The sequence below is a fragment of the Populus alba genome, chromosome 16, assembly GCF_005239225.2.
Source record: "Populus alba chromosome 16, ASM523922v2, whole genome shotgun sequence".
NCBI lineage: Eukaryota > Viridiplantae > Streptophyta > Magnoliopsida > Malpighiales > Salicaceae > Populus > Populus alba.
This window is the reverse complement of record NC_133299.1, coordinates 15,801,427-15,871,485: the sequence shown is the minus strand read 5'-3', so window position 1 is coordinate 15,871,485 and position 70,059 is coordinate 15,801,427. Positions and strand designations below refer to the sequence as shown.

At 35.3% G+C, this 70,059-nt stretch overlaps 8 protein-coding genes across 19 annotated transcripts in view; 3 read left to right on the top strand and 5 right to left on the bottom strand.

Annotated features, from left to right (window-relative positions):
- The first annotated feature begins 613 nt into the window (after positions 1-613).
- On the top strand, positions 614-2,059 carry LOC118047176 (uncharacterized). The gene has a single exon (XM_035056371.2). It carries the CDS (start codon positions 796-798, stop codon positions 1,741-1,743), a length of 948 nt encoding a protein of 315 aa, XP_034912262.1. The 5' UTR covers positions 614-795; the 3' UTR covers positions 1,744-2,059.
- Positions 2,060-7,904: 5,845 nt separating this feature from the next.
- LOC118047207 (NADH dehydrogenase [ubiquinone] 1 alpha subcomplex subunit 1) lies at positions 7,905-8,153 on the bottom strand. Its single transcript, XM_035056435.2, is given in 3 exon segments — positions 7,905-8,043; positions 8,045-8,080; positions 8,082-8,153. Coding segments are annotated over 3 exon segments (228 nt in total). The 3' UTR covers positions 7,905-7,923.
- A 7,571-nt stretch (positions 8,154-15,724) lies between these two features.
- On the top strand, positions 15,725-21,434 carry LOC118047178 (KH domain-containing protein At2g38610). Its single transcript, XM_035056372.2, has 7 exons — positions 15,725-15,974; positions 16,137-16,225; positions 17,215-17,366; positions 19,438-19,554; positions 19,686-19,802; positions 19,993-20,136; positions 20,840-21,434. Exons 1-7 carry the CDS (start codon positions 15,739-15,741, stop codon positions 20,984-20,986), a joined length of 1,002 nt encoding a protein of 333 aa, XP_034912263.1. The 5' UTR covers positions 15,725-15,738; the 3' UTR covers positions 20,987-21,434.
- Positions 21,435-25,290: 3,856 nt separating this feature from the next.
- LOC118047180 (protein RETICULATA-RELATED 3, chloroplastic) lies at positions 25,291-27,877 on the top strand. Of its 4 annotated transcripts, none has more exons than XM_035056376.2 (3): positions 25,291-25,458; positions 25,574-26,627; positions 27,055-27,877. In XM_035056376.2, the coding sequence occupies exons 2-3, from the start codon at positions 25,598-25,600 to the stop codon at positions 27,108-27,110; spliced, it is 1,086 nt and encodes a 361-aa protein (XP_034912267.1). In that variant the 5' UTR covers positions 25,291-25,458; positions 25,574-25,597; the 3' UTR covers positions 27,111-27,877. The 4 variants fall into 4 exon arrangements, with proteins under 4 accessions (XP_034912267.1, XP_034912266.1, XP_034912269.1 ...); XM_035056375.2 differs by having other exon boundaries at positions 25,292-25,458; positions 25,569-26,627; XM_035056378.2 differs by having other exon boundaries at positions 25,292-25,458; positions 25,569-26,627; positions 27,051-27,877.
- On the bottom strand, positions 27,683-33,460 carry LOC118047179 (putative zinc transporter At3g08650). Of its 2 annotated transcripts, XM_035056373.2 has the most exons (6): positions 33,211-33,460; positions 31,989-32,642; positions 31,225-31,509; positions 30,167-30,295; positions 29,456-29,553; positions 27,683-28,692 (listed from the first exon to the last, which is right to left on the bottom strand). In XM_035056373.2, exons 2-6 carry the CDS (start codon positions 32,463-32,465, stop codon positions 27,879-27,881), a joined length of 1,803 nt encoding a protein of 600 aa, XP_034912264.1. In that variant the 5' UTR covers positions 32,466-32,642; positions 33,211-33,460; the 3' UTR covers positions 27,683-27,878. The 2 variants fall into 2 exon arrangements, with proteins under 2 accessions (XP_034912264.1, XP_034912265.1); XM_035056374.2 differs by having other exon boundaries at positions 31,989-33,460.
- Positions 33,461-41,214: 7,754 nt separating this feature from the next.
- Positions 41,215-50,329, bottom strand: LOC118047182 (probable LRR receptor-like serine/threonine-protein kinase At1g06840). Of its 2 annotated transcripts, XM_035056380.2 has the most exons (21): positions 50,047-50,329; positions 49,624-49,726; positions 49,139-49,289; positions 48,915-48,986; positions 48,728-48,799; positions 48,435-48,578; positions 48,271-48,342; positions 48,093-48,164; positions 47,741-47,815; positions 47,355-47,423; positions 47,170-47,235; positions 46,928-46,999; positions 46,680-46,766; positions 46,480-46,548; positions 45,454-45,971; positions 44,550-44,708; positions 44,165-44,448; positions 43,571-43,622; positions 42,945-43,195; positions 41,997-42,131; positions 41,215-41,786 (listed from the first exon to the last, which is right to left on the bottom strand). In XM_035056380.2, the coding sequence occupies exons 1-21, from the start codon at positions 50,062-50,064 to the stop codon at positions 41,421-41,423; spliced, it is 2,907 nt and encodes a 968-aa protein (XP_034912271.1). In that variant the 5' UTR covers positions 50,065-50,329; the 3' UTR covers positions 41,215-41,420. The 2 variants fall into 2 exon arrangements, with proteins under 2 accessions (XP_034912271.1, XP_073261479.1); XM_073405378.1 differs by lacking the exons at positions 49,624-49,726; positions 50,047-50,329 and having other exon boundaries at positions 48,915-48,982; positions 49,139-49,157.
- Positions 50,330-55,068: 4,739 nt separating this feature from the next.
- Positions 55,069-65,738, bottom strand: LOC118047184 (probable LRR receptor-like serine/threonine-protein kinase At1g06840). Of its 5 annotated transcripts, none has more exons than XM_035056386.2 (20): positions 65,533-65,738; positions 65,123-65,240; positions 64,537-64,690; positions 64,243-64,314; positions 64,066-64,137; positions 63,558-63,701; positions 63,404-63,475; positions 63,213-63,284; positions 62,845-62,919; positions 62,507-62,575; positions 62,367-62,432; positions 62,090-62,158; positions 59,181-59,249; positions 58,428-58,942; positions 57,761-57,919; positions 57,376-57,659; positions 56,784-56,835; positions 56,176-56,420; positions 55,898-56,032; positions 55,069-55,770 (listed from the first exon to the last, which is right to left on the bottom strand). In XM_035056386.2, exons 2-20 carry the CDS (start codon positions 65,229-65,231, stop codon positions 55,405-55,407), a joined length of 2,799 nt encoding a protein of 932 aa, XP_034912277.1. In that variant the 5' UTR covers positions 65,232-65,240; positions 65,533-65,738; the 3' UTR covers positions 55,069-55,404. The 5 variants fall into 5 exon arrangements, with proteins under 5 accessions (XP_034912277.1, XP_034912278.1, XP_073261537.1 ...); XM_035056387.2 differs by lacking the exon at positions 65,533-65,738 and adding an exon at positions 65,352-65,492; XM_073405436.1 differs by lacking the exon at positions 65,533-65,738 and having other exon boundaries at positions 65,123-65,493.
- A 3,429-nt stretch (positions 65,739-69,167) lies between these two features.
- The window catches only part of LOC118047183 (probable LRR receptor-like serine/threonine-protein kinase At5g37450), a 12,624-nt gene continuing 11,732 nt past the window's right edge, over positions 69,168-70,059 (bottom strand). The window contains exon 21 of one of the 3 annotated variants that reach the window (XM_035056381.2): positions 69,168-69,710. In XM_035056381.2, coding sequence (XP_034912272.1) covers positions 69,372-69,710 — 339 coding nt within the window. In that variant the 3' untranslated portion in view covers positions 69,168-69,371. The remainder of the gene's footprint in view (positions 69,711-70,059) is intronic. The other 2 variants (XM_035056384.2, XM_073405306.1) reach the window with 2 other exon arrangements.

The following is a 70,059-nucleotide window of genomic DNA, read 5'->3' as shown; positions in this document are numbered from 1 at the left end:
TTTTTGTTAAAAAGGTCCCTCCTTTTACAGTTGCTGCCTCCTCTTAATCATGATTTATTATCTCAAGATTCTTGCTTGGATAATGTGAATCTTCAACTGCATGGTTTTGAGGAAGAAAAGCCAATTACAAGCCTCTAATTTTTGTCAACTGAAACTCCCATTTGGAATTCTGAATTCAGGTAATAAAAAGTCTCCATCTTTGTGGCTGAATCTACGTTAGTTTTGGATTATATGGTTTTTATTTGGAATGTGTATTAATTTGCAGTCATTTCATCAGCGGACAGGATATGATTAATTTCAGCGCCTTTAATTAGTTGCTGTAATTGTGAAGATTGGTCTTTCAATTCTGAGTCTATTTGAGAAAATGCTGCAAGGATTCGCGAAGTCTTGTGCTTGATTTGAGTCTGTAACCATACGAGAGCGTCTCGCACAAGCAATTCCAAAAGAGAGAAAAAAATATATAAAGGGTTTTCACCGTTCAACCTTTCAAAGCCGCTTTACTTTCTCGACTTGGCGAATCTGGGGTTCTTTTATACAGTATCCGTTGTTTACATTTTTTTTAGAGATATAGACAGGCTTGTCCCCCCACCAACCCTGGATTTGCAATTCTGAGGGTTTATTGCTGTTGAAGTTTCCTCGGAAAAACTAGGCTGCAATAGCTCTTCGAGTTTGAGTTTTTTAGTTTCTTGTTTGGATTTGGGTTTATTGCTAAGGATAGAGATTGCGGGGGCTTTTTGGGTGGTTTTAAGGCTTTTTGAGGGGCATTCTGCTGAATTCCAACATTCCAAAGCATCGATGGGGCTTCTTCGAAGTCTCGCGATGCTTTCTCTTCTTACATTGATCGTCTGGTTGCCGGGGATCAGTGCTCAGTCAATAAATAGTGCGAGTCCCCTTGATGTTCTTCTCCAAGACTATGCTTATAGAGCATTTGTTCGTCCTAGGACTGGCATTACATATGATGGGACTGTTCCTTCGAATTTGACTGGGATCAAGATTGCTGCCATGAGGCTCAGGAGCGGGAGCTTGAGAAGAAAAGGTGTTACGATGTACAAAGAGTTTGGGATTCCCAAAGGAGTTATGGTGGTGCCGTATGTGGAGAGGCTTGTGTTGGTCTACCAAAATCTGGGCAATTGGTCTTTGACATACTACCCGCTGCCTGGTTATGCTTACCTTGCTCCAGTTTTGGGACTTCTTGCTTACAATGCTTCAAACTTATCTGCTACGAATTTGCGTGTGTTGAACATCAGTGTATATGGCGATCCCCTAAATATCACATTCCCGGATGTGCAATCAGCTCCGGTTGGGTCTGTTGCAAAGTGTGTGGTGTTTGATTTACAAGGTCGTCCAACTTTTAGCAACGTGTCTTCTGGAAATGTATGCTTCACAACCCAACAAGGGCATTTTTCAATAGTTGCTGAGTCTCCCGCCCCTTCTCCAGCACCAGTATCTCCTACTCCATCTCCTCCGAACGTGGGTCCTGCACCTAGTGGACGGGGAAAGAAGAGCTCTAAAAAAGTTGGGATAATTGTCGGGTCTGTCCTGGGTGGATTATTGCTGTTGGTGTTTTTGTCATTCTTAGTATTGTGGGCACAGAAGTTGAAACAGAGGAAGAAAATGCAACAGATGGAGAGGGCTGCAGAGGTGGGGGAATCCCTTCAGATGACATCGGTTGGGGAAACGAAAGCACCAGCAGCGATGGTTACTCGAACACAACCGACACTTGAGAATGAATATGTGCCATAACTCCTCCCACCTGTACAAGTCCTCCCTCTTTTCCACACTCAATTCTTAATTCAAGCTCCATTCCCGTATTCAAATATTCTTCCATTCACACCTTTTTTTGGTGGTGTCTTCTTCCTCGTCTTGTTTGGTTCTGGTAGGCTTTTCATTGTAGTGTGAGTAATATAGGATGTTTGTGTAAATCTGTTATCACTCACAAACCCTCCATAGTTTTATGATTCATTGTGGTGTGCATTTTAGCAAAAAGTAATTTCATATGTGATGAGTTTAGTTTTCCCATTGACAAGGAATAAAAATTTCTGTGGTGCCTTCCATTACAGATTCTGTGTTTTTCTCTGATAACACTGCCTTTAGATTATCAGTAATCTCAGTTTTAGGAGCATGATAACCTGAGGATGAGCTTGGTTTGGTTTTAACAAGCTACGGCTTCAACCATTCCAGTTGAGTCCCTCTCCTTTTTATCTAATATCAGGTTTGAGTCTTTTCGTTGAGCTTTATTTAAGCTAGTTACTTTCTAACCTCACAGCGACCAGGAAAACATACTCTGCACTGATTGCATTTGCGTGTTCTTGTGACAGCAGTGAAAGATAATTTTCTCTCATTATCAACATGAAATTGGGTTTTACTCTTTTGCTTATGTTTAGGAATATTTCTTCGATAATTAGATGCTCGGTGTTGCTTTGCCAAGAAACATTTTCCTGTTCCTTTTAAGAAATTAAGTGTCTGACTTCTTAATGGGGTTGCTATTATAGAATTCCCCTCTCAACATTCTTACTCTTAGACTTCCTATCCCTTTCCCGTTGCATCTGTGTGTCCGGCCAGCAACAAAGCAGAGAAAAATATTGATTGAAAGAAGCAATGCAATGGCAGTTTATTCATGACTTGAAGCCATCAGCAGGCCAAGTTGTCATATATTCATATACTGGAAATCATAAATTTTTTTGTTGGAGGCTGGGAGCCCTACACCGACTGCTTCTGGTGTAGGTATCTACCCATGCAAGAGACAGATGAGAGACTCTTACTCTCTTGCATTTATAACTACATGGTATATGTGTGTGTGTGCATGCTATATTTTATACCGTAAAAATCTGACCTCTGCATACATAAATATGACCATACACGAGACACTCAGTCAACTCAAAACCAAAGCACTTTCAGATTTACAGTCAGCCCTTTTCTACACTGTTATGGCTTAGGAGTTTTTTTAGATATTAATTAATTTAGTAATCCTCTTTCAGACAGCAAATGGCAAAGGAATCCTTTCTTCCCATGACCATCAGCAGCTGTTCCGTCCAAATTGATCAGATCTTTGTTTTGATAGTGGAAGTGCTGTGCTTGTCTTTAGTCAAATGTCCACCAGGTGCTAAAGAATTCTATGTTATGCGCCCCAAGTTCCAAAAGCAAGTTTTGTCGATGTCATCACTATTTTTTAAGTGGATTTATTCCATGCAACAAAAAATGATTTGGTGGTTAAAATAGCAGAAAAGAACAAGGAGAGCATTAAGAAAACAATAATGGTGCTCACCAGCAACATTTAAGTAGGGAAAATCAATGAGAGCAGTGATAAAACGATAATGCTCACCAGCTTTACTTGTACCAGATTATTTGTTAACATAAGGTGTTTTGTGCCTTTTTTTCTGTCTTCAAAATCATCAGAAAAGAAAATGGCAGAAAGGAAGAAATCTTTCGAGGGCTGGTCATTTGAGCCCAAACAAACAGTAGTAGACCTAACCTAGAGGACCTATGGAAAGGCCATTCTGTTGAAAAAAGACAGTAAGAAGATCCAATCACAAGCACACATGAAAACTCGTATATATGCATGTGTCTGTCTGCATCGTTTTCTTTTCTTTGTTTGCTTGATTATGTTTTCCTCCTTGAATACACTCGTCTTCGATTCCTGGTTTCCACAAGGGTTGAAAACCACACACGCATGCACACAAATATTTACGAGAAATATATGTCCACAGCTTGGCTAGCAAGCTTTACACACCATGTCCATGGTGGTGGTGTTGCTGGCTCACGAGTCAGTGAGTCCATCCCTTGTAACAACTAACATGCAATATAGTACCCATCAATATTTCCATTTGTGCAGTTCTTTCTTCCTTGTTACCATTAAAAACCTTTTCCATTGATCATCATACGGAGCAGTTGTTTCCTCTGATCCTGCTAGCCGTTTTCTTTTTTCACTCTTTGTTTCTTCTTCTTGTTGTGGAAGCTAATCCTGAAATATATTGATGTATCATCTGTTTTCAGAAATATTTTTTTTTTCGTTTCTTATTGAATATTACAATATAAGTACTATACTGTATAGTTTAGTTTATATGTATTTCAAAGTATTTTTAATTTTTAGTACAGAGTTAGCATAGTTTTCAATCAATATTATGCTCACTAACATGCTATGTGCCTTCCTTCAGAGGTACCAGGTCTCCATCATGGCAAACATGCTTCTTTTCTCCAACCAAAGAACATGTTAGTGTTCTAGGACAAAAAAGACAAATATAGAAGGGACATAAATGTATATGGTTGAAGGGATGAAGAGAAAAGCATAAAATAAATATGTTTTTGAAATAGTTTTAGAGTGAATTTCTGTCATTTCAAATCATTTATCCTAATTGTCTCTCAGACTTATAGACCGGATATTGTTCACCAGGCCAGTAACTTTTCTAGTGACACTTGTTCAACAATGCTACTGTTTTCCCCTTCTCTACAGCCTTGTCTATGTGGCTTAACTCATTAACTCTCTTACCTTCTCTTTGTTGTCAGCACATTCATTTTATCTCTGTGTACTTGCTTTCTATGCATGCGGTGAAAGGAAAAAGTTATGGATGAGGGTTGTAACTTGTAAGGATGGAGAAGAGAGGGTTGTTTTATTTCCTCTGAAGGGTGTATATGGTTCTCGTTTTGGAATGACGAAGAGTATACCTGGGATTTAAGGATTTACGTGGAATATTAAATCTTCTGGTTGGTAATGGTATGATTGTGTTCCAATGTGATTATGTTTGGTGTAAGGAACTGAAGTTCCTAGAGTTGTTATCCCTACCTTGGATAGGATTGCTACTGTTGGTTATATGGATCGGTAATTCATTGAATCTCACGATTCATTTGACATGTGATTGCTAGAGAACTAAATCTGCAATCAAACACCCTCAATGTGTAGTTCAAATTCAACTTTGAGGGTGTTTGTTTGCTGTCTCTCCATGACTTTTCGAGTTTCGTGTTATTTATGCAAAAAAATTGGTGTTCAATATCAGGTCAGGCCGCCCTTTCTGGTGGTGGATGCGTTACCAGCTGGACAGGTTCGGGGATCGGGCTGAAGTTTGAAGTTAATAGATCTGATTCTATGGAGATGTTGTGGCTGCCACATCAACGGTGGCATCTGCTTGGATGGCAAGGTATGGCCTTAGAAAAAGAACTTCTCGCCACTAATTATCATTCTAAAGCAATAGCATGTGGAAAGCCATTGATTGTGTTACCATCCTAAACCATTCCCAATTGACTGTGTGCAGGTTGTGATCTGGATGAGGGTCATTGCATCCATTTCCAAGGAGCCTAGCACTTGTCTTGTCGTGGTGATCAGTTCTCTGAGAGATGGCTGTGTGGTAGCTCTGGTTTGCTCTGATGTTTCTCATGTTCAGGATACAATACAGTAGCAGCAGGAAGCAAGGATCGATGGGAGAATATACAGAAACATACGAGTGCTTCATGATGAAGCTTCATCTCTCTTTCTCCGAGTGGATGGAACCAGGTTTAACAAGGGTTTATAAAATTTGGTCAGCCCTTGTGGTGGCGAAGCATGTTTTAGATTCGGTGGAGTACGAGATAGAGCGCTGAAAAGGAGGAGGACAGCATAAAACGCTAGTAACAAACAAGTGAGACCCTGAGCAATATCCGCAGCCACATCCTCCATTATAGATAGAGTACTGAACATTAATTTTGACCTGCTATTATGGAGTGAGATTTGCAAACTTATGTATAAAAGTGAAACCAAACATTTTTCTCGTTATTAAGAAAATATTTTTTTTCTTTTTTAAGAAACATGATCCATTATATGTAAATTAAAAGATCAACTTATAATTAAGCCTTGATTGTTTTAGTATAATAACATCAATATATATTGTGTGTATTGATAAAAATGTTTGGTATGAATACAAAAATAAATTGATTGTTATGCATATAATATAGTGATAATAACATTGTAAAACTCCCATATAATTAATTATTTTAATTATTTTCAGAAATATATTGGATTTTATTGTCCCTGACAACTTATTATGAAATATTGTTGAAAAAATTAAATTTTATTATTAAAAAAAACAAGAATTAAAATGATTGTTGAAGAAATTAAAGAAAATGATATATGAATCAATAATGTTTGAAATCATGGCAATCTATGGATGATTGTTACTTTAAAATCAGAAATTACTTATTCGCACTTAATAATATCATATATAAAATTGTTATATATTACTACTTCACTCATTTCAATAAGAGAAAACATCATGAATCACGTGCAGAGCATGAGATATAATTACCAGTTAGTATTAAAAAATTAATATTACTTTAAAATCATGTTGGTGTCAAGCATTTTTTAAAATATTATTTCAATCGTTTGGTTCCAAGAGAAATTAACCAAACAAATTCCAAAAATAAATGACACGTAGAAATAAAGAAAAGAAGAGAAGAGAAGGTCACCAATTCTAAAAATTATTGACCTTTCAACAAAGTTTATAAAGCAATCTATTTTTCTAACCAGCTTTTAGGTACGATTTGTATTTCGGTATCTTCACCAACTTGGCTTGATACATACTTGCTTGCTTGACGCTAGCAACAATGGGGGGAAAAAAGGACTAGGGTAGAAACCAACTCCAAACTGATGGTCTTTATTATGAGCACGTGTTACTAGGATCCCCAAGCCCAGCAAAGCTGTAACAAACCAGCAGAAGCTTCTTCTTCTTCTTCTTTTTTCACTAAATAAGGAAGCTGCAATCTGCTAAATTCTTAATTGTCCTTGACTCTTATAATTTGGATGATGCATTTGAAACATTAGACCTGGAATTCCTATGAAAACTTCTCGACTCTAAGAAGCATCTCGCAGACACAAGCCATTCATGAACAATGAACAATGAGTAGATCCTCATAAAAAACTATTGCAGTCAGAAGCAAACATAGGCAAAACAATGTAACATGGATTATCATAGCAACAAATCTGTAAAAGGCCAATTTCATTCCCATAGTTAAAAACAGAGGATAAGGAGTCTGCAAATTTGTCTTATGAGATCAACTGCTTGACAGAAATTCATATGCAAAACAAAAGGAAGATCAAGCTGATACTGCCCATAGGACTTCCTTAGATAACTGGGATGTCAGATGCGCGCTTTTTTTATTTCTCTTTTTTTTCTTTTCCGGAATCTGTAGGAAAAGGCTTCCGGCATTAGATATCATCAAGAAGTTGACAACAATCAAATTCCTGGTAAATGAACAAAATCATGATCACAAAGAGAGAATAACTGGAGGGGAGATATGGGACAGAAGGCTTTTCGCGACCACAGTCATTCTCCCTTAAAGTACACGATATAGGCATAGAAACACATAATTTATTTCTCTCAAATGACATAAGCATAGAAAGCATCAAATCAACAAACAGAAATTCATCCAACGCCCTTCAAATCTTTAACTTTAAAAATGATACTTAAATCATCAACTCATATCCAACTCTTATCATGATTTGAAAACGCTATGTTTATAATACATAAAATGGAAACTAAAATATGCAATCAAATAAAATTGACGAACAGAACCACAAGATAGATCGATGGCTAACATTTAGTATTTCGCTGTCAATTTTCAAATCAATGTCAGGTTCTTGCACCAGCTTGAGCTGAAGTGTAGGATAAACAGCAATTATTTGTTACTGATTTCTGTAAGCATTCATAATTTACCTCTTTTACGTTTTTCTTAAGCAAGCAATCGTCTAAAAAACGTAACCTTTTCGAATCATTTAGGGTGATGGGTGAGTAGGACGGCATTATTTTGACTAAGAAATGGGAAGCTAATGGAAAAGCTCCTAATAATTCCAATTGAGATTGGAAAAAACCCTAATTCTCCAATTCAACTAAAAAAACCTTGGTTAAGAGCAAAATAATTTAAAGGGGGAAGTAAAGAAAAAGGAGGGGAATTACCAAACTAGGAGGAGGAGGAGGAGGGGAGAGGAGGTTTTTGTCCCTTTCTCTCCATAGCGACGTCCCACATATCGTTGCCGATGTGCTTCGGACGGCCATGAGCTTTCGTGTGGATGACATACTGAACGATTACCAGCTATGCAAAGCTTATTTCCTGCTACTGATTCCTAATGGCAATACTGCTTCTACCATCTCATCCCATTTTTTCTTGATCACTCTTCTCTTCTCTTTCATCTTCTCTTCACTCTCTTTTGTTTTTTAATCTTGTCAGCCAGCGCTGGTTGGGGTAACAGCCTATTATAGTACTATACTCCTGACGAACTAAACCAATCCGTCTCAATTCGTTTTCTGTTACCCCCGGTCGGGTTTTTCTAGTGCCTTTCATTGTTGGTAATCAGTATATGATTCGTGATTTCGTGTGGAGTCAAATATATAATTTTTTAAAATATATAAAAAAAAATAATTGAGAATTTGTTTTAAATAGTATTATTAAATCTAACCAACAGGATTTAATTTTAAAATTTTCTAGCTCAACCTCTTTTGTCTAACTTAAATTTTAATTAAATCATGTAAGAGCTGACGTCGATTTATAATGATTTTTTAGGTCCAAATGCCAACCCTTTATAATCAATAAACATAATTTTAGGGCTTTTAAAAAAAACTTTAAGATGAATAATTTTTTTTTAAAAATTTAAATAATGACAGATTGGATCGCCCCTCCCTGCGACGCTGGGTTATGGACTTTATCGGATTATAAATTTTATATTTTATATTTAATTTAATATGATAAAAATAGAATGCTTCGGTAGAATTGAACATCAACCTAAAAATAAATAATTTATTTAAGACAGTTATCCTATATGAAGTAAACAAAAATCCAATAATATGGATCATTTCCAACTATTCAATATTAAATAATAATAAAAATAAAAATAAATTAATTAAAAAAACAGAAAAAAAAACATATTATTGGTGGGTAAACTTGTCAAACCTTGTGGAAATCGGGTAAAGTTGGGTTAGTAGCTAAATATGTGAACTAGGTTATGGACTCCATGGAAATAATGAATTTTTTTTTTAAATCTATTTTTATTTAACTATACAATAACAAAAATAGATGATTGTAAATCAAACAACGATCCAATTACGATATTTTTTTTAGGAATTTACGATAGCTACATAAAAAGCAAAATTGAAGACCAATTTATGAAAACAGGAATTGTTCCCTAATTAATTAGTATATTTACTAGAAGATGAAAAGAAAAAGCTAGTTGTTTAAAAAAGAATTAAACTGGTCAGAGCTCCAGCAAACTAAGTCAGAGTTCAGTTCCAATCTCTGCTAATGATGAATAGGATGTCCTATTAGTGTACTTGTGTATATGAGATAGTGGTTAAATAATTATAACTTTTTTTTAAAAAAAACTATTTGTCTTTTTGAACTGTAGTGATAAAAAAATGAGACAATGTTGAGAGGAATAATTATAGTTCAATTTATAAAATAAGACGAGTCGCACTAATGTGAAAACTCGTAAACTAGAGGCATGGGGTTATCTCGGGTTGGCAAACTCTGCTAAACGCCAATGCTGATACCTTAATAGAGGAGGTAGAAATCAAAAGAAATAAACTAGGTGAAGTGTTTCGGTGTGTTGTGTGTAATTCTCTCACCATTCCAAGATTTAAAAGATGAGGTTTTAAAAAACAGATTTTTAAAAAAAAATCATAGACAAAATATTCAAATATAGAATAAAGAAAAAAAAAAAGAAGCAAAGACTATACTGTGGGTTTTAGCATTGTCATTTCAAATGTGTGTGTGTTGGTTCTTTAACTGAATCGTGTGTGGATGAATAACGGTCCTCCTCACACCCTTTAATTTGTGTTACTTTAGTTATGAATTGTAATAACATGTAATTTCTTATATGAACATATTTTTTCTATTAAGACTAATATGATAAAGAAAATTAGAGTATATATAAAAAGTGTTAGTTTAGATATTAAAAAAAAAAAAGACGGAACCCTGATGCAAAACTTCGTGAGAGAGCGCACAGACACACACCTATCTGGGTTAATATTGTGGTTAAAACTTATAAATCCAGCGTTACTCCTAGTATGTTTTTAAGGAATTAAAAAATAAATAAAATAAATTATATAACTAGAAGTTATCTTAAAGCCAATCATGACAAGGAATATAGATTAATAAAAAAGTCATCAAAAAAAATACAATTGTGAATTATTAATTATAATTTTTAAGTAATTTTATAGTGTGTAGGGGTGACGAAGTGTTGGTAAAGAGCCTTGGTAATGTGTGGGTGGTGGTTGTTGAGTGTGTGTATTTGTCTGTTTGGGTGAGGTGTGGTTGATGGACGTGAGTGCGTTCGTTGTATACTGGCATTAAATTTCGAATTTTAATCGCCTTGGATGAGAGGCTGGAAGAGAAGGAAGTGTTTATTGTAAGGACAGATATTGTAAATATAGCAAAAGGCCTACTTTTGTATCTATCCTTTTATATATTTTTTTGTTTTATGGGATCATGGTCTAAGATTCGGTTATAATGATGTGTAGTTCCTTGTTTTGGATATGCAAGGTTTTTTTGTGATGGAAAATTAGTGAAGCTGCGGATTGTTTGATTTTAATCAAAAGGTATTTTTGGTTTGAAATTGAACATGGGTAAGATCTTTATTGCACTAGTAAGGCGTTGTATGGATTGGTTTGTGAGTGTACTAGCACTTCTTTATTGTGTTGATGTTCAGTTTGGTGGTTCAATGAAATGTAGGTGAGGTTGTTGAGAGATGTTAAGTGTTTGTTGCCTAGTGAAGACAAGAGGTTGATTTGTTCTTTTAATTAATTGATAAAGATTATGTTGAATTCATTTTGTTTAATATAGTGAAAGTAACGTTATTGATTTTGTTGTAAAAGATGTATATATTTAAATTATATTTGCTTTTTTGTTTTGTTATTTTTTTGAAAATTTATACGTATCAACATTTCAAAATAAAAAACGTAATTAAAAAACATTAAAAAAAAGTATTTTAATTAACCCATTTGTTTCTCCTTGGATTCATATTTTATGTTGTAAAAAGTGTGTGTGGGGTTTGGGTCCCGACGTAAAACACCCTAGTATCTAAAAAGCTAAAAATATAAATTTTTTTTTTATTATTTTTTTGTGGATTGCCGTCAATGAAAGAATCCTGGTATGGACCAGCCAAGTGACAGTCTCAACGTGCATGGCCAGCACGTAGGGGGTTCTTGCAGGTAGTGTAGGTTTTGTGATATCGTGGATTAATATAGTATTAAGGATTTTGTTCGCGAAAAGTATTTTTTTACATTGAAAATAATTTATTAAAATAATAGTTTTAAGGATTATAGTGATTTTTTTAACATCCGTGTACATTAAAATGATTCAAAAATATAAAAAAATTTAATTCAAAATAAAAAAAGTTTTAAAAATTTTTTTTTGAAAGGTATGGGACATGACAACATAAATAAACAACCATTAATATGAGTTGGTTTGATATTGTGGTATATGGTGTATTGAAATGCGGTTTTTAAAAGTGGTTTTTTTTTGCTTAAAAAGATTCTTCATTATAATGTTATATTTTATTTTCATACATGTTTTTTATTTTTTAAAACCGATCATATTTATGAAAGAATAAATAAATAAGTAAAAACCCAATTAATTTAATAGGTTTTTTTTTAAAAGTAATAATGCATTTTTGGTGAAAACGTATGTAGAAAACAAAATCAACTCACTCCCAAGTCCTCCAAACTATGTGGACGGAAATCATGAGTACTGGGAGGTCCTTCACGTCTGGAGGGTGTAGGGTCCAGCGATTTACCGTTGGAAGTTTGAATTGGTTCATATGGCAAATGAGAAATTAATGTCTGATTTTGGTTTTTGGAGATTTTGTTAATGTGAATGTTCTATAGTATTAAGAATTAAGAATTGAAAAAATTGAGTCTCTCTCTGATCCTACATTTCTTATTAGAAACTCATGGAAGAAACGCAACCAAGACGTAATCTCAAAAGCGACGCAGTTGGGGTAAAATATATATGATCTAGCCTGGTGGTACCCGGGCGCTATGGTTGCCGCGGGTCTTTTTTTTTGTATACTAAAATATATTTAAAAAAAATAAAAATTTTTCAAAATCTTGGGTTTGGCTGCAACACCTTGGGTGATGATCTATAAAGTAATCTATTTGCTATATAATTAATAATAAAAAATTTTAAACTTGCATGACCGAAGTTTAAAGTGAGCCCTAAGATTGCAACACCCTTGTCGGACTCTGAGAATTTTGGATTGTGGGTCTGGCTATAAGGTCGTGTTATAAAATGTAATGTTAAATTAAATAAACTAATTAAAAAAAACAAAGAAAAAAAAATCAACAGAAAGGAAAAAAACTAATGAGAAAAAGAAAAAAAAAAAGAAAGTTAATTGGGTTAACCCTTTTAAATCAGGTTATCCCGTAAAACCTGAGATTTTTTTTACGTAATGAAAGTTTTGATAACTAAATAGAAAAAAAATGACGGGTTTTTACCTAGAATTAATTGGGTTAACCCATCAATGAGCCAAGTTAATTTGTCTGTCAAGCTCAGGATATCGTACAATGAAAGTATGGAAGTCTGATAACTAAATAGAAAGAAAATTAACTTTAACAAACTAAACTAAATGAAAAAAATAACTCGTCAAATCAGGTCAACCCATTTAATACTCGAGATCCGTATTCATGAAAATCTGATTAACTAAATAAAAAAAATTTAACATTAACAAACTAAATCAAACAAAAAAATTCATAAAAAAAAAATTAATTCTATTTAGTTATCAAACTTTCATGACGCACATTCCCAGGTTTTACGGGATAACTTGGTTTAAAAGGGTTAACCCAATTAATTTAATTTCTTTTTCTTTTTTCTTCATTAGTTTTTCTCTTTCAAGTTGAAATTTTTTTTTTTCTTTGTTTTTTTTTTAATTAATCTATTTAATTATCACACTTTTTATGACACGACCTGCCAGACCTACATCCAATATTCCTGGATCTGATATTGCAGCCACCCCCATTTGAAACTTGGTCATGCAAGTTTAATGTTATTATAAATATCCTTACTCTTAGGTCAGGCGTTGCAGCAAAACCAAGATTCTTTGAGTTTGGCTGCAACTCCTTGACCTTAAAATAATTTTTTATAATAACATTAAACTTGCCATGACCCAAGTTTAAATGGGGTGGCTGCAAATATCAGATCCCAATAGTATTGAATGTAGATCTGGCTGCAAGGTCGTGTCATATAAGTGTGATAATTAAATAGATTGATTAAAAAGAAAAAAAAAACTAACAGGAAAAAAAAATTAACTAATGAAAGAAAAAGAAAAAAAATTAATTAACTGGATTAACCCGTCAAAATCTGAAATTCGCATCATGAAAGTTTGATAACTAAATAAATGAAAAAATTAACGGGTTTACCTAAAGTTAACTGGGTCAACCTATAAACCAAGTTTAACTCGTCAAGCCAGGATACATGTTACGAAAATCTGATAATTAAATAGAAAAAATTTAATACCAACAAACTAAATCAAACAAAAAAAATTCAATCAAAAAACAAAAAAATTTAAAAACGAAAAAAAATAAGACAATTAAATAATATAATATAATATAATAATAATATATTAATAATGAGTAAAGTGAGGCGTCATTCCACTGATGCTCTAGGAATAATATAATATAATATAAATAATAATAATACAAATAAATAAACACAAAATACAAAACACACCCATTCACTATTTTTCATTTCTTTTTTCATTTTTTTTTACATCCACAGTACGAATACAAATACAAATTCAAAATAAATAAATAAAAATACACCCAGCACACACATCCCCTTTTTTTATTAATTATTTTCTTTTCTTTTTATTTTTTTTTTTCTTTTACATTCACAATATTACAACAATTTAAAAATAAATAAACAAAAATTACGTTAAAACTTTAAAATTACAAAATGGTCCTCAAAACTCCGAATTTGCCTACGGAAGGACTTCTGGGTATGAATGAACAGTTCCGGCGCGTGGAACCACGCCCACCGCCACTGGCGGCGCGTGTGTTCACGCGCCCGTCGTGAAGAAACCTGGGAACTGCAGATCCCAAAGGGCTTTCTTCTTCTCTGTCTTCGCCGGCATGACCTGCAACAATCAAAGACGCACATAACAGTTGATTTTTACTATGTTTTTTTCTTTTAGATCAGTTTCGTTTTTTTCTTTTTTAGATCTGCAATCAAATCCTTCTATTCCTGGTGGCTAGTCCTTCCTTCTTCAGATGGCGGCTCTGTCGGAGGCGGGAGCGTTGGAAGTCGGAGCCACGAGTGGCGGTGGCTGCCGATCTGTGGACGGCGCTGCTGTGGCTGGTCCTGTCGGTTACTGTTGAAGCTGGGTCGGCCGAGAGAGGGAGGACGCTGGAGGTGGCTGAGAAAACAGAGGACGAAGGAGCGGCGCTGCTGTGGTGGACGGCGCTGCTTCGCGTTGCTGTTGAGGGAGGAGAAGGCTGGTCTCCGTCCGGTTCGCCTTTTGCTCCTGCAACTGAGAAGGTAAAGGGGTTGTTGTGGTCCAAAGGCTAAAGGAAAATGGGGGAAAGAGGAGTGAAATTGAGGGCTGTGTTGATGAATGGTGGGCTTCTTCGTGGGCTGAGTTTGGCTGGCGAGAAGAAGGAGAACGTGAGGAGCTCCAGTGAAGAAGAAGAAGAGAAAAGCTGAAAGAGGGCGGTCCGGTGAGGAGAAACAATTAAAACCCCGGGAGGCGGCTGTGTTTGGTTTCTTTTGAAAGAGAGGAGGGGGCTGCAGCTCCACAAGAAAATCCTTACGTTTAGGTTTTCTTCTTTTGTTTTTTTGTGGATATTTCACTAATGAGTATAGTGAGGCGTTAAATAATAATAATAATTAAAAAAAAAAAAAACAAAACTTTCATTCAGTGATGCACAGGAGGCGTGGGGAACTACAGTGTTTTCCCCACGCGTTTTAGAGTTCTTTAATAAAGTGAAGAGCGAGTCCAGTCCAGCTCAGACCGGGTTGGCAAAATCATTATCAAATGGCATTGGCCGCTCTACTTGTTGTGGGACCCTTTTAATACAGGACGCAGACGTTGATTGATTTCCTGCATGGTTTACACATGTCCACCACATGATCCTTCCTCTCTCTCTACAGTACACCCAAGGAGCTCAAAAAAGTTACCATATAAACAGCCAAGTAAAACACCTCTCTTTTTTTACTCTCTGTATTTCCCTTTCCTGTCCGCGTGAAAAATTTCTCACCTCTTTCTTTCTGTGCACAACCACTACCTTTATTTTTCACAAAAAAAATTCATTTTTTTTTTTATAAAATTAAATAATTTTTAATATTTTCTTTTTATTTATATAACTTGATAATTGAATTTGAATGGGAAGAGAGGAAGTTAAAATTAAAAGCCCTTAGACGACCTGACAATTTTTTAAAAATGTTTTTTAATGACAAAAATAAATTTTAAAAAAATAAAAAATACTATTATTTTAATATTTTTTTAAAATAAAAAAGTACCTTAACTAGAACATAAACATACTAGCAACTAGCAGAGAAAATAACATGGTAATAAAAATTAATAGCACTTTTGTCTTTACATCCTGCAAGATTTCACAAGATAGTTCTGTGTGTCCAGAGAGAGAGAGAGATGAGGACCAGTGAGTTGCAAACCATTTTCTTTTTTTATTAATATTATTTTTTGATAAATATTATTAGGAGTATTATAAATAATTTATTTTGTTTTTGTTGGGGGAGGATTATTATTACAAAAACTCACTCTCCTTATTGATGGTGTTGTGTTTCTCCCTTTTCTTCTGCAACAAAACCCTTACCTTTCTTTCCTTGCCTTTTCTTTTTCCAGTCTTAATATTCTTTTGTTTGTTCAAAAAAGAAACAAAAAACAAAAAAAAACAAAAAATCTCACAAAAGCAAACCAAAAAATCCATGTCAGGCTTGTATAATCCCAGCTTCTCACCTGCAAGAGCTGCTTCTCCTCAGATTAGAAGCACCCCAGATGTTGACAGGTAAGCAAGCTTAGCTACTTCTCTCTGTAAACCCCATCATTTCTTTCTCACAGAAGAAGGGAAAAGACTCCGTCTTTCTACTTATTTTTTGTTCAATTTTGTATGTCTGTGTAGAGACTTGTGTTGTTTTGATCTGTTTTGATTGTTACTCTCCTTTTGCAGTCAGTACTTGTCAGAGTTATTAGCCGAACATCAAAAGCTTGGACCTTTCATGCAAATTCTTCCAATATGTAGCCGACTGTTAAATCAAGGTTCACTTCTTAGTCTTTCATTTTTGGATCTAGTTTTTTTCTGGATTTTTTGTCGGTTTATTTTCTCCTTTTAAACTAACATGTTCTTTGATTTCATCACTCTGGTTTTCCAATATGCTTCTTTGTGTGTTTAGATGTGTTTCACTCTTCTTTCCATCTGATTTTCACTGTTATCTACTTTGGTTAGTGTATCGAATGTGTATTTTTTTATCGTCTCACTCTGATTGTGAGATTGTGTCAGTAATCTTGGCTGGATGGCTAGGAAGTAGTTGTTTTCAGTTCATTTGGTATTAGCAATTTAACATCTCCAGTTTGGTTCAGGCAGCATTGCAGCATGAACTTGGACACCATCTAAAAGACTTATAGCTAGCGAAGGGGCTGGATTAATCTTGAGTGCATGAAAATAGGCATATGCTTATATAAAAGAGTTAGTCTTAACTAATTATAGTTTGTTTCTCTGAACCACTAAACATGTACGGTTATGAGAAGGAAGAAAAACAATAAAGACCGTTGTTGTTCAATATTTCATGTCTGCAGTTTCTGTCAGCATAAAATGTTTATACTAGTTTGTGTCAGACATTAAATTGTGTGCACGATCTGTGTTTGGCAAATTTGAGAGCTTTTAAGTTCGTGCGCAGGAATTCTTAACTGGTTTGCAGTGATTCTGTAGAGGAAATTGTTACAGGCACATGAAGTGTGTGAATAGCTGTCTTCTGTTGGCCCCTTTCTGATTTGAAGTATAATTTTTTTTAACTTTTCAACCAAAAGTTTTCATGGTATTATCATTGTATCAGAGATACAACTTATGTGGTGCATTTATTTTGCTCTTCATCTTCTTCTTCTTCTTCTTCACTCTTGCTTTGTGTTCCAGCTATTCTTTTGGTTACCTTCTTTCTTTTTTCTTACAGCCTCAATTCTTCATTTAGTGATGTTTCATTTTAAGATCACTCTGGATCTCTCTCTTAAATAAATACTCTTTTTATGTGTAGAAATTTTCCGGGTATCAGGAATGATGTCCAACCAAGGATTTGGAGACTTTGACAGACTACGGCATAGAAGTCCCAGCCCAATGGCTTCTTCGAACCTTATCTCCAATGTTGGTGGGACGGGTTTAGGTGGCTGGAATGGTCTTCCTCAGGAGGTAATTGCTTCTTTTGTTTTCAAATTTGCATCCCATTTTTCTACCCTTATTTTCCTTTCACATTTTAGTTATCTATTTGGATCCCACTTTAACTTGGTATTCGAGTGTCATTCCTGCCTGTATTTTGGGTAGATGAGGTGACTAGTGAAAAGGTTTCAATTTTCATTTTCCAATGGATGTTACTAAAACTTCTCGTGAAAAATGTTTTCTGCATTTTAATAGCATTGGAAGATGCTAGAATGTCACCAAGAAGTAGTTTTTTTTGTGTAGGATTAATGATTTAACTTCATTTTCTGCCTTTTTTCTTTCTTCATAAAATTTCATGTGTGTTTGGTAATGCGGTTGCATAATGCTTGTCAAAAAGTGCTTTTCAATTGAAAATGCACAAAATGATGTTTTTTCAATTATTTTTTCATTTTTTATATCATCTCATCAAAACCATTGAAAAGCACCTAAAAAAGCATTAATTTAATGCTGTTTTAGGTAAAAAGCAGTTTAAAAAGCAATTCCAATCACAAAAACAAACACCTCCTTCGAAGAATGTAAAGAAGCATTCTTGCTGGATTTTGAGTTTTCCCTTTTCCATGTGTATTTTTCGATAGCTTTTTGTTGCTATTGTTTTTAACATTTGATATGCTACCAAGAGGGGGATATTTTAGTGCATTAATGACTAATTTGAGGACTTTTTTTCTTGAGAAATCAGCAATAGAGAGACATGGACTTAATGGCTGTTTCAATGCCTTAATTATTATTATTATTATTATTATTATTATTATTATTATTATTATTATTATGTTTTTCCCTAAACTGTATGGCACAAGTGTTCTTGTGTCATCTTTAGCAAAACTCTTAGTTCAATAATCTTTATCGGGAAAACCTAAAATACATGCATGTACCTTATCTTAAGTTCCTCAATCTGAACCATTTCTTCAGGTGTTGTACCAACTGCATCTTGAGTATTTTGCCATGCATTTAAAATTAGAGTGCAAAACATTTACTTCCATGGCGTGAGATTGAAAATGGACTCGAGCTTTTCACATATGAAAAGGGACCCAGCTGATAGTTTGCAACATGTCATGTATAAAGCCCTTAAGAGCTCATCTTACATAGACTTTGACATTGTATGTTCCAGGTTTATGCATACTTCAAATGCTGAGAAGCTTAGAGACAGCATGATTCTTCTTAATGAATAGACCCAGGCCAATAACTTTTCATGTTGCACCAAGTTTACTAGCACCTGTGAAATCCACATTTAAAATTTTCCTCAGCAAGTTGATGACCCGAATGTCAGAATTGCGTGTCCCAACTATTTCACTTTTAATGTTGGTAGAAATATGTGAAAGTGGTTACGTTAGATTACTGTTTAATTTTAGATAACTGAAAACTGATATTAGCTTTCATGCTATCAAAGTCAAATTCCACTGTGAAAGCAGTCGCCTGGAAATAAGTTTAAATTAAGACAGAAAGCATCTCCCAGCTGCTATGCTATTGTAATCAAAAGATCGTGCTGCCTATGCAAATTGTGGTTGTTTGAGGAAGGAAAATCCAACATGCTTAAAATGTCAAATATTCTGTTGAATGACTGTTTGTATTGTGATCACTTGTATGCTTAACACTCCTTTTCACATCTGTCTTCACAAATTAGCTATCATCTTAATATTCTTGATCCAAATGAGGATTCATTCTCTAAATCCAAACTTTCATAAGTTTGTAGTATAATTATAAGGAGTGAGGATAGCCAATAAGTCTATCATAATTTTGGCAAGGGGTCATCTTACTATTTGATTATATAACCTGAGGTCTGTAATAGGTTGATAACAAGTGTCATTAGTTTAACATGCTGTGGTTAATAACAGAGCTGCTGTCTTTTCTTTCCCACTTTCATTTTTTTTTATCAGTGGTATGATAGCTAGTGTTATAGGTTCACTACTAATTTGATGACTTGGAGAAGCTTTAGATTGAAGAGGATATTTTGTCTAGTTCAATTTATTATATCTGTTAACAATTTTGATAACAATCCTTTGTGCTTCCACTTCTGTGACGCGCTGATATCGTTAAATTCTTCATGCAGAGATTAAGTGGACCTCCTGGAATGACCATGGACTGGCAAGGTGCACCTGCAAGCCCTAGTTCATTTACCGTGAAGAGAATTTTGCGTTTGGAAATTCCAGTAGATACTTATCCAAATGTATGTATTGCAAGTTGCACCAAGTTCTGGTGCTGTCCTGTCAAATTTTACTGGTTGAGCTTATCTTCACAATTTCTTTATGAAATAGAATTGTTAAGTGGTAACATTTGCTGGCTTCTTCTTTATTGTAGTTCAATTTTGTTGGGCGACTTCTGGGCCCTAGAGGCAATTCACTGAAACGGGTGGAAGCTACCACAGGTTGCCGGGTGTACATTAGAGGGAAAGGATCAATCAAGGATCCAGACAAGGTAGTGTTAACCTACACGCACTCCTTCACACTTAAGTGCTACTGAAATCCTTTTTTTTTTTCCACTGTAATGAATGATGATACAACCAAAACTGATTGATAAAATAAAGCAAACTTACCACTAGAATCTTATCCTTTTTAATGCCTTTTGAGTTTGCTCCTAATTATTTTCATCCGGTTCCATCCTGAAGGAAGAGAAGCTAAAGGGTAGACCAGGCTATGAGCACTTGAATGATCCACTTCACATCTTAATCGAGGCCGACTTACCTGCCAACATTGTTGACATAAGACTCAGACAGGCACAAGAAATTATAGAAGAACTGCTCAAACCCGTGGTATCTGCCTCCTTTCTTCACACTTTTGTTTAAAAGTTTCATGAAATTCTAAATTTTTTATCACTATGGTGTGCTGGCGATCTTTTGTATGCTTTGTGCTACAATTTAGTGTTTAGCTGCAAATCTAATAATTGGAGCCTGCTCATCCTCTTTGGTAAATGGTAGTCCTTCCAAGGCTTTAGTCTGTCCGGGGACAAATGTGATGGCAAACAGGTTGAGAGTTCTGTGTCTCACGCCAATGTAGGTTTTCAGTTCATATTCAAGGTTTGTGGACTGAATTAATATTATTGCTCTCAAATCTGGAGGAACTAGGTTCTCGCATTTGCCGTTAAAATGTGAAGAGGAGCTTTCTTGAAGGTTGAGATATGAAGCTTTTAGTTGAAGATATCACCCTCTTCTGCTTTAGAAACCGAATTCTTCTTGCAAATATATTCTGTTTTTTCAGTAACCATAAGAATTTATCCTTTCTAGAAGTTGTTTCCCTCGAGGCCTTTGAAGATATCAGGTTGGAAATAAGTGGAACATGAGTGTCCGCCAGTGGATGACATCTTTTAGCTCCTTGACACAAGTAGTAGTGATAGGCTGTCTCTCTTCTTCATGTTCTTCTTATGCATTTAACCCCCGTTGCCCCTTTTAGTGGACTTAAACCTGAAGAGCATTTCCTTTCCACTCGGTTCTGTAAAATAATTATTTTTCTCTGCAGGACGAGTCACAAGATTTTATTAAGAGGCAGCAGTTGCGCGAGCTAGCGTTGCTAAATTCAAATTTCAGAGAAGAGAGTCCAGGGCCAAGTGGCAGTGTCTCTCCTTTCAATACAAGTGGAATGAAACGTGCGAAAACAGGACGCTGATGAGAGCTCATGTGCACTCCTACTCCTGTCTGAACTGGTTTATATCAGAAACTCATGCCCAGAGTATGCCATCCAACACATCTCAATTCAGCAGTCTTACAAAGATATTAGGCTAACAGTCTTGCTGGTGCTCGTTCTGGTGGGGGGGTTTCTCTTATTTTTTGTTTCTTCTTCTTCTTCTTTTCCCCTAGACAAAAGGGACCAAAATGGATAACATTAAATGAAAAAAGGAAAAAAAAAAAAAAAACAAGAATTATATAGTTGTTTCTTGAGTTAGGTTTGCTAAGGTCAGCTTTTTTTTGTAAAAACTTAATATATTCATTGCATTTATTCTTGTGGTTGTAACCTTGAGGAGTGTGGAATATATATCATGTTGTAAGTGTTAGATGGATCTGAGTTTTGTAGGTGTTATTTTTTATCAGTGTGATAAATTATTGACTTTTGAGTATTTATGGCCCCCCTTCTGTCTTCTCTTTGTCTAGAGTATTCCACTCTTTTTCCAGAGGCTCCACTATATTTGGAATGATGTGGAACAAAACTAGCAAAAGCTATTGCCACAGTCCAACCATTTGACAATATATATAGGGTAGATATGCATGATATCATTTAAAGAGATGTTGAACTTGACCATCGCCAAGATTAATTTATATGATGATTGCTGATACGACTCGTTCAACCTGTTCTTGCTCTTCCGTGTGCCATCTCTCCTGTCTTTAAATAAGATGCTTTGCTTCAAATCCTTGCTCGCCTGTCTTGGTAGTAGGATTTGGCGGGCAAATTGCACACAGCATCAGTATCAGGGATGATGGGAGCTATTGTTGTGCCTGCAGCATGATCTGTTGGATTATTTGAATCAGACTTTTAACATATTTCCAACCTTTTCTTTTAATCTCTAATTTGTAGTCCAAATAAAGAAAGAAAGCATTTGGAGTGAAGGGTTTTCTTTTAATCTATTTTTAAATGGTTGTTTAATTTGATGAATATAGTTAAGACAAGAGATACATCTCCTCATTTCTATCTGTTTTCATATCTTTATCCTTCGATATGTAGTGAATTTTTGATGTTTCGGTAGTTTTTGTGATTGTAATTTTTTAAAAAAGATTTTAACAAAAGCTATAAATTGTAGTTTTTTCAAATCAAGGTTTTAAAAAGGAGTATTCAGTTGAAATTATACAAAATTGTGATATGTGATAATTAATTAAAAGCTTTTAAATATATGATTGAGGCAAAAGAGAGACTGCATCACATTGCACCATTAAAACAAATAGAACCTTAGACTAAACATATTTCTATCTATTATTGTACCATTACTTTCATCTTGGTATTTAGGGTTATAGTTTTTAGTTTTCAAAATCTAAACCATTATCATCATATATTTTTTTTATAAAAATACCAAGGAGAATTTATCATGTCACTAGACACATTTTATCATTCACTATAATAATATAATTACTATTTTGTCCTTCCAACGAAAAATCAATGAACTTGTTACTAGGAATGATTAATCATTTTTAAATTGATTGGGGATGATTTGGTTTTCTGACTTTTCAAAAGGATAGTGTAAAAACTATATTATCCTAAAAAGCAAATTTTGTTAGAAGGTTGAGGATAATTTAGTCTTTTTATATTTTGAAAGCACAATGTAAAGACTATTATACCTTGAAAGCAAAAATTTCCAAACTTACCAAGGATATTTTTAAATTGATTTTTTAGTAATTAACAAGTTGACTTAGGTGCAGTTTATTCTTTTCCTACATAAAGATATTAATTTAAAAAGAAGAGTGGTTAGCATGTGCGACGCATGTTCTAGTGACTGAGTAATGTCCCCCATCCAAAAACCGACTCCTACAACAATGATAGAAACACCTTACTGTAATCTTTGTTATGGTGTGACTTGTGCATATGACGATGTAGTTGTTAAGCTTAAATGGATTTTTTTCTTCTCCTCTCCTTTCTCTCTCTCTCTCTGTTTTTCTTTTTTTAATATAAAGATGTTCTTTTATTTATTTATTTTTATCCAATTTGATCCTCGTTTTTTTAATTGCTATTTTTTTAAAAAAAAAAATTTGATTGATTTTTTTTTCAATTTCATCCCTCGTCATTTAGTTTCATTTAATTTTTATATCAAATTTGATCCTCATTCTTTTAATTATTATTTTTTTATCATTTTCCAAACAAAATTTTATTTTCAATTTCATCCCTCAATATTTTATTTTAAATTTGGTCCCTATTATTTTTATTGCTATGTTGTTTTGGAGCCTTTTTTTATTGATTTTTATTACTTTTATTTATATTAGGTTATTTCAATCAAGTGCTTATTATGGTCATAGGATTAGTGGCTTAAATTTGGTTGACTTGTATCTCTTTTCTTTCTCATTGTTTTTTCTTTTTGTTTTTCAATTTTCACTTAAATGTTGAGTTGTTTGACAACTAAATTTTATAGTTTTATTCAATTTACTTTCGACAGGGTTATCTCGATATCATGATTAGGTTACATATTTGACTTGCTAACCCAGTTAGGCTCAAGTAAAGTTTTGTTTTTTTAAAAAACTTTTCTAAGTTGTCATTTTTTTTTATCAATTTAGTTTTTTTATTGTATTATTTAAAGTAATCATGTCTATTAAATTAAATCAAGTCAACGAGTCTTATTTTTTTTTTGTTTTTTTTTAAATACTTGTATCGTGTTGATATATTGTTTTTATATTAGACAAAAAATTAGATTTGTTTGTTGTTGTCCTATTTAGTTAAATAGTATCCCAAATATTTTTATATTAGTAAAAAAACACTTTGAAGCAGTTTATATACCTAGTATTTTTTTGAAAAAAAATTATAACCAACCCAGATCAACAAATTAAACATATGATCTAGAACATAAAATTGGGATGATCCCATTAATAGGATACCAGAAAAAATACCAGCAAAAAATATTTGAAAGAAATGCTTTAAAAAAAGACCAAAGTTGACTTGGGCTAATCTTTCAGATCTATGACTCAGGTCATTAGATCGGGATGACTCCATTAAAGGCAAACTTGAAAAAACCAAGAAGCAAGATTTTTAATCAAACAAATATTGAATGATAAAATTGAGAAATAAATCAATAAAAAACAATGCAAAACAAAACAAATAGAAGTTAAAAGAATTGGGACTAAATTTGACATAAAAATTAAATGAAACGAAATGTTTAGGGATGAAATTAAAAAAAAATAATTAAAAAAATAACATTTGAAAGAATCAGGACCAGATTTGACATAAAAATTAAAAGAATATAAATGCTCAGGGGTGAAATTGAAGAAAAAAACAAATCAATTAAGAAAATGACTACAAAAAAAAAGCATTTAAAAGAATGAGGATCAAATTTGATAAAACACATTAACAAAATCAAATCACCAGAGATGAAATCAAAACTAAAATCCAATTAGATAGAATTAATGTAAATAAAACAATTGTATTTAAGAGAAGGATGACCGAATCAAAAGAAAAAATAAATTGAAGAGTTGATATAATTTTTTGCATGGCTAGCATGCAATCTAAAGACAAAAAAAAGAAGAAATTAGCGTTAAACTAGAACCAACCACCATACACGTGCTATCTAAGGAGGAAGAGAATGCCAAAAGGAATCTAATGATGCAATGAAATCACGATTCAAACCAATAAAGTTAGCTACATGCATTGCTCAAAGACGATAGAGCGACTGACATGTGTGAGACACACACCAATATTTTTTTTTATTTGTACAAAAATGACAAAACCCCAATACTAAACAATGATAACAAAAAAATTGTTATGAAATTACAACCAAACCTCTAAAATCAATGATAAAAATTTTGAATGGCAAGATTAATGAAGTGATCAGGCAATTTATTAATTTGTAAAAAATAAAAAATGTTACTAGAACTAAACAACAACAATAAAAAAACTATTATGAAATTACAATCAAGTCTCTAAAATCAAGATTAACAAATTTTAATAGTAAAAGTAATGAAATAATTCAACTATTTATTAAAAAATTAAAATTGCTACAAAACTCTTGAATCAAAGGTTTTTATTAACTTTTTAATGACCATATAATAATTATATTATTATAAAATTTGAAAAGATATTATTGTCTCCAAACAAAAAAAATGACAAATTAATTGTATATAAATATCATTTTATCTCTCAAATAAAATTTTATAAATATAAAAAATAAAATAATAATTTCACTATAATCCAATACATATTTTATTATGAATTGAGCTATATTGAACATTTACACGATTTATTTTTTTAATAAATAAATAAATAAAATCCTAACTACCTCATTCCACCTGCTCCCCGTCCCTCCCTCCTCCCTCCTCCCTCCCTCCCTCTGCTACAACAGGCAGCAGCAGCGGCAGCCCCTTTTCTCCACGCCATCTCTCTCTCCTTATTTTTTCTTATAAATAAATCAAATCCCCTCTGATTTTATCAGCTAATCTCCTTCCCTGTGTCAGGTACAATTTTTAATTTATTTTTTATTAAAATATTCAAGATCAGTCACTCTAGATCTGTAAATTATCATTTTCATCCTCCTTTGATCTATCTTCCTTTCCTTTTTGTTGAGCTTAGCTCAGATTAAAAATCAGAAAAATAATGGAAACGGCAGCAGCCCAGCTCCGAATCTCTGCATTTTCAAGGCAATACATTGCTAATTACACCACCCCCAGATTCCCAAACCCTAATTCTCCTTCTCTCTCTTTCCCCTTTGCCACGCCTCTCAACCCCTCTCTCCGCCTCCTACCTTCCAAACCACCCACCCCATCCAATGCCGGAGGCGGTGGAACCGGAGGAACCTTCGGTGGAAACAGTGGAGACGGTGGAAACTGGAGTGATGGTGGTGATTCGAGCTCTGACAATTCATCGTCTTCGTCGGCGGGGTTTGGGGTCCTGGGTCTTTTTTTAAATGGGTGGAGATCACGGGTGGCGGCGGATCCGCAGTTCCCTTTTAAGGTGTTGATGGAGGAGGTTGTTGGAGTGTCTTCTTGTATTCTTGGGGATATGGCTTCGCGGCCGAATTTTGGTCTTAATGAGTTGGATTTTGTTTTTTCGACTTTGGTTGTTGGTGCCATACTCAATTTTACTTTGATGTATTTGCTTGCGCCGACCGCGGCGGCTACTAGTCATACATTGCCCGCGATCTTCGCTAATTGTCCAACCAGTCATATGTTTGAGCCAGGTGCTTATAGTTTGATGAGTAGACTTGGTACACTTGTTTATAAAGGAATTATTTTTGCTGCTGTTGGCTTTCCTGCTGGTTTGGTAGGGACTGAGCTTTCAAATGGGTTGATTAAGATGAGGAAAAAGATGGACCCGAGCTTTGAGACGCCGAATAAACCACCTCCGACTGTTTTGAATGCCTTGACGTGGGCGATTCATATGGGGGTTAGTAGCAATCTCAGGTACCAGTCACTGAATGGGGTGGAGTTTTTGTTGGCCAAAGGACTTCCTCCGTTTGCGTTTAAGTCATCGGTTGTGGTTCTTAGGTGCTTGAATAATGTTCTTGGTGGCATGACCTTTGTCATATTGGCAAGGATGACGGGGTCTCAGAGTGTTGGAGAATCGAAACCTGTTGCTGATGGTGTTAGTCTGGCTGCTCCGGGGAAGGAGAAACTGCTTGATGAAGGTGAGGAGTTGCAGAGCAAACAGTCGACTTTCAAGTGATCAACTTTTTCAGTTTTCATGGTTACTTTTGCTTGGGAATGCTTACTTTTGCTGTCTTTGATCCACATTGTTTATTGAATAAGTTTTCCAATAGAGTCTATCTAGGGTTAATGGAAATCTTAGATGCTAGGTGCATTTGGGGGATTTTTTGACCTGTTGATGCTGGCCAAACTGAATGTGAACCTGCCTGCTTGTATCCCCCTTGAAATATGTTGTTTTGCAGGAGTTTTAGGTCTAAATATCGAAGTATCACATCAATTATAGAGGTCGAGAGTGATTGAATCATACATGTTGAATTCTTCTTTTATTTTTTATTCTGTTTAAACAAGAGGCTCATCTTTTTCATATCTGTGTGTATGATCTATGTTTCCACCATCGGGGAAAGGAAGTTGCTTCAAGCCTTGAACAAAGCAAGGAGAACATGTTTGACGGAGAGGGGAACTAAGAACATGTTCGATAGAGAAGGGAACTGACCTAGATAGTATTCGTTTTCTGCTAAACTTCCCTGGGCATTGATCGTTATCATTCAAAGAGATTCTTTGGCAATTGCTAAGTTGGTGGGTTGGTGGGGCAAGCATGAAGTCATGGACCTTTGATGGTGGTGTTGGTGAGGGAAAAGAAACTAAATGCCCTCTGTGCGTCCATTATGGAAAAGAGTCTTTTCTTTCCCTTTTGCGTTTCTTTCACAGCACTGTTTTTCGATCTGTATTGAAAACATAGATTTCTCACTCTTCTTTATGACAAACACAAGGGTGAAGTGATGTGTCAGGGCAAAAGAATTCCAGCGTCTACATATTCATTCTAGATGCAGTGAAACTTCATCATCAAGTTATAAATGTGCCCATCTACAAGCAGAAGGACAGAGCACGCCTGATACATGCACGCATCCAACCATAGATTCTTTCTCATAGGAGCTTTTGTCTCTGTAATAAATAGTCTCTCAAACAGTGAATCATAATCAGCTAACTCCTCAAACATTTCTTTCTTCTCCGAGGAAAATTTGAATAGAAAAATTAAAAAAAAAATGATGAAAAAAATTATTGTACAACGTGAGAGGACACATCCTCCACCATATCTTTCCTTTATATCTCCTCTTATCCACATACTCTACTCTACAAGTAATCTATGCATGCTTGTGTCTATCAATTGTGTCAAAATGCTAGCTGCAGCATATGCATGCCACCTCTGCCATTGAATATCACAGGAGATCATCTCATCTGACAGCTTCCGGAGCAGAATTGCAGTAAGGAGTGTGCAAGCAAACCAGCTTAGTGCACATTAAACATAAACTAGCAAACCCCACTCCAACTGCCAGCCCAAAACCCCCTCTACGCGTATCCAACCTTACTCCTCTTCTAATTATGCTTCCAAAGCTAGGGAGCAATCCACCACAAGCGAAGACCATCACATGATCCAGACCACTGTAGTCAATTCTTGCAAGTATTGCTCCTATAGCAGATATTGGACCCACAAACCCAATTAAAGTTGCCGCTGCTAGGGCACTATGCCAGCTATCAGTAGCGCCAAAGATGCAGCTAGCAACAGCTGCACCGCGAGGGAGTCCATGTAGGGAGACCGGAAGGACCATGTGCCGACCAAGTCCATAAGCTTTTGGTGCAGCCACTCCTAATGCAAGCCCCTCAGCCAATGCATGAAAGGCAACCGCTCCACAGGACAAGAAAGACTGAAGGGTGTGAACACTCACCGGAAAGCCTGTTACTGATGGTAAATTGTTCACTGATGCCTTTTTGCGACCAGCAATTTTCAAAATGCTGGAGCTTGAAACATGGACAAATGCTGCTCCCAGTGCAAGCAAAGACATGAGGGGGAAAAACCCCATCTTTGAAGACACAAGTAGCTGCAGAGGTCGCCAAGCAGCAAGGACAAAGGCAATGCCAGATGCTGCACCCATGAGAAGGGCATGCTGAAGATGGAATGCAAGAGCAAATACAACAAGAATGAAGCCTCCAAGCAATGGCCCAAGACCAAAAAGCAATGAAACAAAGAAGCCTGAAGCATCTTCTGAACTGCAATATACAGAAATGAAACCAATAATACAAGTAAATACATAATGAGCAAAACAAGCAAAAATAGGCTACAAAATGAGCAAAATCAGCACAGAAACCACAATGGTGAGGTTGCATTTGGGATTGACACATCTCATAATCTGACAAACTTCTTGGCAAGAGTATTTCTTTGATGGCATGGAGGGAATATACATTCTACTTATGAGACGGGCCATTTTTTATTAAAAAACCCCCTCCAATCATGCAGATCAAGGCTGTGTTACAAGAAACTAAATGCAAAACTGCATCTCATAACTAAAGGCGCTGACTACCCTAAGCTTATAAAGCAATTATATGTACAACAAAATTTTTAAAGCATGCTTGCAAAAGGTTTCAGATAGCCAAAATGTTCCATGCAATCAAAATGACCTGGTTGGGTAGATTACTATACGTGGTCAAAAGCAGTTTTTGGATCATTATGGATTTGTTTACATGAAATTCCCAGGAGAGATGATTTTCCTTATTAAAAATGAGGTGCTGAAGCTGAATGTCGTTAACATGTCCTGAACTGCAGTATAATATAAATTGCACCAAAGAAGGCATCACAACTTGGTCAGCGAAAGATATAATGGGGCTTCAAAAGGGATAGCAATTATGCCATACAATGACTGCAATCCAATATCAGTAAAGTGCACATGTCAACGTGACACAACAAGGAAACTTGAAACATAATGCAATTTTGCTACTTCTGGCCACACCCGAAGTAAAGTGCCTAGCAACTCACCTGTAGTCATGGCTGAAATTCTCGAAAGCTGTGCTGAGAGCTTCCATAAACGCTACAGAAATTGTAGCTGCTGACGCCACTTGAGGATGAGAGGCTTCCTGTAATACAAAAATCCAGAAAAAATTAACATACTCTGTGATAAAACAAAAGTAAACAACTTAAAACGGAGAACAAAATTCAGTTTAAACTTATTTGAAGCATTTTGACATTTAGGATTCAAGGTTCCCTATCTCTTCGAGGGGAATGGGTGGGGTCATTTTTTAAATGGAATGGATAAAGAGCAATCTTATTTTTGTTCATAAATTGTCCAAAAGTTCCACTTAAGTCTAAAAGGTAGGCCTAGAAATGGTTGACATGTTTCAAAGAAAAGATTATTGGAAGCTATCTAATTAATCAATGAACAATGGTAATATTATTTGAAGGACCAGGAAAAACCCAAAGAGAACGAACTAGTAAAACAAAAATATCTTGCTATCTTCCAACACAGTTCTTGCCTCTTTCTAGACACACACGTGCATTTATCATGTATCGAATCCCATGCATGTACCACGTCTTTGGTAAGAATAGCAGGGATGCAGATTTGTTATGGGTTAGTCAATGTATAAACATAGAGGCTTAAGTCAAGGATTTTGAATGCTCAATGCAAAGACCTAATCTAATCCAAAATGTATTGAGCCAGGTATTCATATATCCAGAGATACAACAAATTACCTTGAAAGCGTCAGGAAGCACTTCCGCAACAACCATCCAGATCATACATCCAGCAGCAAAGCCCGTGCAGAAAGGAAGGAACTTGCTAAATGCATCAGCACAGATGAATGCAGGAACAGCTACGATGGGCTGTAATAAAGTAAATGACCAATAATCAAGAATGCTGACAACTTTCATATTAAAATACTGTTAACCCCATAACCAATCATTATTTGCACATCTTTCGTTACTTCAAAGAGTTTTTTCCAGATGGACCAAATTCTTGTTGTATATTTTCTCATTTTCATGATCTGAATATAAGCTTGCTGGGTATCAAGATCTCAAGTCTTACACGATCAAGATTTAAATAAATAAACCTCGAAAAGGGCTCTCAATTCTCTTTCCCTATATGCAAAAGATCAATTTTGCATCACAAAGGGGTACTCTGGAAGGAAAATAAATGGCCTTGTAAAAATGTTGAGTCTTGCTCCCCTCGCACACACAAAGTTGTTGGATAAAAGGTTCCAATTACTTGTTAGTGTGAATTCCTCACCCTCAACCAGGAACCTCCTAAGATTTGCCATATCTCTTTCTTGACATTGTCCTTAGGTTGGGTTGGTGTTCTTGTCCAACCCATAACTTGATCCTCATTTTCCAAAAGTGAAGGAAGTACCAAAGTAGAACAAACCAATCAATGAGGTTGGATGTGAACAAACCAATTTGTACACTTCTGAACCACAAGCAGTTAAAACAATCATGATTCGTCCAACAAAGGTAACATTACAGCCAACAACAAACCTCAAATACAAAACTGATTTTGATTATAGTGGGTCCTCCAAGCCCTTACCAATCTAGCAGAAGCATTGTTAGGAAGCATACAAATCTAAAAGCGATGAGGAAGTTCTCCAAGGCTTATCCTAATGATAAATGCATGTCACTTTTAAAAATGTTGCCTCTATGGTTTGCTTTTTTCTTGTTTTCACAGTAATGATTCATAAGGCTCATAAAGTGATCTCAGCATAGATTAGCTCTCTTGAGGTGAGTTATACATGTGTACTTTATCAAGTCCGATGCACTACCTGAGGCAAGGATGTGATTACACTCCACAACATTGCATTTTGTGGCGAAAAACCCTTTGATGCAAGCATCATGCTCACAGCTAACCCCTCCGGTATGTTGTGCACGGCTATGGCCAAAGTTACCAAAAGTCCTTGAGAGAAGCCTTTTGAGCCAGCAAAAGAGACACCAACACCAGAACCCTCCCCAAATGAATGGAGAGTCATGATTCCGATAACAAGAACAACTTTAGTTGCATCAGCACCTGTAATGTCTAACATGCTTACTTCTCCATATTGTTCAAGAAACTGAAACAAGAAATCATGTACATCATAATGAGATATCAACAACAAAGAACATGCGAGAACGTACACATGTTAATTATATATACAGATATGAAAATCCAAACAAACATTTAAACTGAAGCCACAACATAGAATCAATAAACATAAACAAACAAAATTGTTTGCTAATTTTTCAAAAAATGTATGTATAAACTTCTCTGAGGGTTCCCTTGGTGGACTCGTGTCAATGTCCCCAAAAAAGTGTCATTTATGAGAAAGGAATAGGAACCTTATCAACACCTACTGAATGTGTGTTCTCATCACTAGAAAACAGGAATAAGAACCAAAGATGTATGCCTTCTATGAAACACTGGAAAAGGGAACGGATGTATGATGTATCCCAACCCATACTAAATAAAAAGCTAAAAGCCCAGAAACAGAAAACCAGTTTTAGATGGAAGAAGAAAACTTCATGTTTAAATGCGATAGAGCAGATTCATTACCTTCTTGCACAGCAAAATGAAAATTCCACCAGATAAAATCCCAATCACAACCCAACTGCCAGAACCATGGCTTTGCCCTTCCTGTATGAGGTCAAAGCTAGCAGCTAGCATAACACCAGCAGCCGTCCCACCGCACAACCCTTCCCAATGAGGATCTAGCTCCACAAAAAAGAACGGGACAGCACCTAAACCAGTGGCAGCAGCCATGGCCAACGTAAATAATGCAACCGTAGATATCGAGACTCTGTTATAACCACCCTTTCTCTCCTCCGACCCACCACTTGTACCCTCAAAATCAACTGCATTTTCTGTACCGCTGCCATCTATAGCACTATTTCTCACATTTTTAAGAGGAGCCGATCTTAACCTTTCAGAATTATCACTATCAGATTCTGCCAAAATGCATGCAAAGAGAACTACAGAGAGCAGAAAAAACAGGAGAGCTTGTTTTAATATGAACCTCATGGTACTTTGCATGCAACCCTAAGAAATCTCACCTCCTTACCCTGTACACCTAACTCCTATACCAACTTGGAAATTACACTCTTAAGTGTTTCATTCCAGAGATTTCTGAAAACAATCAATTAAGTTCCCAGATTGGCTTAACAATACACAACAAAACTGTCCGAGCTGTGCCAGGAACTGTGCTTGTTGCTGCCGAAAGTTAAAGAAAATTGTATAAGCCAACGCCATAATGTGAATCACAGATATTTACTGATACGAATTACACTAGAAATTCATATTAAAAAGAAAAGAAAAGAAAAGAAAAGAAAAAGCAATTGAGGTGGCCTTCTAAACCCTTTCAACAGAAAATCCCTAAAAAAGCATCAAAAGCAAAGAACTTTGCTAGGCACATGATCACAATCAAGGCCCTGAAGAATTCAAACTTGGTAAAACAATTGAAATTATATAAATCTAAATGTGCTCTCTTGATCCTCTCTAGTCAACAATTTAATCTCTCAAGTCAACAATAAATCCAAGGGACAAGAAGATGACAGTATCAAAGTAAAGCAAAGAACTTTTCAAAATCACCAGAACCCATTTGGTTCCTGTGCTCTCAAACGCCAAAAAGATGAAAAATTTCGAATTATATACAATATTCCCAATTAGGATTTTGATTGTGAATTGCAAAGTTTTCAACTTCTGAAAAAAAACCCCCCAAAACTCATGAATCAAATAAAGACCCCTCGATTCACAATCATTTATAAGAAAAGAAACTCACCCCAAAATATGGAAAGCGGGCTTATATCAAAGAAATGGAATCAAGCGAGTGGTATTGAATTCTTGAAACAGAGACAAAGGCAGAAGAGGACAAGCTTAGATTCCTAAAGATGAGGGATTTATAATTTAAGAATAAATCAAATGAGAGAGCACGTCGTTTTCTTATCACAACCAGCAAACCCAAATCCTAAACATAAGTAAAGTTCGCATTACAGACATACATTCATGTGTTTATAACATCACCTCCGACTCCTTGTCTTCGCACATATTGCAGTTGGGTGAAATACATTTTACTTGGTCCTTGTTTATGAGTTTTTGGTCATATTTAGCTTTATAGTTTCAGTTTGATCATTGTTGTCCCTGGACTTCCAGTTTTTGTTCATGTACATAAATTGTTATTTGATGCTAACACCTTTCATTGTGAAATATTCGAGTTTACTTTGAAGCTTTTGATGAAAACACTAAACAAATACGTGATAAAAAATTAAACTATCACTGATAGTGAGCCCGTCGAGGGTGATATTATCTAATATTCATTATATCTGAGGTAGATTTGATAACATCAAAAAGATTAGGACTCAAATAGATAATTATGCGCTACATTAGGGCTTCCCAAAACAAGCTAGAAGTTTTACAGGGCTACGGTTGATTTTATGGTATGGATAAAATGGGCTTCTACGGTTGATTTTATATAGGAGATGAGGTGCGGTTGTCTGGCAGTGGAACTGCACTTCACATTGCTAGATGGAGTCCCTGCCTCTGTAACAATTTCAATGCCATTATCTTAGGTTCCATTTGATTATTCATAAAAAAAGTTTCAATCTTGACCTGTCTGTCATAAATGAATTTGGATTTTGTGATAATTTGAACCACCTTTGGTTGTTTTTCTCAGATGCATTACAATTTTTTCAGAAAATTCCTTGAGCCCCTCCCTTAGTGCTCCGAGACGAATTCCATCTTCAACTAGGATGCTTGTTCCTCCCATGTTTGAAACCTGCCATTCAAATAAATGAGATTTCCTAAGGGGTTACATGAACTGCTAAGAGAAACAAAAAAAGAAGCAGCTATTGAAAGCTTATTTTTACCGATTCAAAGTTCCTCTCCTCGTCGTCGGAAAAAAGCATCGTGCTGAAGGGTAGCCCGGTGCTCGTATGAACTTTCTGGAAGGGCTCTGTCTTGTAAAACCAGCTGGAAAAGATTTCTTGGATAATCAAAATAAGAATCACTCATCGCGTAAGCATGCAAAGGGGTAATTCCTAATTCATCACTTCTCATCAAATGTAAGCACCAGCCACCCATCTAAGCTACACGAATCATGAAAATGAATATGTAGCATGACAACAACACAACATAATAAAGAGTTTCTTAAGGTTGTCGTTTTGACGAAATTCAGAGGCTTGTTACTTCAGGTGCTAAGTTCATCCTCGATCAACATAAGCTATTCGATCTGAAAATAAAATTAACAAGAAACACCTCACAAACTCAAAGTTAGATGCTACATCCTTCTCTTTCCCGTTTAGGATTGTTCCACAATCCTATGACCCTGCTAGTCACTTCTTTGACTAAAAAAACACAATAAAGATTTTGATGATTGCCGACTAACTGCGCAACAAGCCTTGACTTGGGGTTCAGTTTTTCAAGAAATGTATCTGCTGTTGGCGATCCAGAAGCAGTGGCAAGAACTGAATCAAAATTAGATTTTGTAGAAAAGAACTAGGTAAATAAATGCATATAAATAGACACAAACAGCAGATGAAGAAATCTCTTGCACTAAAGAGGTACAGACTCTTGTAAATTGTAGCGGAGACTGATGTAGTATAAAAAAAGAACACGAAAAGCAAGTATCAGAATGTGTATCTAATAAGCGTTAGAATAAACTAGACACTGATGATTCCAAATGGCTAGGACATAACAAGAAGAGTATAAAAGATGACAACCTAGTGCCTGGAGATAGATACAGACTACGAGAAACCAGCAACCCAGCACCTTGAGAGTATACACTGAGTTGAAACATCAGCTGAAAGACATATTGCCAAGATGAACCTTAAATAACACAAATCACTCTCAGGGGGACATGATTAAGTAGTGGCATTGCATGATCACATTGATAGACCAACACCAGAATATCCTAAAAAAGTAGACAGAGGAGTTAGAGACAACAACATTAATAATAGGTAAAACCTAGCATAACCAAGAAGCACCAACTAGAGGCACTTAGAAATCACACCTCAAGCAAGATAGCAGAATCCAAAGGCACCTTGAGGTGAATGTGCCAATCAGGAACATGAAGGCGAGGAGAGAAAAACAAGAGTGATTTAAATTCAAGAGTTTCAAACAACATAAACCAGCAAAAAAGTAAAAATAAAAAACCTACTTACTCTAAACATTGCAAATCTATTTTCCATATCACCTGAGTCATTCCAACTCTCCATTCAAATTTGACATTAAAAATCCTATCTTGACACCAACAAACATGAAAACAAAACTACAACGTACTACAAAAGTAACAGTTTATCATTCAAATTCCCGAATAACACGAAAAAAAAAGAAAACATGAAAAACCTACATAGAAATAACCAAAACAAGCAAGCAAACATGACATAAAGAAAATAATATTTGACATTCAAAACATTATCTTAATATGCATGTGAAAAGAAGAAAAACAAAAAAAAGGTACCGAAAGAAAGGCCAAAGTGTTAGGATCCCGATATACAAAACAACAATACACAACTTAATAAAACATGGTAAAATAAGAAATTAAACACACAAAAATTTAAGCAATTCACCCAAATTTAGTTATGTCCATGGACAAATATAGAAGAATTGTTTTAAATAATGTGAAAATTACAACTACTTCTGTTAGTAGGAGAACAATTGAGAATCTATGTACTAATAGGAATAATCACCTCATATACTCTTACAAATACATTATAATTTTATGGGATTCCTCTCCTTCACTCCTCTTCTCTTTACCTTTATGTTTCTCTCTTGTATGGTATATCAAAGGCATGATATGCAACCTATTTATAGACCGGGCATCCCATCCTCTCTTTATAAAAAAATAATAAACAAATAGCACACCAACAATTAATTAATGGTTCATCGAAAGTTGTCAATTATTAGGCAAATTTCAGTGCCAAGCATTTAATGAACGCTGCCTTTACATTTTCCCACTTGAAGACTTTGATTTTTATACTTTCCATCTTCATGTTGTTAATGAATTTGCTAGGCCATCAAAGGATCTACACCATATGTACTTGTCACTATTGATTGGTTTGGTTAGAGCATCTGCTAGGTTTTCTTGGATGTGAATATTTTGAAAACATACTTTTATCTTCCACTACTTCACGAACAAAACAATACTAAGCATCTATGTGTTTTGTTCTTGAATGAAACACTGAATTTCTTGTAATATGCAAGACACTTTAATTGTCATAATACATGGTAATCTTCTCTTGTTTGTGCTCGAGATCCTCTATGAGTCTTTTTAGCCATATGCTTCCTTACAAGCTTGGATAATTGCCATATACTCGGTTTCTATTGTGGATAAAGCTACAATAACTTGTAGTTTAGAGACCAATCTCACAACTACTCCTATAATTATGAACATATAACCTGGAGTGAATTTTCTTTTTTCAAGGTCACTTGTAAAATTTGAATCAACATAATCTCTAATAGTAAATTCTGATCCTCCATAATATAATACAACATCTGAAATACCCTTGATGTATCTCAAGATCCTCTTAATAGAATTCTAATGCTTTTTATTATAATTTGACATCTATCAACTAAATACTCTCACTGTTTGTGCAATATTTGGTCTTGTACATATCATGACAAACATTAAACTTTCCATTGCCAATGCATATGGTACTCGAGAACCATCCATCCTTTTTACTTCATTGTTAAGAGAATACTTGAGGATACTTTAAAGTTATTAGGAATTGAGTTTGAAATTAGTTTAGAATCTTGTATGTTGAAGCGTCACAAGATTTTCTTCAAATAATTTTTTTTTTATGAAATCTAAATCTTCCTTTTCTTTTTGTCTTGGTAAATTTGCATCTCTAAAATCTTGTTTGTTTGTCCTAGTTTCAGGTCCTTCATATCAAACTCCCCATCCAATCGTGCCTTTAATTCCTGGACTTGATCTTTATAGGGGTCTATTACCAACATGTCGTCCATATACAACAATAAAATAATAAAATCCTCATCTTCTTCAAGCTTTTTATAATACGTACGATGGTCTGAATTGAATTTGTTATACCCAAGGCTACTTACAATAGTTACCAACACTTAGGCGATTGTTTGAAATTGTACAGAGATTTGTTCAACCTGCAAACAAAGTTCTCCCAACCTAATTTAGCAAAATCTTCTGGTTGAAACATATAAATTTATTCTCCAAGCTCTTCATGCAAAAAAATACAATTTTCACATCTAATTGCTCTAAATAAAGATCAAATATAACACACATTGCCAAGACTACTTTGATCATTATTAGTTGTACAACCATGAAAATATTTCATTAAAATATATTCATTCTTTCCAAGTATATCTTTTCACCACCAATCTTGCATGATAACACTCTACTTGATCATTTCCATCACATTTTATCTTGTAAACCCATATATTTCCAATGACCTTACTTTCTTGCGGTAGAGGAACAAGATCCCAAATTTTACTTTCTTGTGTAGAGTTTCTATCTCCTCTTGCATTGCTATCATCCATATAGATATATCTGTACTTTTTATAACTTCATAGAAAGTTGATGGCTCTCCATAATATGTTATAAGATAATATGCAATGTTACTCTTAATAACATATTCTGAGTGCTAAGCTGATGGTCTCCTTTCACGGGGTGATCATTGAACTTCAGGAGTTTCAGACTTTATTTGTTCCTCTTTTTCACGCTCTAGTGCAGATTTAGGAGAAGTATGGTCTTGAGTATTTTCTACTTGAATTATTGTTGTAGTCTTTTTTAAAATGCTTTCATTTTATTCCATTTGTATTTTATCTTTTGTAAATATAAGATCTCTACTAATGATTACCTTGTAGGTAGTGGGATCCTACAAGTAATATTGCTTTACTCTCACAATATATCCTAAGAATACATATTTTTAGATTTTGAATCCAATTTTCTAACTTTTTATGTATTATACATTATGTATATAAGACTTCCGAATATATATAATTGAGAATAATTAGCTAGTTTTTCAGTCCATATCTCCATTGATGTTTTCTAATCAATCATAATTGATGGAGAGCGATTGATCACATAACATATGATTTTGACTGCTTTTTCCAAGTATAGCTTTCTTGAGCCTACAACCTTTAACATTGTTCTTGTTCGTTCAAACAAAGTTCGATTCATTTTCTCTGCCACTCTATTTTGTTTTGGAGTTTATGCTATTGTGAACTACCTTTTGATACTTTTTTGTTAATAAAAGTTATAAAATTCATCACTGATATATTCTTCTTCATTATCTATCCTTAGAAACTTGACTTTTTTTTTTTTTTCCAGTTTCTAGTTCTACCCGTGCTTTAAATGTTTTAAAGACTGAGAGTAAAATTGCTTACTTTCAACTGGATTCACCCAATATCTCCTAGAGAAGTCATCTATGAATGATACAAAATATCTTGCTCATCTCATGGATATAACAGATGTTTACCAAATATGAGAATGAATCGGGTCTAAAATGCATTTACTCTTAATCGTTGATGTGTCAAACTTCAACTTGTGCTGTTTACTTATAATACAATACTAATAAAAAGATAAAGAAACCTTTGTGAGACCATGTAATAACTTCTATTAGAAAGAATTTTCAAGCTTTTCTCTAATACATGGCCTAGCTTTTGATGCCACATTACTGTCTTTTCTTTTGTAGAGCTGAATTGATGCATCTGCCTCATGATATATTTCTCCTATTAACATTAAAAAGTTTGCAATTATCTTTCTAGCCTTTAATACCACTAGCGCCCTTTTGATAATTTTTATAATACCATTGTCTATACGAATCTTACAACCAAGATTATCAAATTATCCCACGAATAAAATATTCTTCTTCAAGCATTTCACAAGTTGTACTTCTAAAGTAGTATGAATTCAGCCATCATATATTTTAGTTTAATGATGCCAATGCCAACAATCTCTAAGACATGATTATTATTCATGAACATCGAGCCTCTAGAGATGAGTTCATATCTATAAAACCAATTTTGATAAGGAGTCATGTGCTTTATTGCTTTTGAATCCATTAACCAAACCTCAATGAGCTTTATTCTGCTTTTATAGATTGTCACTGCTTCGCTATATAAAACTTCTCCATCATTTGAAGTGTTTGCAACACACCCATGAAGTTTTGATGACTTAGAGTTGTTTTATATACCCTTTTAATACTAGTAATCCCTTTTAAAGTGTCAAGTTTTTTTTTTTTTTTTTTGCTATAGTTGTAGCATTTCATAGTCTTCTTACTTCTTGATTTGAAACTTCTTGGCCTTCGACTCCTACTAGAGCCACACTCCACTGATCTTCCTTTTGACATCAATAATATCTTTGCTTGGAGGGAACTATTAATTCTATCTCATTTGTTTTTACGTCTATTTACCTTTTCCAAGAAAATGGTTGCAACATCATCGAAGACTAAATAACTTGCTAGGGTGTTATTGGTCATGTTAATAATGAGTTGATCATAAGAATAAGGAATACTTTGAAGTATAAGCTCTGTACATTTATTTTTCTCTATTTGCTAACCTAATACAATAAGTTATGAAAATAGAGTTCTTATTATGTTGATGTGGCCAGTCACCGACATGATTTCTACCATTCGTAGGGTATAAGGTCTCATTTTTAAAATGATCTTATTATGAAAAGACTTAGATTCGCATAGCTTTGTCAAAGTATCCTAAATCTCATTTGCAATTTTCTTCCTTACCATACTTGATAATACTTCATTAGCATAAAGACTTGGGTTTTTATAAATCATTGACTAGTTAATCGAATTACATGTGATTATGTATACAACTAAAAATATAGCCCAAAAGACATGGGACATGAGTTTTTTATTTTTCATGTCTTGGTTCAACATTTTTTGGTTGCCTCAACATGGAAATTACTTGAATGATTCATTTGCTATCTTACAAAAAGGTGTCTAAACATTATTTTTTTAAAAAACATCGAATTAAATCTGAAATAAAAAAGCACATTTAGTTTTTTTGGGATTATTTTAGAAAATGTGGTTTTTTACAAAAATTGATTTGGTTACAAAGTTTTGAATTGAGCCATAAAATTAATTATGAGGGTCAATGAGTTTTAAGAATTTAACATGACATACCTTAGAGTTCGACCATTGAATTTGACTTAAATTCTCATTTGGAATTATCCACCAATTATTATCATCTATTTTAGCCATCAGGATTTTAAATATTAAGATTAAATCTATTTTTTAGTAGATATATAATCCATATTAAAACTTAAAAATTATTATTATTATTTTTTTATAATCCAACCCGGCCCGCGACATAACCTAACCCTTCATGAATACAAATAAAGCAAACTTAGTTTACTATAAAACCAGCCCATCCAAATTGATGTTACTTTGCTTTTTATTATTGGAATATCAATTTTTTTTTTTTTTTATCTCCGAATTTTTCCACATGTTTTCTAATATATTTTAGCTTCAAAGCATAGTTATAAATCCAACTCTAGCGAGCCTCGAGTTGAGAAGTTAATTTAAATTTATCTTTTTATAAAAATTCATAATGATATTGTTATTATTATTATTATTTTTTTAATAAAAAATATCAATGACTTGAAGAACATATTTTATCATGAATTAACCGGATGACAAGTTAACCTAAATTTTAACTGGATCCCTTCTATTTTTTCTTCAATTTAACTAGGCTCAAGATCAGCCAGAAATGACCAGGCCAGGCTAGCTCAGGTTTTATAATAGTTTAGTTGATTTAAATGGTAAAATAAATAAATAATATTTTTCAATGGAAGTAGACGTGATGGAAGAAGATTCATTTTTCAGTAACAAAAAGCATGAACTAGTTTTTCGCAATTAACTCTATCGACTGCGAAATGGGTCAACTCTCATGCAATAACCGCTAGTATTTCTCCACTTTATACAGGAATGTCTCCGTGTTGCATAAGATAGGGCATCAAACCCACTCTACACCTAACTAAACTCCAGATTGTCGATTTGTTTGACGTTAGCGAGGGTTGATGGTGGGAACAGCACCACTGCTAAGATCACTTCCCAGAAGACAGGAACTTTCGTATAGATATTGGCTCGAGTAAAACGAAGATGATGATGCTAACTTGCCGGAATTTGTGGGAGTGGATTTGCCGGAATATGTGGAAGTGGATTCTGCATAGATGGCATCAGCTTCTGGCAACATTTTGAGTATGGTTTCCAGTTCCCTGACCACATCCTGCATTGACGGCCGCTTTTCTTGCCTGTCATGGCAACAGCTGAGTGCCAACGCCACAAATCTCTCCACACATTCAGATGGATAAGCACCCATTCTGTTGTCTATGATGGAGAACATAACGCCAGACTGATGAGCCATGTTAACCTGAAACCGGAGTACATAATATCGGTATTAGCTTCGATGTTTCTCAATTCCCAGGTTCTTAGCCTTTCTTGCTGTTGCATCATAAATGAGAAGTTATTCTATCAAAATAAGCTATGGCTGAAAAGTTCAAGTAAAGCTGGACTTGGTTGTGACTGATATGTATATAAGAAGAGAACTCAAGGCCTCTGAATTAAGAGCTCATTGAAGTACCTCGCGAACAATGTTTTTGCCACGTGATATTGGGTGCATACCAGTCAGGAGCTCCAGAAACACAATCCCAAGGCTATACACATCACTCTTGTCTGTCAACTTATGGGTCAAAAAGTATTCTGGATCGAGGTATCCCTGCATGCACGGTGACAATCAAGAGAGTTATTCAAACGAGGTCAATGATGCTTCATAGTATGGTAGAGAAGTTGTTAGAGAATAATATAAATCATATTCTGAACCTCACCTAATAACTTAACCTATCGGGTTGAATAGGTTCTTTAACATGCTATCAGAGTCTTGATGATCAAGTGATCAAGAATTCGAATCTCATCACCCTCATTTATTTAATAAAAATCATGCACAAGGTAATGTGGATCCGTGTAAGTTTCAAGCCCAAAGAACTTTTACTTGAAAAGATGTGTTAGAAAATAATATAAATCATATCTTGGAACCTTACCTAACAGCTTAAGCTATTGGGTTAAGATGATTCTTTGATACAAGTTACATCCAAGGATTACGCAACTCAGTTTTATCCAATCCACAGGACTCAAACAAACGCAAGCTTAAGATTTCCGAGGCCATCTAGACATGGCAAAAACTTTGCCAACCAGGTGGTTAAATATTGGGACCGGAAATTACATTCCTTACCAGAAGTTATCAATCCACAATTAATCATGCTAACATGAATTTTCAGTAAAGATGTCTTCAGGGCATACCACAAAAGGTTTTTGATACCTTCTAGTTATTCCTTTGTTAATTTCTTCACCTTCTTTAAAAGCACTTCTCTTGGCATATAGATTAGAGAATAAGATGAAATTTTGCAAGTGAAACATCAGGATTAGAGACCTCGCAGAATTCACATTTTTCTCATCCATAACACCTAGCATCCTCTTCCCATGTTCAATAAGTAAAAAAGAGAAAGTGGGCATATAATGGAGTCAAACTTACTGGAGTTCCCCTTACTACTGTTGATACATGATTAGGCAGATTCCCTTCATCATCCAAGACAGGAGCGAGACGTGAGAGTCCAAAGTCAGCAACTTTAGCAGTGAGCTTAGAGTCTAATAGTATGTTAGTGGCCTTGATATCCCGGTGGAATACTGGAGGCTGTGCTTCAGTATGGAGGTAAAGGATACCCTTAGCTGAACCCAGCGCGATTCTTAACCTTGTACCAAAGTTCAATGTTCCCTTGGCCCTACCTGCATTAACACAGTGACCATCAACTTTGAGCGTTCAAGATATCATGTCTTCAACCAAAGTGTAACAGACTGTATTGATAACATCCTAAAACATGGAGCTGGAAAAGAATGAAAATGGAAACCATTTCATGTGCTACACATGATTTTTTTTAATTTTGCACTCCACTGGTGAAATATGACAGTGCATCGTTAGTCCTTCAAGACATGCAGACAACACAATTAGCTAAACTACAAACCTATGACTCAAAATCAGCAATTAGAGATAGATCATATGTATGATCTAACAGTTTGTAAGACTGTTGTCCACGTTCTGTACAAAATAATATGGAGACATTGAATAGATTAAAGAGCCATCAAATCAGAAATTTTCCATACCGGAAAGCCAGTCCCGCAAGGTACCATTTGGCATGAACTCGTACACCAGCATCTGTGCAGGAACCAAGAACAACCAGGTGGATTTTTACACATAATCAAGTCAAGTTTCCCAATTTTGTTGCTAAAAGAAAATCAGATCAATTCACATTCTTGGACAAGGATTAGCATAATCGAATTCTAGAAGATGGTGGGGTCAAAACCCAGTTCATATGCTACAGCAAGGCATGGCTAAGAAAAGGAAGCACATCCAATTGCTAGACTAGGACCGTAACCCATCTAACTTATAGCATCTCTATCCTGATGTTTTGTCTTACCAATGTGGACTCTTCGCAGATGGTAATGCTGTTGGTCTGTGCAAAATAAACAAGGGACAGAAAAGGAGATCTTGCCTATTTTTAAATTTCTCATTGAAACATGCTAAAAATAAAAATGGCATCTTGAAAGTATTACTCGGGAAGAGTGAAATGGCCAGAGCCAATAGGTCCCTTCCAAGAACCTCCGCTACTTCTTTTAAGGATTTATCAGAAAACACTTGCAAAGTTGCAAACCAGGATGATCTAAAATAAGATTTAATTTCAGCACCGTAATATTTACCTGCTCCTCTTTTTCTTCACAATATCCAACCAGTGAAACTAGATTTATGTGATGCAACCTTGACAACAATTTAATCTCAGTCAAAAACTCTTTTTGGCCTTGTAATGATCCTTCTTCAGTCCGCTTTATGGCGACGATTGAGTTGCCAGAAAGAACGCCTCTATAAACCTTTCCATAGCCTCCTCTACCAACTTGAGTTGAGCAGTTAAAGTTATCAGTAGCCAGGGCCATTTCTTTAAATGTGAAGCCTTTCACACCATCGATTTTTATCGATGCCTTCGATGCTGTAAACCACAAAAATAATCCCATGACACCTTTTCCAGGGATAGCCACATATACTATTGTTAATTGAAAACAATTCTAGCAGTCACATTAAGAAACTTACATGAATGTCTTCTCGACAAATTTCTATGCTTTCTAGCATATCTTCTTGCAATAAGAAGGGTGACAACTGCAGATACTGCAATGGTACAGGCAATAGCACCTAATATAACGGCTACCCAAATTCCTTTGCTAATATTCTTCCCTTTTGTGTCGAAATGTACTGTTGGCAAAAGAAAAACATATTATTATATAGCCACCCATTAGAAACAAATATATTTATATGAAGCAAACTAATGCAATTAATCCACAGACCATATTGCCAAGGCATAGCCTTGCCTGCAGTCCAGATCAAAGAGTTCACATATATGGATATTGTATATGAGAGAAGACTATGCATCTACCAATGGAAGGGAACCATAGTTGGGCATATAGCAGCAGTGGAACTTCACTTCAGAAACTTTACAATTTTGAATTGCAAAAGTGTTAAATTTGGATAGGTTGGCCCTTAAATCATTGAACTTTCATGCACAAGTTTCAAGCAACAATATAAAAGTCATCAAAATAATTTGAACAAAATGGAATTATCAACGGAGAAACAACTCTACTTCGCAAAAGATGTGAAAGATTCTGAGATGCTGTGACATGCAACTTCAAATATAACTAAAAGGTTTCAGGCTAAAGACATTCTAATTCACTTGTAAAACAAGACATGCTTATTTTGCAAAGAAAGTACTATGAAAAGAAGCCAATTATGTTTCTTGTAGTTGTAGTTATTTGAGGAAAGCAATAAATCAAGCTCTCTAACTTGTTTCTGTGATCTCAAATACCAATTCTTGGAGCACAAACAATGCAAATACCGATGTTTGGCAGACATACAGTGCACATAATCCGATTCGGAATCATCTTCTGAAGAATTAACAAAGTTAACTTAAGTCTAAAAAGAAGTAGGAATTTGGAGCACATACTCGCTGCATAAGGTCCCACTAGAGTAAAGTTGAGAAGTTCATATGGTCCGAATAAGTCATCACCAGGAAAGTGCCACGATGTAAATGCACCTCTTATTCGTCCAACCTCGGATACATTAAATGTGCTTGAGTGCATATTAGTAGCTGGAGGAAATATCTTCAGATGCATTCTTAAACGAGGGCCTTCTTCCCAGAAATAGGAATCGATTGACAATTGATATAGATTCAGTTTAAGAGCTCTAGTCACATGTAACTCGAATGTTAAAGCATATGGATCAAAATAAGAGAAACTAGGGCTCTTAAGTCTGTATCCAATCCTAAGAGGGGAGGCACAAAAGCATGATAGAGGTGAAGCTGGGACATATTCAAAGAAATTATCTACTGGGCATGCTTGAACAGGACATGTCATCGTAGAATTCATTGACCTCTCAGTAGTTCTATCTCCTCCAGCTTCAAATTCACAGAACTGGATTATGTTGGCTACGTTTGCATTTTCACAAATAGGATTGCCTCCAAGCCTAAACAAAAACTGCTAAAATGATCAGAATCTGACTGTGATATATAAAAAGAAAAGAAAAGAAAAGAGTATTTCTCAATGCCATCATGTTGGTATTTTGAGTAATTTATATTCTCTGATCTGTCTTCTAATCCTCATAGCTAGCAACATTGGTAAATCAATATGCAGGCCTATACTGGACCCTTGATTTTCTATATGAATCTTTCTATCCAAAACCTGTGTGCATGGAGAGGGATGTTTCATCCTTGATTTCACAGATCTTAAACACAAGCTGGAATCATCAAATAGCAAGGTGGAGATTGAAGATGCATATCCATTTAGTAGGCAAATTTAATTAAATCCATGTATTTGAAAAATTCCTCTGATTCTCTTACTATTTCTTCCAATGGACGATAAGGCTACAACATATTTCTACTTCGCACATCTAATTGTCTACCAGAGATCAGGTGCAAGTGTTTACGAAACAGATCATAAAAAGGTGGGTGCGCACTACTTTATAAAAATATTACCTTAAGGTGACATTGTCTGGCGGATTCAACGCCCCCGAAATGATTGAGAGTGAATTGTTCCTGAGATCACTACATTTGTGGGGTGCACAAAACAATTAGTTAGTATTATTCTGATGCTCTACGGTTTGCAGAGAGTCTTGTATACTAATTTTAATGCTGAAAATTAATAGTTTTAATTGCATTTATTTTTGAATTCTTACATTATAAAACTAGCACTTTTAGCGGAGGTCATGTTCTGCCAAATGTTAGCTGGCACAGATCCATTCAACTGATTATTTTCAAGGGACCTGCAGTATACAATCATTTAGAACATCATATTTAGCGTGCATAGCCTGCAAATAAGAGCATCTAATTTGAGACATTCAGAGCAACATGTAGAACATCATTAAGATGCTTTTAAGATCTTTTCAAGAGCTAAAATAGGTGGAATAAGTTGATAGAAGCTCACAGTCTTTGAAGAAAAGAAAGATCTGAGAAACTTCCTGGTATAGATCCACTAAGATGGTTCTCTGACAAATCGCTGCAGTTGACAAGAATAAATTTCAAACACAGAAAAACCTTCATCACTTGTAAAGTACATTAAATTCCACTTGTAAAATGGTTTTACGAACACTGACTATCACAACTGCAAACCTATACAGCCTACAATTTGCCAGTTCTATTTCTCCTTTTCACCGTGGTTTTACTTACATAGTTCTCATAGTATCAGAAAGTTTGGATGGTAGAGATCCTCTAAGGTTGTTCTTGCTCAGATCCCTGCAAGCCAAATTAGATATGCAGGTACCATAAGTGCATGTAATGGAAAAATAGATATGAAATTCAAGTTCAGTGGCATTGATAGAATGAGAATACTAACAAATGCAGAAAGAACTTACAGATAGTATAGGTTTGGTATGCTGCTAAGATCAGGTATAGAACCTTGCAAGCTACAATTTCTGAGACTTCTACCTTGTCAAAGAGGATTAAAAACAAAGAGAAAAGGTCATCATCGACACTTCTTTTTGTGTATATTTATGCAGAACAAGTTTGTCATTTGATTCGTGTTTATATAAACACAAAAGAAAAGCCCTTGAGCATGTCCTATAAGTGAAACACAAGTTCATGAATATGAAAATAAATAAATTTTTTAAACCAGCTATCCAGGAGCAAATCTGCACAATCAGAATTCATGTCACAGACTTCATACAGTCCAAACAGTGTGAAGATTCCTCCTCTGAATGCAAAATAGCTTTGAAGCCTGACATGTTTTATTTAGACTTACAATTTTACTAATCTGGAAAGGCTGCCATAAGTAGCTGGAATTTCAGATCCGTTAAAGTTGTTGTTGTCAAGTTGACTGCAAGGAGGACAAAAAACAAACTGTCAACAAAATTTACTTTAAGTAACATATGCACAGACACAGACAAACACACAAGCACACGAACATGCATCGTGTCTCATCTCATTTAAGCACCCTGCAGCTTTACTGAATTCTTACTACAATCAATACCGCTACTAATAAGCAAATCTAATAGAATGCATTTACATAAAAGAAAAGATCACACAATAAGAGAAATGATTGAATGTGATAATGACTCAAGTAACATTCTAGACAACGTGATAGAAGCACGTACATTATCCGCATCTCTGGGAACTTTGATAATTCCAGTGGAAGATACCCAGATAAGTTATTATTATCCAAAAGTCTGCAGAGATTGTTTCACATGTTCTCAATCAAGGGAAAAATTTCACATGGATCATAAAAACAAGTAGACATTAGAACAAAAAGGAAACCATTGTAGTAAAACTCACAAGTGAATAAGAGTTGATAGTTTGGAAAGCTCGGGTGGAATTTGACCACTGATTGAGTTGTTGTTCAAGTGGCTGCAAGTATCACATTCAAGTCAACGATATATGCAGACAAAAGCTAATCTCTTCGCAACTCAAAGAAGGATTTAGCTTGAAGATACACTTACAAATGTCTAATACTGCTCATGTTAGCAAATGATTTTGGTATTGGTCCTGAAATATTGTTCTGATCCACTTGGAGTCTAATTAATTTCGATAAATTGCCAAGCTCATCAGGTAAAGGTCCTGATAATTTGTTTCCATTCAACAGCCTGCATAGATGATAATACATTACAGGAGGTTAAACTAATTCCAAGCATATACCGGTGTAGATTCATTTTTAAGATATCCATTTCTATAACCATGACAGAAGAAGGACAACAACCCACTGAAAAAATGAAATAACATGAAACCAACTTACAGGAGTTTCAAAGATGAAAGATTTCCTATCTCTCTTGGTATGCTGCCAGTCAATTCATTCCACATGAAATCCCTTGTAATCACAACAGAAAGGGGACTTAGAATCACCAGAAGCGGATTAGCAAGACATGTTCAGATACTCAAAAGTAAATTCTCCAGAAATATGGTTACTAGATACTGCAACTCACAATATTGCCAGTTGAGAAAGTTGGCCTAGCTCAGGTGCTAAATTTCCAGAAAGATTCAAATTAAGAAGCTGACTGCATCAAAATTGACAAATGGTAAGTGTTTCATAGCCAGAGTTATGATTGTATCACTCATTACATTCTGTACATAAAGAAATCCTCTGACTTTATTCATCAAAACACGAAGGGTAAAAAAGAACAACAATAAGAAAATGCATAGAACATACAGTTCTCGGACATGCAAGTATCCATCAGTCCAAGTTGCATCATAACAAAAAACACCAGTCCAATTGGAGGTACATGGATCTCCCTTGTTCCAATTGCTGAGTTGCTTCATAGGATCAATCAAACTGTTCTTGACTGCTAGCAATGCATTGGCTGCAAAAATGCACATTATTGATAACATTAGAGCAGAGCAGTAGGCAACCAACACTGCCTAGCTTTACCATGAATTTTGGGCATCACAATAGCATATTAAAAGAGGAGGTGCAATCTTTTTCTTGAAAACAACTTGCCTAATTTTCCTTGTCTAGTTTTGTTTTCTTATTCTCCAAATAGACAACTTAATTATATAGTTTAAGCACACATATTTCTACCCATTTTAGAAGCCTCAAAGAGCACGTATCGCAGGATCATTTTGTCAACGCAATCATGATACCATTCATGTAAAAGTCAAGTTGAGAATTTGCTGGGGAAAAAAGATAAAATTCACCTTCTGAGGGATTTGTAACTTGAGCAACTGTAAGGAGCAGCAAGTAACAATATGACAGGAGAAAAACACACCCCCAAGTTCTCAGCTGCAACATCTCCATGCCCTAAGTAAGAACCAAACAAAATAACTAAACATTTTGCATATTCATTTCCAGCAATCCCTTCAAACTCAAAAGAAAATAAGCAACAAGAAGATACAATCTTTTCACCCAAAAAAAGCATATCAGGGAAAGGGGAAAAAAGTCCAAACCAAGCTTGCAGATTTAATTTCCCCAAAATATCCAGCTTACCAAACAAGGAAGATAGTCAAACCCCATAATTCCGGTAACTAACAATGAAACAGGCGCCCAGCAGTAAAAGTCTAAAAAATCCACAATTTTCGACGAAAAAAAGAGAGGAAAGGAAGATAAAAGAAGATGCTTACTGGAAACGAGTCAAACATGACCAAACTATAGTGGGATTGCTTTTAACATCCAAACTATACGATAAGCTATGAATCCTTGAGACCACAGAATCAAAAGCTGTAGACTTCTGCAGCAGAAGCAAGTAAAGCTCGGTGGGCAGGAATAAAAATATAGCAGAAGTCTTGTTGATGGGGGCACGAATGATAATAAATGGAATCTAGTTTGCGCAATAGAAAACGATATATATATGTGAGATGGCATTGTCGTCATGGCTGATCCATCCATTTTAGCAGCCAGGCAAGATTACGAGAGAGAAAGTCTAAAGATATTCAATTTTTTTTACTAATTACTCTGTTTTTCTCAATTATTACCGAGTACTTACTATATTTGGATGAAATGCAAAACAGTGACAACGTGTAACTTCAACACAGTTTGCACTTCACGTTACCATGTTCTTTAATGATAACCAATGTACTGTTTGTTGTCTTGTTATCGACAATTCCAAGAAAAATTACTCTCGTTGAAGAAATAAATCACATGCAATAAATTTGAAGTGCAAAAAAATAATAATAATAAAAAAATCTTGTTATTATTATTATTATTCTTTGCAATTTGTTATGTATAACCTTCTCAAACTTTAGCGGAAGTAGATATGAATAAAACATGGTGGGGGGCTTCGCCTATAGCGACAGCCGTGGACTTTTTTAGACATTCTTACCTACCTTCAAGATCTTGGAAAAAAAGAAAGGACTCAAAGTAGAGGGTTAGTTGTGTATTTGGTATTTGTATTCTTTTTATTCTCACAATTTGGTCACTGCATGCCCCTTTTTTTTTCAATATTATCCTTGCAAGTCATCCCAAAAGGAGGTCGAGAAAGAATATATTCTTAAGAGTTTATTTAATAAATTATTAACTGAAAATAGAAAAACAAATGTAATAATCAATGACTAACAAAGCTTGAAGTGTAAACCTACAAGGACTAGTTTAAGAAAAAAAATTCATACAGAGGTCATTAAATGATGAGGTGGAAGAATCGTAATAAGAGAAAAAAAAACAAACTACATGGACTACATTAGAAGAAAATGAAAAATACAGGCACCAAACATGGCATTAAATCTCCCCCGACACGCTTTTCGAACTTGGTAACGCGGTGGCACTTCTACTTTCAGACGCCACAGGGAAAGCCGATAGAGGAATGGTTGTTCTTTGCACGTGCCGCGTTAGTCAAACTTTCAATTTCCGTTTTTTTGAAGAAAATACAAAAAGTCAACTTTCTTCAATGTTAAATAATAGTGAAGGTGATAATATTCCAACCACAATTATTGCTTGCTTCTGAAATTTATTGATTAATCAATCAAGGTTATATATATTAGAGGTGGAGTTTGGTAGTATAGGTTGTACCATACTTTTATATTTTTTTTGTTTTTTTCCTTCAAAGTTTTAAATTAATATTTTTAATAATTTTTTTATTGTATTTTACCTAAACCCACGTTTTGATGTTTTTGTGGCAAGCCCAAACAATATTAGAAGTCTACTAGTGTTTTTAAAAAAAATTAATTTTTTTTTAAGAAAAATTATTTTTAATATATTTTGAATTGTTTTAATGCGCTGATCTAAAAAATAATATTTTTAAAAAATAAAAATATTATTTTTATGTATTGCAATATGAAAAACACTTTAAAAAACAATCCCAACCATATTTTTAAATAGACCCGAAAAAGAAGCTTTTTCTCTTACGCAAAGGTGCAATCCAGTGGGTGTTGCCAAGAAAGAAACGGAGGTAGACTGATTCTGGGTTGTATGGAGCTCTTTCCTGTCAGTACACTTCGTAGATCAGTGGAGCTATGATTTTGCAGGCAAAGTACAAAAAGAGGACTTTGCAAATGAAGCACTTTGCAAATTCATCTAGAGGACACAGATTATGCACGCTAACAAATGAAACAAGCAATGGTGGGCTGCTGCTGCTGCTGCAGACTACAAAAAAACACAGATAGTGGTGTCGCCATGATCTCTTAAGCATTGTTGATGGCTCCGCCCCCCGTCCTCCTCAGTTTATTGTTGATGATACTGGGAAGACTACATCTGATCTCAGCCATGCCTATCTGTTGTGGCAGAAAAAGGGATCAATTTATCCTCAGTATGGATAGATTCCACATTATCTGAGAAAGTTTTGTCCACCATTTATGGACCAACTTCTCGCCGGTTATGGACCACCTTGCTAATCGCTTTGCACCTCCCTCTCCCTCCCGCATCTCCGATCTCAAAAGACTCTTCTACACACCTCGACAGCCCTGCCAAGTTTGTGGCAAAACAAATCACCAAGCACTCTACTGCTATAACAGGATGCATTTTTCTTACCAAGGGCGTCATCGTCCATCTCAACTTGCAGCATTAACAGCCCAATCAAATGTCCACATCACAGATGATCTTGACCACTTGTCTCTGCAACAACAGCCGTATCAAGGTGCAGAGACACAGTTACAGTGGGTAATGGATGAGGTTTGCGCATCGCACAAACTGGTTCCTCGTTATTTTCCTCTCCCACCTCTAAATTTTTCCTCGCAAATATTCTTAGGTGTCCTAATGCTTCATTTAATTTGCTGTCAATCCAAATGTATTTTCCTAGGATATAATGCTAAACAAAAGGGTTACTTTTGCTTGGATCCTCACATCAACTGTGTATACATCTCACGTCGTGTGGTGTTTGATGAACTGAATCTTGATGACTCCTCCCTGCTTGCTCGGTCTGCAGAGGTTGTTCCTCCTAGTGTTGATGTTGAAGATTGCTTGCTGAAGCTGTCAAAGAAGGAGCTGTCAACTAATCTTTTTGTTTCTGTTATTTCTAATTATCATGCGAATAATAAGCTATTGTCCTAGTCTCTAGGAATTAGTTATTCTGTTATCATGTTAACAGATCATAGCATGATTTCATGCTATAAGTTTGGAATTCTGTTATTCTATTTTTCAATATATATGTGTAACGATTGCATGGAATGTATGTAATCAGAATTATTCATTCTATTCAAATAAACATCAATACATTATTCTGCTGTCTTTTATCTTCTTCCTTCTATCATATTTCTTCTCATATACATTTTCTTTTCAAACACTTTCAATTGATCCTTCGACTACTTCATGTTTGATCTCTAAAATTCTAGTTCTTCAATTAATCTTTCAATTCCTTCATATACACCTTATCTTGCACTACATCCTTCCCCTGCAAAAGACCACACCACACCTGATTCTCCATTTCCTTCACTATCTCCCGCACCCAATCCCCTACCTCATCTAGGCCTTCCAGTTTAATTCTTTCTCATATCATTGTCCCCATAGAATCTACTCCCTCCTTGCCTTCCTGTATGGTCACCAGGTCCCAAACCAACTCATTAAAACCAAAGCAGTTTCCAGACCATCGTTTGTTCTACTCTAGTAAGCATCCTCTCCAAGCTTTGCCCGCAATTACCATTCCCTTCGAACCCACAAACTACTCTCAAGAAGTAGAGGATAAAAATTGGTGTGATGCTATGCAAGCTGAATTCGATGCTCTCTTACGTAATAAAACTTTGATTTTATACCCACGTCCTGCATCCAAGAAAGTGGTTAAGAACAAATGGGCATTAAAGATTGAAAAAAAATCTGACGGTTCTATTGACAAGGACAAAGCAAGACTTGTGGCTAAAGGTTTCGATCAAGAAAATGACAGTGACTTTCATGAGACTTTTAGCCCTGTTATCAAACCAATAATTAGTAGAATTGTTTTAGCTCTTTCTGTCCACCACAGTTGTCTATTCACCAACTAGACATCTCAAATGCATTCCTTCATGGATTTCTTGAAAAGGAGGTATTTATGGCGCAACCTAAGGGCTTTAAAGACCAACACCATCTAGATTATGTCTGAAAGATGCAGAAATCCTTATATGGCTTAAAACAAGCCCTTAGATCTTGGTTTATGCGCATTTCACAAGCACTGTTGGAGCTTGGTTTTGTTGGTTCTAATGTGGACACCTTTTTATTCTCTTATAATCATAATAATATATGCATTCATGTGCTAATATATGTGGATGATATCATTGTCATAATTTACTCTTCTCCTGCTATTTCTCTGATTATTTCTACCCTGAGAAATGAATTTGCAGTCAAAGATCTTGGTCCACTCTCGTTCTTCTTGGGTATTCAAGTCACAAGAACTACTGATGGTCTTCATCTTCATCAAGGAAAATATGTGACTGATTTACTTCATCGAACTAAGATGGTGGGTGCCAAACCCTTGTCCACTCCTTGCAGTTTTGGTGGGAAGTTATCAAAGTTTTCAGGTGGCCCCCTTTCTGACTCGACAAAATATCGCTCCATGGCAGGAGCTTTGCAATATCTCACCCTCACAAGACCTGACATCTTCTATAGTGTCAACCAGTTTTGCCAATTCCTGCATTGTCCAACAACAATGCACCTAACTGCTACTAAACGTATTTTAAGGTACCTTTACGGCACTCTTACGTTTGGTCTACAATTCACCAAGGTTTTCTGCAACGAAATAGCTTCTGTGACTCTGATTGAGCCGGTAGTCCTGATGATCGAAAATCCACAACTGGATATGCCATCTATCTTGGACCCTGCCTCATATCATAGGCAGCTAAGAAGCAACCTGTCGTGGCCAAGTCGAGTGCTGTGGCTGGATACCACTCTATGTCACTCACTGTAGCTGAACTTTATTGGCTACGTATGCTCTTTTTGTGAACTTCAGGTTCCACTCACCTCAGCTCCTTGTCTCTGGGTTGACAACATTGGAGCTCTAGCTTTATCCTTAAATCCTGTGTTTCGTGCTAGGACAAAATACATCGTAGTCGATTATCACTTCATATGTGAGAAGATTCTGAACACAGATTTACAAGCTCATTATATTTCAACTTATGATCAACCATCAGACATCTTCACCAAGGGCCTTTCTTCTTCACGATTCTTCCTACTTCGAGACAAGTTGATGCTTCGATCTCTCCCCATCAACTGGAGGGGGGATGTTAGACAAGATATATACAAGCCCTAGGAAAAATAGAAATTATAGGAATGACATTACTTTTCTTATCCAGTTATTTGTTCAATATCTGATAACTAGTGTGTTCACTAACTGATAACTATAATCTTTGATCCTTTGTATTTTACAGTTCTTATCTTATCTGTGAATACAAACATGTAAATATCCTTATAAATACATGAATATTCCTTGCTGGAGTACTGAACCAGCCTTCATAATTCCTTTAACTCTGTGAACATGATGCTTTCTGCTTCATCAATGGTTCCTTCATCCACTTCCCTGTAAACTTCATGCACAATTCGAGGGGGAGAGAAAGATAAATGAGTACAAAGGTCATCTAATTTCGATATCAACGAGGCGGTATGATTGGAATGACACCACTGCTAAGATCACTTCCCAAGAGACTGGACGAGTTGGATATATCCCTGTTTGTCCAGAATGAAGATGAAGATGCTGACGTGCCAGAAAATGTGGGTGTGGTCTTCCTGGAATAAGTAGAAGCAGAATCTATTTCAGTAGTTTCTTTTTCTGGCAAGATTCTGAGAATGTTTTCAAGTTCCCTGACCACTTCCAGCATTGATGGCCGCTTGTCTTGCTCATCATGGCAACACCAGAGTGCCAAAGCTACAAATCTCTCGATGCATTTAGATGGATAGGAACCCATTCTGCTGTCTATGATGGAGAACATCTTACCTGACTCCCAAGCAATATTTACCTGAAACCAATTTTAGTTTTTTTTATCCTTGTGTTAAATAAAAAGTTATTTGATCAATATTTGAATGCAGTGTGAGTAGAAGAGAACTCAAGGTCTCCGAAAGATCAATGTGTATCACATACAATACCTCTCGGACTATGTTTTTTCCACGATATATTGGCTGCATTCCTGTCAATAGCTCCATAAATACAACTCCAAGGCTGTAGACATCACTCTTGTCTGTCAACTTGCGGGTCAAAAAATATTCTGGATCAAGGTATCCCTGCATATTCAATAACAAAATTCAATAACAAAATCCAAGAGTTTTAGCAAACAAATATTCTCTTTTTTTACAGAAATTCCATATTCACCATGTAACAAAGCATCCTTGCTACATGGTTCTTTTCGTAATGGAGTCAAACTTACTGGAGTTCCCTTCACCACTGTAGATACATGATTAGGCTGATACCCATCATCATCCATGACTGGAGCCAGAAGTGAGAGTCCAAAGTCGGCAACCTTAGCAGTAAGCTTAGAGTCCAAAAGTATGTTGCTAGCCTTAATATCTCGGTGGAATACTGGAGGGTTTGCTTCGGTATGTAGGTAAAGGATCCCCTTTGCTGAACCCAAAGCAATGCTTAACCTTGCTCCAAAGCTGAGCTTCTCCTTGTCTTTAGCCACATGCAACAGCAGCTATCAATTTTGAGACTCCCAACACTTTAAAAGGTTAATGTTCTAAATTAAAGGTAACGTGTGGATAGTAATTGGGGAATTACAATAGTCTATGGTGTTGAAAATGAAGTAGAGAATTGTCTAGATCTAATACTTTAACATTATTTCCATCCGATTTTAGCCCTCTGTAACAGTTAAACCACACCTTTAGCCAACTCTGAACCTATATTCATTCCAGCATTTACCGACATGTGAGTGATTATAAGACCTAAAGGTTTTTAAGAATATTATGATCACTCTAGGAGAGTATCATGGAGATATGAAGTAGATAACAGATAAGAAGATTTAGCAGATTTTTATACCAGACAGCCAGTCCCTCAAGGTACCATTCGGCAAGAACTCGTATACTAGCATCTGTGCACAGACAAAGAACACAAGCAGGCTGATTCAACAAGTAACCGATCAAACTTTGCAAATAAAGATGCAAAAGCATATCAAATCCATTTGATTTCTTAGAAAAAGGATTTACAAAACCACTCTGTAAGATGGCCGAGCAAAACTCGATTGTTGCGCAATAAGCAGAATGAAATGAAGAGGTTAGTTGAGAAAGAAAGCCTCTTAGAGATTCAAAACAAATTAATGAAATTTAATCCCAATCTCAATTCACATTCTGAATTAGCTGGTGATATTTCCCTGGAGAAATTCGATGGCAAGAACCTAAGCCATGCTAAATAAAAGCAACAGGTCCTTTCCAGGGACCTACTGTGCTTTCAGGATGCTTATGCATACCTGCATTTCTGAACAAACAAGTTCCTACGCCCCCGCCCCCGCCCCCTTGCCAGGGACACCGCGTATATTCCCTTCTCATTTAATTTTCCAGAACAAACGGGATTTGAAAAAAGTACATGCCAGCAAAAATTATATAAAATGACATCCACCACCTAAAAATATTACCTGCTCCCCTCTTTCAACACAATATCCAGCCAACGAAACTAGATTTCGGTGATGTAACCTTGACAACAACTGGATCTCCGTCAAAAATTCCTTTTCGCCTTGTAAGGATCCTTCTTCGGCTCGCTTTATAGCTACCACTGTTTTGTCTGGTAAAACACCTCTATAAACCTTTCCATAACCTCCTTGACCAATTTGTGTCGAGCTGTTGAAGTTATCGGTAGCCAAGACTATTTCCTTGAAAGTGAAGCTCTCCACTCCATCAATTTTCATCTGTACTGTTAAGGCTGCAAATAAACAAAATAGTCTCATGTACCTTCTTCAGGTACAGCCAAATATGATAGTATTAGAAGAAACAAATACTTATTAGTCACAATGACAGACTTACGTAAATTTTTTCTTGGAAGCCTCTGACTGTATCTGGCATTTCTTACAATAATCGAAACTGTGATTGCTGAAATTATTACAACAGCACAGGCAATAGCAGCTAGTATTATGGCTGCCCAAACACCCTTACTGATACATTCTTTATGGGACTCAACATTCACTGTTGGAGAAAAAAATAATGGGGCATACAGTACACACCCATCAGTGAATTAGAGAATGCTAAACCTGCAGTCTATGTTCAAGAGATTCATAGACATGATGAACTGTAATTCAGAAAAGGTTCTATATCACCATGAACAATATCCCTACCATTATGAAAGTATTGAGAGAAAAAACATTTTCACTCTATAAAGATCTTAAGAGCTATTTATCCTTCCAGGATTGTTAGCAGGGGCACTGAATTCCTAGTTAAAATTGTAACTTCAACGCTAACAGAAAATCTTCAGGCTTGGGAGATGCTTATTTTGCAGAATAGGAATGATTGTAAAGCTAAGACATGTTGTTTTTGGTAACTTATTTATGTGATCTCAAATACTTGTGCTGTTCTCATAGGAGACACAAAGACTCATATTGTTAGTTAGACATAAGGGCATAAAGGTTAATTCAACATCATTTAGCTAAGGATTTGAAATTTCATTTAGTCTGAAAGAAGGAGCAACAGTACATACTCTGTGCATAAGGTCCCAGTAGGGTGAAGTTGAGAAGCTCATATGGTCCAAAGAAGTCATTTGGAGGAAATTGCCATGATGCAAATATATCTCGTATTCGTTGAACCTCTGTCGCATTGTACATTGTTGAATGATTATTAGCTGGAGGAAAGAGCTTCAAATACATCCTTAGACGAGGTCCTTCTTCCCAGAAAAAGGAATCAATGGACAACTGATACGAGCTCATGTTAAGAGAACGCGTTACGTACTTCTCGAATTGATTAACATGTGGTGTGAAATAAGAGAAGCTGGGGCTCTTAAGACGGTATCCAATTCTGAGAGGGGCTGCACAAAAGCATGTCACAGGAGATGATGCAACATATTCAAAGAAGTCATCTGTTGGACACGATTGAACATCACATGTAACTTTTGAATTTGTTCGCCTTTCAGCAGTCTGATCTCCTCCATCTTCAGGTTCACAGAACTGGATAATGTTTGGTATGTTAGCATCATGGCAGATAGGATTGCCTCCAAGCCTGAAGAAAAGCACTAAGATAATGAGAATCTAGTTGACGGTTATAAAACCAAAAACATTGTATGCTAAAGTATCGATCTCATTTTCCATCTGTAGATATTTCATTAGCGTTATTGTGGCATTTGAAAATCAGCAGGAGGTTTGTATTTGAATCCTTGCTTTTCTATTTGAGGCTATGTCCAAAGCCTGGATGAGCATGAAGAGAAAATATTGTATCAATTACTCTACGAAAACATTACCTCAGGGTGACATTTTCTGGCAGATTCACTTCTCCTAGAATGCTTGAAAGCGAATTGTTGCTGAGATCACTGCATTTCATATGCACAGAAGCAGAAGTTAGCAGTATTTTGCAGTTTAAAGAGCCTTTAATATAAGAGTTCATGCTGAAAGTTACTGATTTCATTTAATTTCTTCTTTCTGTTCTTACAATGTAAGGCCGGCACTTTTAGGGATTCATCGATGTTTTTCCCAATAACTTACCTAGACTACCTCCCAATAAAGAGATCGAATTCTATGTTGATCTAGTTTTAGGAATGAAACCAATCTCTATAGCACCTTACAGAATGGCACCAATAAAATTAAAAGAGTTGAAGGAGCAAATTCAATATTTGTTAGATAAAGGGTTTATCTGTCTAAGTGCATCTCCGTGGAGAGCATCTGTTTTATTTGTAAAGAAGAAGGATGGATCGATGAGGATGTGTATAGACTATAGTCAGTTGAACAAGGTTATTGTTAAGAATAAATACCCACTCCCTTGTATTGATGATTTTTTTTTTTATCAGTTACAGGGAGCTCAATGTTTCTCAAAGATTGATTTGCGATCGGGGTATCACGAGTTAAGGATTAGGAAATAGGATATTCCTAAAACTGCTTTTAGGACTTGTTATGAGCTTTACGAGTTCCTAGTGTTGTCTTTTGGGTTAACTAATGCACCAACGACCTTTATAGACATGATTAACATGGTTTTTAGACTATTTATTGATAAGTTTGTTATTGTGTTCATTGATGACATCTCAGTGTATTCAAGAAGTGAAGAGGATCATGAAGAGCATTTGAGATTGGTGCTTCAAACTTTGAGAGATCATCAGTTGTATAGAAAGTTCTCAAAGAGTGAGTTTTTGTTAATGAGTGTTGGGTTTTTAGGACATGTGGTGTCCAAGAATTAGATAGAGGTTGATACACATAAAGTGAAGGTAGTTAAGCAGTGGCCTAGACCAGTTACAGTATCTGAGGTTAGGTGTGTCCTGGGTTTAGCAGGATGCTACAGGAGATTCGTGGAGAATTTTTCCCGAATCACTGCTCTGTTGACTAAGTTGACACAGAAAAGTATCAAGTTTCAATGGTAAGAAGAATTTGAGAAGAGTTTCTCAGAGTTGAAGGAAAGGTTAATTACAACTCTAATTTTGATAGTATCTTTAGGGTCAGGTGGTTTTACCTTGTACTGTGATTCATCCAAGATTGGTTTGGGTTGTGTTTTGATGCAGAATGGTAATATGATTGCTTATGGCTCGAGAAAGTTGAAGAAGCATGAGCAAAATTACCCCACACATGATTTGGAGATGGTTGCGGTAGTGTTTGCCCTTAAGATTTGGAGACACTACTTGTATAGGGAGACATGTGAGATATTTTCATATCATAAGAGTCTTCAATATATCTTTCAGCAGAAAGATTTGAATTTGAGACAGATAAGGTGGATGGAACTGCTAAGTAATTATGATTGTATGATTCAATATCACCCGGGCAAGGTAAATGTTATTGCCGATGCCTTGAGCAGAAAATCTATGAGTAGTTTGGCTCATATTCAAGAGGTGAGGAGACCCTTTGATTAAAGAGTTACACAGATTGTTAGATGAGAGGGTCAATTTTGAGATTTGTGAAATGAGAGCATTGTTGGCTCATTTTTAGGCTAAGTAAGGTAGACTGGATTAAAGTAGCTCAGATGAAGGATGAACGACTTTGCAAGATTCAAGATGAATTGGAGTTCAGAAGAGCTCCGGGTTTTGTTATCCATGAGGATGGTGTGTAGAGATTTGGTTCCAGGTTATGTGTGTCTGAGGTGAATGATTTGAAAAGATATGTGATAACAGAAGCACATGAAACTGCCTATACTATACATCCTGGCTAGACAACATTTTTATTGCTCTAAGTCACAACATGATTTCCCCCATTTATCCTAGGACTTGGTGAGACAAACAAATTTAAGCCATACTTTTTATCAATTTCATGAATTTCATTGGAACCTCGAGAGATTAAAAGCTTTCAACAAGTACAAAATAAAATGTTGGTTCAAACCGTAAAACGTGTGAAGTTTTTTTAGCAACTATCAAAGGGAAAGTGAACCAACTATCCAGAAAACTTCTACCGGAGAAACTCTATTTTCTCCTCATTTATGGAACTGAGGTCATGATCTCAACAAAGAATAGATATCCAAGTCATTGAGCTGACTATACCTCAGAGGACAATAAAAATATACCATAATCAAAGACTAAGAATGTAAGTTTTTTTTTTTTTAATGAATTAACTTATTCAAAGTAATGATGTTTTTATTTTCTTCAGGTGATGCCTAAGGACTTCCAAGGATGAGATTGGTTTGGTCTCTCTATTGCGATTGCATAATTTATCTTGGAAAGAATTAACTTAGTCTTCCAAGTGTAATTGCATAATTTACCTTAGAATGAATTAACATAATCTTCCTAACGCACTTGTACAACTCTTCAAAGGAAAAATTGACATGACATCACTTCAGGGCAATAGCCCTAACTCATAAAAAAAAAAAAAAAAAATTAACTCGGTCTAAGATATATTTTCAGGGTTTTTCTCTATAAAATATAATTTTTCTCTCCCTAAAAAAGTATTTATTTAAAGAATATTAGAGTTTTCAAATCTGTCAAAAGTGACCTTCTGTAGGTGCTAGTCACCATTCATCTTGGCTATAAAAAATAAATTAGATTAGATTGCTAGAAACAAGAAATTAACCAATAATCCAATATATAATTAAGCCTTCCTCCTAAGGTACTTTGGGACCTCATCAAAAAGTAAGATCATCTAATTGAGACATTAAAAGCATCTTGAAAATGATGCTATGAAGATAATACTGTAAACTACTAATTCCTAAGTACAAAAGAAAGACATGTAGATAGAGTCTCACAGTCTCTGCAGAGAAGTAAGATTTGAGAAACTTGGTATAGATCCGTTGAGATGGTTATCTGACAGATCACTGCATCAAACAAGAATAAGTTTCAACTACAGGAATACCTTAAAGAAAAACTAATTAGGTTATCAACAGGTTTTGAACTTTGAAGGAGTTCTCCTTATAGCATTGCTTTGCAAATACTTCAATCAATAGAAGATCAAATCTCACTGATAGAAACCTGTACAGTCAAGAATTACTAGTTTTATCTCCCTTTTTGAACAGAAAAACCTACATAGTGGTTATGTTATCAGAGAGTGTTGGTGGCAAGGGTCCACTGAGCTCATTCTTGCTTAGATCCCTGCAACAGGAGCCCGATAACATTAACTGAAAGGCAACAGTTGTGTTGTAGTGTGAAATTCAGATACCACTTACAGATATAAAAGGTTTTGTATGCTGCTAAGGCCCGGTATGCTTCCTTGTAAGCTGCAATTTCTGAGACTTCTACCTCGTCGAAGAAGATTAGGAAACGAAAGAGTAAAATTATCAGCTTACACAATGGAGAAACACTTGAAGCCTCCCCGACTCCAGAAGTGGAATGTGATTTTGCAAATAAGAACTTGATAATTCACCATCATTAGTGACTGGATTTAAACATCAATTTGTCTATTAAAAACTCGAGACAGAGAGTGCTGGTTAAGAGCATGCACTTTCCTTCTCTGCATAATTTAAAGCTGTGTTTATGTAGGCGCAGCTGGTTATATAGAACTTACAATTTTGCTAATTTGGAAAGGTTGCCATAGGTATCTGGAATCCCAGGGCCAATAAATTTGTTGTTGTCAAGCTGACTGCATGATGAGAGGGGGGAACTATATATCATTGGATTTACTCAATATATATATATATATATATATATATATATATATATATATATATATATATATATATATGTGTAAGCATGTTACTTAAAGCTGCTAAGTTTTTTCCAGAACGGAAACCATCACTGACAAGCAACTATTGATCAAATGCATGTACATCAAAAACAAAGAGCATGCTCTAAGAGAAATGACCTTGAATGATGGGTAAATAAAGTAATTAGCTAAATAAAAGTCTACATATATAATGAGATAAGGGAACATACAGTATGCGCAACTCCGGCAAGACTGAGAATTCTGGTGGAAGATACCCAGATAAAATATTATTATCCAAAAGCCTGTGAAACATTGTTTAACATATCCTAAAATACCAATCAACAACATTCGGCAGGGATGATCACCAAGAGAATTGTTGAACAACAGAAATGAGAACGAAGTAGCTGCAATATGAACTTACAAGTGACGAAGAGTGGATAATTTGGAAAGCTCGGGTGGGATTTGACCCCTAATCGAGTTGTTGTTCATGTGGCTGCAAAATCACATCCAAGCAGATAACATGAGTCGGAAAAAGCTAAACTCTTTGGGGAAACTTGCAGAGACATTTAACTTACATATGTTTCACACTGCTCAAGTTGGCAAATGATGCTGGTATTGGACCTGAAATATAGTTCTTGTCCACTTGTAGTCGATCTAATTTCGATAAATAGCCAAGCTCATCAGGTAAAAAACCTGATAATTTGTTGCCATTCAAGAGCCTGTTTACCAAATGAATCGCACAAGGTTAAACTATCTCGAATCATATGATCCATCTAGCTTCATCTTATGGATTAATGGACATAAATTGTAAAATATGTCGATGCCCTTCAAAACACATTTGACTTCAGCGATTTTTTGCATCAGAGTTTCATAAACACCATCACTAAAACTGAACCTTTTTCAGAATAATAAGAGCATCTTAATAACCTCTTCTATATATTAAGCATAAAAATTCCTTCCAATCTACATTTATCGATTGAACTCAAGAGCAGAGGACAACTCAGATAAATAATTTAAGATGATTCTTGCATTATACTTTCTTGCTCACAAGGATATCAAACTTATACAATGAAACCAACTTACAGGAGTTGTAAAGATGAAATGTTTCCTATCTCCTTCGGTATGCTGCCATCCAATTCGTTCCACATGAAATCCCTTGCAACAGGCAGAACAAAGAAATGGCATAGATCACTAAAAGGACTGACTAGAAATAGTTACATACAGATTGTAGAGCTGTCCAGAAATTAGGTTGTGGCTCACAATATTGTAAGTCGAGAAAGTTGGCCAAGCTTAGGTGTTAAACGTCCAGAAAGATTCATATTCAGCAGTTGCCTGCATTAAAACTGAAAACAGTTAAGTAATCATAGCCAAATTTCTGTAAATTAAGGAGGAAACACATCTTGAGAACGTATTAGATTCGTAAAATAAAGAAACAACTGAAGCTGAGTACTAGATTTTTCTGCAGCATATTACATTTGCTTTGTTCATTGAAATCAGAGGGATAGAGATAAATCAATAACAGCAAAAGTAAAATGCAGAACAGAAGGAACACACAGTTCTCGGACGTGCAAATATCCATCAGTCGCATTTGTGTCGAAACAAAAAATGCCAGTCCAGTTGGATGCGCAAGGATCTCCCCCTTTCTTCCAACTACTGAGATGCTTCATAGGATCAACCAAACTGTTCTTGACTGATATCAATGCATCAACTGCAAAAAGGCAGGGAATGGAGAACATCAAAGCAGAACAGTAGCAAAACTGGACATCACAAGAACATATTTGACAAAACCATATGATGTTTTGCCTAGTGGTACTTCATTCTGAAAAGGAGGGAAGAAGATGGATTTTCATCTTTTGCAAGGAACTCTCAAATTTGCTACTACGAGAACAAAAAAAAGAAGTTCGAAGAAATTAATTGTCATTCGCCGGCAAGAAACTTTCCTCAACTTTCCCTCCTGCAAGTACATCCCTTGTTCTCCTTCAGCCAACGACAATTTAGCATTATTTCAAGTAAAACACACTTCAGCCCACTTTACATGCATCATATCTCCTTCAACACATCATGTGAATATTGGAAGAAGAAAAATCAAAGAACCAATTAATTGCAAGGAAAACATCAAGACTTCTGGACAGAAATTAACCTTCTGAGGGATCTGTAATTTGTGCATCTGTAATTTGTGCATCTGTTTGGAGCACCAAGTAACAATAGGACAGCACAAAAACACAGCCAAGACTTCTCATCCACGACATCTTGATTGCCTACATAAACCAAACCAGCCACTTTGAGTAAACATTGCATATTGTCAACAATCCCTTCAAATTCCAAAGCATATCCAGCACCAAACAAGCAACAAGAAATACTAATTTCACCTAAATTAGCCTAATCAAATTTCTAAATTTGACATCCTAAGCTAACAAGCTTGTCAATTCAAACCACATAATCCTACTAACTCAAGATGAACCAGGGCACCACTCTTAGTAGCTTACAGACTTCGTAGTAAGCACTTTCTACAAAAACATACCATTAAAAAGTAAACAAAGAGAAGCTTACTTGAGACAAGTCAAGTATATGGTTAAACTCAAATGTGTATATTGTTGAAGACTACGCAAATTAGAATAAGAAAATATTTTGGAACCCTACGATGGTCCAACCAGGCAAGCATTGTGGTGTGGAAAAATACAAGGAAGACTTGTTCGTGGGGGTAAGGATAATAAAAGATTTTGGAACCCTAAGATGGTCCAACCAGGCAGGCATTGTGGTGTGGAAAAAAACAAGGAAGACTTGTTCGTGGGGGTAACGATAATAAAAGATTTTGGAACCTTGAGGCATATTGAAAACCGTGTGTGAGATGACACTTTGTCTTCATTGTTGGCTTCAATTTCATCGGGTTCAGACACGAGACAGCAAGCAACAGCGAGATATCAGACTAAACATCTCACTTCTTTCATTTTCCCCTATGTTGCCATCAAAGCACTTTGTCCCGCCATTACAGATCATGACAGCAGGTCTTGGCACCTTTTTTTCAGATAATAGTCGAAATTTTATTCTCTTTTGGCTAATAAGAAGATAGCCAAAGAAGTAGAAAAAAAGGCCACGACAGAAAGAAGGAAAAAAGAAGCCATAAAAGGACGGCTGCTGCAATGAAAAAGACACAAAAGAGACCAGACAAAGGAAAATATGGTAAACGTCAGCTGTGAGTTATTCTGCTATTCCAGAATTTGATCCCATCAGAGCTGATCCCTAGATCCATTCCGGTGTATGGTAAGGTGTTTCTATCAATCTTCAACCATAAGGCACGCACCTTGACTACGCTTAAAAATATCATCAACCTTGTAACACGTCAACACGGTCATTTTCTTAGGCCTATTGAACATTCAAAGTAACAAATAATATATAAAATACCTTTGAGAAATTTAATTTCTGATAGCAACTTTCTCTTTAAATCAAGAAGAGAGAGATCCTATCTTTTACTTTGTTGAATGTTTTATCTAATTTTGATTATGATTGGTTGGCATCATTGTGTGTGAAGAAATCTGAGATTCTCCAATGTAGTTGTTTTAGTAAACGGATCAGTGAATATGATGAGCACTTGTTCTGATCCTTTACTTCCTAGGTCCACCTCGAAGAAAGAGAGACAGACACAAACATGAAAGAGAAGATGAAGCTCATGACCACTAAAAATGATAAGAACATCTAAATTTACTGTTAGTTCATTTATGCTTGTCAATAAATATGTGTAGAATCAATTAGTTAAAGCGATGAAACCGATTCAATGTTTCTTCTCCCTCGCAACACGGTTTTACTTGCAGAGTTCTCATAGTATCAGGAAGTTTGGGTGGTAGAGACCCCCTAAGGTTGCCCTTTCTCAGATCCCTGCAAACCACATTATAAGATATGCAGGTGTCATAAGTGAAACACAAGTTCATGAATATGAACACAAATTATTTTTTTAAACCAGCTATCCAGGATCGCAATTCTGCACTGTCAGAATTCATGTCAAAGACTTCATGATATATCTAGTCCAGACAGTGTGAAGATTCCTCCTCTGAACGCAAAAACAGCTCAGAGCATTCAAACCACGGATCGAGGACGGGTTGGGTGGTGGACTGGACATCTAAGGATTAGAGTTTTTGCACTGAGCTGGAAGAGGTTCGATTCCTTTTTGAAGCTGTTACGTTTTTTTCCCCTCACCTTTCTCGCATTCTTCTCTCTCGAATCCTCATGCATGTTATGTATCACACAAAACACTTCAAAAGATTTTTTTTAAAAATGAAAGAAAAATACTCAAACACAAATTTAAAACTTTAATTGGACGGATCATTAGAGGTGCTGGCAAATGCATTCGACTGAATCCCTTATGACGTCAAACCTATTGCAGGCTCGAATGCTAATGATTAATAATAGCCTGTTTAGGATTGTGATGGTTGTTTATGATTTAAAATATTTTTTATTTAAAAATATATTAAAATAATATTTTTTTTTTATTTTTAAAAAATTATTTTTGAGATTAATATATCAAAATGATTTGAAAACATAAAAAAATATATTTTTTAACAAAAAAAAATTCATAATTTAAAAGAACATGAAATGCAGTTTACACCACATTCCCAAACGGATTCGTATATTAAATAATGCTGGTTCAGCCAATCGATTGACCAGTTGATCGGGATTCCATAATCTCGATCTGCTAGTCTTCCATAATTCTATAGATTATTAAGACTTAAAAATTCCAAACTTTATATCAAATGATTTTGACCCAAACTAATACTAAAACATTTATTAAACTTCTTTAATCCACCTACTATACAACCCCCAATAAAAAAAATAAAAAACAACATAAAACATAGTCATGATACTTACTTCTTTAACCCTTTTTAAAACCCAAAAGCTTAAGTTTAGATAGAGCTAAATTTCTTGTTATATTTTAAGAAAAGTTATGGTTAGGAAGAGAAAAGAGAAGGGAAAAAAACAAATTCTTTTAGCAAACCTCTTCTTTAAATATATAGGTTAGGTTGGGTTCCTAGATTGTTCTTAGGCTTAGGTCTAATGGGTCATGACATGGGTCTTATAAAAAAATATATTAGGTTTTGCATCGATGGCGATGGCTTTTCTTTTGTTCATCCTTCTTCCCTCTCTTCTCTTTGGTTCCAGAGCCCAATTATGTATATTTTCAAAGCAACCCTTCAATTTATTTTTTTTTTTAGATTTGATTCATATTTTTTATTGTTATTTATTTTATTTTAGATTATCCATGAAATTAGAATTTTTTTTTTTCAATTTAATCCTTCTTTGGTTTTCTCATCTTTCAAATTCGGTCTCCATTCTTTTGATTTTATTTTTTTATTTTTTTATTGTTCTCTTAATTAAATTATCTTTTCAAATGCATCCCTCAATATTTCATATCGTTCTCTTAATTGAATTGTTTTTTCAATTGCATCCTACAATATTTTAGTTTAGTTTATTTTATGTTAAATTTGTTTTTAGTTTTTTTATTGCTATTTGTTTTGTTTTTAATCTTTTTTTATTGGAATTTTTTTTTTTCATTCTTCATCATTTTATTTATCAGGATTTTGTTAATCTTTTAGGTCACGAGTTTAAAAGATTTGATCAGGTTGATTTGGATCTTTTTTTTTCATGTTCTTTTTTATAATTAATTTTTTTTTGTACCATTCTTCAATAGGATTGTCTTGATCTCATGTGCTAGGTTACGAGTTTCACGTATTAGCCCAGCTTTGCTTGGAGTAATATTTCTTTTTAAAAAAACTTATTTGCTGTTGTTATTGTTGCCTAATTTTTTTTATCATACTATCAAATTAATCTAGGTTTAACTCAATTATTGAATTTCTCTTATTCTTTAAAAACACAGCAATATTCTTTTAAATCTTTTTTTTGTCGAGAATAAATTTGGTTTGGCACACCACATTGCGTAGGACACCAATCTAGTGGTTGTAGGAGCTAGTAATCATCAAATCTTTTTTTTTTTCCTCTCGGAACTATTAACGCAAATTACATTATTTGGTTTTGGCATTTCAAGTTGGATATATATGATAATGAACTTGCTCTTTCATTCATCAACCAAGTTATTCAATTGTTCATAGACTGACCAGTTCTTTCCCTTCTTTTTTTGTGGAAAACAGAAATTTGGCATCTTTGTATTCATGTCTCAAATCAAAGAAAGCATATGATACATAAAAAAAAAAAAAAAAAAAACTACTTGAGGTGCCTTGTACGTTTACATTTTGTAGCTAATTGGTGTAAAATGGAAAGTTTTGTTCGGTTCAATACTAGCGAAGTTATTTTTGAGCCACACATGTCGAGCACCAGGTGGATACACTCACCAGAATATATATACACAGATACATGGGGAGTTTCCGTTTTCACATAATCAATCAACGAGGCCTGATAACGGGAAATGCACCACTGACTAGATCACTTCCAAGGAAACCGGAGGAGGCAGAAGGTTTGCCTGTAGTAAAGAGAGCTGGCGAATCCACCCCTGACATTTCAGATGTTTCATGCTCTGATGAAATGGTGCCAGATTCTTGCAGCATATAGGATATATTCTCCAACTCGCGAACCACTTCCAACATTGATGGTCGTTCAGCAGGCTCATCATGACAGCACTTTAGGGCCAATGCCATGAATTTCTTGACACAATCGGAGGGATAAGGACCCATTTTTTGGTCTACGATGGAGAACATTATTCCAGATTGACATGCTGCGTTAATCTGTCGTTGACAAATAGAAGAGGCAACAACATTAGATTCTGATGAAAAAGGGTGCAACTTTAGCATGGAAATACTCTCTGCATGTTTTTAGTGTCCTATCAAAAACACTTTGTTTGTGCTCCACTGCAAACTTCTAGTTCTATGGTGCAAACGAGGAATAAACTTGAACTAGAAAAGGAAATAGGTTGTATGTTTAAGGTATCATATTATAGCATGATGATAATCTGTCCTCTGATGCTGGTGGTTGAGCATAAGAAAACTATTTTAGCTGAGAAATAGATGCAAAGATCTTCATCCGAGTCTAAAATTAACAGTAATGTCCAAATAGTTCCAATTTTTTATGAGACAA

Bases quoted from the DNA above. Each gene is read 5' to 3' on its own strand.
- LOC118047176 (XM_035056371.2), top strand. From the start codon at position 796: ATGGGGCTTCTTCGAAGTCTCGCGATGCTTTCTCTTCTTACATTGATC.
- LOC118047178 (XM_035056372.2), top strand. From the start codon at position 15,739: ATGGTGTTGTGTTTCTCCCTTTTCTTCTGCAACAAAACCCTTACCTTT. The intron at 15,975-16,136 runs GTAAGCAAGCTT...CTCCTTTTGCAG, and splicing joins AGCACCCCAGATGTTGACAG to TCAGTACTTGTCAGAGTTAT. The intron at 20,137-20,839 runs GTATCTGCCTCC...TTTTCTCTGCAG, and splicing joins AAGAACTGCTCAAACCCGTG to GACGAGTCACAAGATTTTAT.
- LOC118047180 (XM_035056376.2), top strand. From the start codon at position 25,598: ATGGAAACGGCAGCAGCCCAGCTCCGAATCTCTGCATTTTCAAGGCAA. The intron at 26,628-27,054 runs GTGAGGAGTTGC...GGGGAAAGGAAG, and splicing joins GGAGAAACTGCTTGATGAAG to TTGCTTCAAGCCTTGAACAA.
- LOC118047179 (XM_035056374.2), bottom strand. From the start codon at position 32,465: ATGCAAAGTACCATGAGGTTCATATTAAAACAAGCTCTCCTGTTTTTT. The intron at 31,510-31,988 runs GTAATGAATCTG...TTCTTGTTTCAG, and splicing joins TCATTTTGCTGTGCAAGAAG to TTTCTTGAACAATATGGAGA. The intron at 30,296-31,224 runs GTAGTGCATCGG...ACTTTATTACAG, and splicing joins TAATCACATCCTTGCCTCAG to CCCATCGTAGCTGTTCCTGC.
- LOC118047182 (XM_035056380.2), bottom strand. The intron at 48,987-49,138 runs GTATGTTCTATG...ATTTTGATGCAG, and splicing joins TACTTGCATGTCCGAGAACT to TCAGCTTCTTAATTTGAATC. The intron at 42,132-42,944 runs GTAAGTTTGACT...CCGTGCATGCAG, and splicing joins CAGTAGTAAGGGGAACTCCA to GGATACCTCGATCCAGAATA.
- LOC118047184 (XM_035056386.2), bottom strand. From the start codon at position 65,231: ATGTCGTGGATGAGAAGTCTTGGCTGTGTTTTTGTGCTGTCCTATTGT. The intron at 56,033-56,175 runs GTAAGTTTGACT...TTGAATATGCAG, and splicing joins CAGTGGTGAAGGGAACTCCA to GGATACCTTGATCCAGAATA. The intron at 55,771-55,897 runs GTATTGTATGTG...AATTGGTTTCAG, and splicing joins GAAAAAACATAGTCCGAGAG to GTAAATATTGCTTGGGAGTC.